Here is a 72,089-nt window from a genome sequence, read left to right as displayed (position 1 = left end):
GAAAACACGCAATGTCCAAAACACTTCTAACCCTGATTGTGGGGATATAGCCTTATAGTAATTTTGACCAGGGGTGCCCAAACTTTATATATGTATATAATATATATATATATATATATATATATATATATATATATATACACCCATGTATACATACTGTACATACATACATACATATGTACTGTATATACACACATATACATTATATACACACATACATTATATACACAATCTGATACAAGTAAAATATATCTTTGTACCGTGTTAGCCAGTAGAGATAAAAAAATGTGTTTAAAAGAACATAAAGTCCTCAGTGGTTGATACCTTTTAGCCATTAAAAGGTATCAACCACTGAGGACTTTCTGTTCTTTTAAACAAATTTTTTTATACACAATCTGTACAGTCATACACTCAGATATAATTGTAATGTGAATACACTACAAAAGGATTATTTCCAAAATAGTAATAATGACCATTATTGTGCCAAAATAATGCTAACAAAGTGAAACTGACCTGCTACAAGCCAAATACTGATAAACAGTGCTCAACACCAACCAAATACCAAACATTCAGTGCCCAAATAATACCAAAATATACAAATATGCAGTGCTTACAAAATAGCAACCAAGTAATAGCAATTTACAGTGCCCAAATATTACTTTCCAAATAATAGTGAACATTACAATTACCAACATAGAATGCTAATATAAGAACCTTAAATAATACCAATTTACAGTGCCTAAGTGCTACAAATCAAATAATGCATACAGCGCTAAAATAATACCAACCATAAAATACCAATATACAATACCCACATAATACCAACATACAGTGCCCAAGTAATTCAGTAGTAGCAATAGTAAAATATTTGAAAAAAGAAATATTGAGCTCGGATCCGGGCTCGTCGATGGGTGGCTCGAGTGCCTCCGGACCCGGGGGTCACGTCGCTCTGAAGGGAGGCTGGCGCTACGTGAGGGGAGTTTCGGTGGGGAGGTTCATGGCCGGAGACATGGTTTTTGGGTTTAAGTTCGTGACGCCACCTACGGGTCGTGGTGAGTGTGGACACCACGGCGGCCGATGACTAGGCTCCCGGGGACGGTGTTGCGCAGCCAGGTGTTGACCCCTCCATGGGTAGGGGGGTTGATGGTCCCGGGGCCCGGTTGTTGGGGTTAGGATGCAGGGGTGCGGGCGTATTGGCGTGATGCAGGGCGGTGCGCGGCCCGAAGGCACTGTTGTACTCACTATGACAGATACACCAGAGTCTCTGGTAAACCAAAAAGATGGTGGTCGGTGCCCGCAGCCGGCTGCATCTGGTCCCCCACCTGGTTTGGTGGTCCCCGCCTTTCTCCTGCACCTTGTTTGTAGATTTTGACTGCCTGTGCTTCAGCGACGGGAGTCCGCTTCCCGCCTTTGTGTGTGTCGGGAGAGCCCGTTTGCCCGCAGACGCTGGCCCGTGGGATCTCTCTGCCTGAGCGGTGGCTTTCTATTCCCCTCGTTGGGCTGTTGTCTTCAGTCGGGACTTGGGTGGGAAAGAACCTAAGGTCCAGACCCCAATCAGTGAATTTGACTCGGTCCAGTGGCTTCTGGGCCTCGTTCTGGGTCTGAATACCCCTCCTGGTGCTCTGGTTTCCAGTTGGTTCCCTGGTTCGGTACCGGCGGGCTACTACCCTGTCCCGGTCCCTTACGGTTCCATCAACCATCTTCCCGGCTCCTGCAGGCGGCAAGCACCGTCTGCCTCCTGGCCACAGGGTATCCGGGCTACGACCCAGATCCCCGACAGACGTTTTCTCCTACTAACACCTCTCCTTTCACCTCCTAGACTGCTCTCCTCTCCTCCCTAACTTCATCTGCTTGCTTCTCCCGCCTCCGGCTATCTGAACTCCTTGGTGGGCGGGGCAAACCGCATGGCTCCGCCCCAGGGTGTGAACGTCAAAGCCTGAGAGGGGTGACTCAGGGTTTTTAGGTTGGCTGCTGTTACCTTTTTAGGGGACTGGTGTTTGTGCAAGGGCCTGTCTGTGACTACCTGGCTAGTCCAGGGCGTCACATTCCCCCTTGGTTTAATGCAGACTGTCCGCGGGCTGCCCGACCACCAACGGTTTATTTTTGTTTGCTTTTCAACTTTAAAAGATAAACGGAAAAAACATATACAAGTATAATAAACTTTTTACATTCTAGTAAGCTGGTTAAATTATCCCTTACGGGAGGCACATTCTTAAACGTTGCACATATATAAAAACGTTGCAAATACAAAAAGCGAGGCAAAAGCATGGAGGTACTGTGGTAGACAGTTGAAAAACATTTGATATGAGAGATCACTGAAAGCATTCAATCTTTTTTCAACTGGCTACCACAGTACCAAACCTTTTCTTTTTGTAACCTATAAATAAGTTGTGGTAATGAGCATGCTGGGCTAATAATATTAAGGTGTTGGTATATAATTGTATATATACAGCAGGTATAATTTATAGATCTTTTTGTACATAGTGATATGGATTGGTATAACCTGGGCATTGGGCATGGGCTATGTTAATAAAAAAACGTATAGAAAATTTTGCCAGTTTTTGAAAACGCAAAAACTCATGAAAAATCACCATCTAAAATGCCCTGGTTTTCCAACATTAAATTAAAAAAAAAAATCACTGGAAGCTCTGAAAACGAGATGTTCGTCAGGCAGATCCCATCTCTCAGTACGATCCGGGATTTGTAAGAAAGCTAATTAGTGATAATGTATCAGGATTTTCACAGGCTGCTGACACAGAAAATTGCTTTTGTGCTTTGGGGAGAATGTGTCATTTTTAGAAATATCAACAAGTTCTCTGGAGAAGAAGAGATAGTAAAAGAAAAGAAGATAGATGATAGGAATGGAGGGGGTGGATTACTTATCCTGGGAGAAACATTGACAAGTCTCTGAGGGTAGATTTACTATGAACATAGTAGCTATGAGTTAATTACTTTTTAATCTGTCACAGATCCATTATGAAGGGCATGACCATCCCTTGTGACATCAGCAAAATGAAGCAATTTCCTTATTTTAGCCATTTCTTGGATGGAAAACAATATATACATGTGAAAGGGAAACTATCAGCCAATTCATGCACTCACAACCGCGGGCAGCATAAATCAGAGCCAGTCTGCAGCCAGGTGAAACACTGACAGATCGCCTCTTAGAAGCATGGTCTAACAGGCCACCATAGCCAGGTAACCCTGAGGTCGTCATTTGACCTTGAGTTGCCATGGCAATGATCAAGCCCCCACAGCGCAGGGGTCCTGATTGGGTGGGAGAGGGGGTGCACTTCCTCTTCCAGCACCCTAAATGCTGCGATCGCTATTGATTGCAGCATTTAGGGGTTTAAACAGATAGGGGTGGTACGGGGACTGGCCCTGGCTGTAAGTGCCGGGTCTCGGCTGTAATGTAACAATACATAGGATAAAGAGTTGCACACAAGTCACAATGTATAGGGGAATAATGAAAAGCAAAACTGCTATGGGAATGCTAGACTGAAAAATACAATGAACTACCTGAAATAGGGAAAAAACATGAAAAATGGAATATGCATAACTGCTATGAATAATAGGAATATAAGAAATGTTTAGCCATTCTATTGATCAATGCAAAAGAGCCCCAAAACCTATGCCAAGGTAATCTCTATTTTTGGAGTCCCTAGCCTATAAGTAACCTCACCTTCAGTTAAATAACTTGCTCTGTATGGGAAGAAAAGGACCAAGCTATATATGTGAAGTGAATCGAAAGTTGATCGAACAGCCAATAATCCGGTACCGGCGGACCATTGCCAGATTTTAAAAAGAGTCTGATGCGCTCTGGAATCCGGTGCCCATATAAGTTAAATGGGGACCGGAATCCGGAGGTTAAAAACGTTTGTGGAGGGCACACTCCTTCCAGGTCACGCTGTTACTTTCCGGAGCTGACAATTCAATATTCATTTTTGTGCCCGCCCACCAGCGTGTGTAATTGGTTGAAGCCAGACGCTTTCCTACCCTGAGTGTCAGCGTGTCAGCTGACTGCAACCAATCACAGGCGCCAGGATGGCCGGTGGGCGGGGAAAGCAGTGCAAGTGTCTGCCGGTCAGCATGGTGGTAAAAAATAAACAATCGGCAGAACAGATACAGCGCACGGCTGCAGCCCCAGCTGTCGGGCTGTATCTGTGCTGCGTATCCAGTCATATGTGCGAGGCTGCTGGCTCATGCCATGGCAGACTCGCACGAGTCCCTCGCATGAGTGACTGCGGTGGAACTGCATGCGGCTTTTTTTTTTTTTGTTATTTAAATAAATAATTAAAAAAACCCTCACTTTTTTTGGCGAAGAGATGCAGATTTGGTGCTGAAATTTTTACACCATATTCCTGCATCCAATCTACACTTCCTGGCAAAAAAATGTGGTGTGTTGACGCATTTTTTTGCCGCAGTTTTTGCCGTGGTTTATGCCGCGGTTATTTTTTTGCTATTTTTGCTGCAGTTTTTTGCTAGGAGGTGCACAATTGGTGCTGGAGTCATCTGCACCAGCTTTCAGCACCAAATTTCCACTTGCTGGCAGATTTATTTTTTTTTTATGCCAAGGGATGCAAATTTGGTGCTGAAATTTTTACACCATATTCCTGCATCCAATCTACACCTCCTGGCAAAAAAACGCGGTGTTTTGACGAATTTTTTTGCCGCGGTTTTTGCCACGGTTATTTTTCCGCGATTTTTGCCGCCTTTTTTTGCTAGGAAGTGCACATTTGGTGCTAGAATCGTCTGCACCAGATTTCAGCACCAAATTTCCAACTGCTGGCAGGAATTTTTTTTCTTTTTACAGCCTGCTGTTCTCTGAACATGAGCGTGCATGTACATAGAAACACATGCATGCCCCTGTTAGAAGAGTGCTGCTGTGCCGGTGATGTCAGACTCGTGCGGGTCTGCCAAGCATGACATCACCCGGCACAGCCTGCCGTTCTCTGAGCATGAGCGTGCATGTACCTAGAAACACATGCAAGCTCCTGTCAGAAGTGTGCGGCTGTGCTGCGATGTCAGACTCGCGGGAGTCCTTCACATGCAGCTTTTATTTTTGTTTAAACAAATAATTAAAAAAAAAAATCTGACGTGCGGTCCCCCCCAGTTTTCATCCCCAGCCAAGATAACGCTGGTATATTCTCAGCCCGCAGCCGCCCAGTATTGCCGCATCTATTAGATGTGACAATTCCGGTGCAATATCGGCTCATCTCGATTGCCCTGGTGCACTGGAAATCGAGGTAATAGCAGGGGTTAATAACAGCATACAGCTGCTACTAAGCCCTTGGTTTGTGATGGCACAGGTGTCTATCAGATACCTGCATCACACAAACCTGTACATGAATGTAAATAAACACAGATAGAGAAAAATGCTTTATTTGAAATAAAGTACAAAACTCTCCCTCCTTCACCTCTTTATTATCCCCAACACACCCCTCCAGCTCCAGCGTAATCCACCCGATATCCCATGGCGACACATCCAGCTTTGCTACATGTCAGAGCAAGCAGCAATGTAGCACGGCTGCCCGCTCTGTGTGCAGCCTATTACTGAGCCGCGATAAGCGATGACCGTGGCAGAGAATGTCACAGGCTGGGGGCGCGTCAGCCAGGAACCAATCACAGATGTGAGGACGGCCAGTGGACAGGGAAAGCATGGAAAGCTGTGTGATTGCGTGCCCAGTACAGGAAGTGAATGCGCAACCCGGAAGCAGTGTGCCGAGTCTCGTAAGTATGAAACTCTCATTTATTTCTGATTTTGTTTATTTTTAATAATTGCCCATTCCGGATCGTGCACCCGGAATCCCGCGTCCGGTTACGACACAGATATCGCGCTGAAACCGCACTGATCCAGGCTATTACAGTCCAGTTCCGCTCAGCCCTAGTGCTAACAGATCTGTAGCACTGGCTGAGCTGGCCATGTATGGTGAGAAGTCATCCTGAGAAAATCTACAATGAGGAGCAGGTATGGAATGGCGAATATTCTGTGAAAATCCACAAGAGAACAGTGTGACAAGACATCAGCTGCACTCTGTCTACCTTGGGTCAGAGAGAAGGATATGCTGCTCCCCTGATCCTATACAGCACAATACAAAGTAAGGAGAGCAGATCTTGTTTAAAAAAAATAATATATAAATAAGTGTAACATATTTTATTCTTTAAATTTAGAATCTTTGCTTAGGAGTCAAGTTGATAATCCCACTTACTGACTGACAGTTATGAGCATTCCTACAAGGAAGAATATCATCACTGAAAAGGACCAAACACTGGACTCCTATGTATAGAAAAATAAGGGTTCAAAGGGAATGTGTTAGTAGGATCATCCTTACTAAGCCATCTATATGGGCATGTAGGTCATAGGAAGTTGAATAAAACAATAGATCTCCCTGAGAATCTGTCTCTGAAGCTTATTTTACAAGAAAATGGGCGTTACCAGAGTGAGACATGTAATGACTGACAGCCTGCTCTCTTCATCTACATGTCTCACACTGATAACATTCTTTATTTTACAATAAGCTCCAGATGCAGTTTCTCAGGGAGATCTATGTCTGGCCAATAGATGTTAACAGGTCATTTACATATTAGAAAAACTTGTATCTTTCTGTAATAAGCCATCGGATCGCAGATATTAGGGTATCACTTTATTCAACGCTTTATGACCTACATGTCCATATACATAGCTTCGGAGGGAGGATCCTACTGACTGGTGCCCTTTAAACAGAAGAAAAGTTTTTATGATTTTTTTTTTACATAAACCTGTATATCAATCTGCTCAGCTACTACTGTTCTATGACATGTTTCCTGCAGATCAGACAACATACAATGCAAGTAGATCAAGAGCCTCATATGGTTAACGTAACCATCGTTTTAATTTTTACTTCATCAATCACTATTGATTTATAAAATAATGGTTAAAGTGATGGTACTTTTTCAGTAATTTAAGTTCGGGTCAGAAGCCCCGCAGCTGGTTTAGAATATGAGGTCCATATTTAGACTTTATGCAAGGTGTCGATTCATATTGAATTGATGATACCCTGCAACTTTGTAATTCACTTTTTTTCTCTATCTCATTCCGTTTTCGAAATAAAAATGCTAACTCCGTTTTCCACCAGGTGGCGCTATAGGTGGTTTCATTGCGTAGCGCATGGCTACTTTACTATACCTAGACACCACTTCTATGCCTATAGCTTCCGCCATTCTCAAGTTAATGGCGGTGGACAGGATATGGGTGGACATACTGTAGACCACAGACAATCCGGACTGACAACCAGAAGTACTTTTTGTAACCCAAGTAAGATGATTGTAGGAAAAAAAAATCTCATGGGTGTCTTCATTCATTGGCTGTTCTCCAGGACCTCGGAATTCATTACCATAGTACTGAGAAAGAGATCACATTGCAAGAACATAATGACAGTCAGTAGGAGGAGAGGCACAATCTGATTAACATGTGCACAGTATAAACACAAATACCTGCTAAGTCTTTCCAGGGACCACTGACTTGTCACATACGTGTGGTGACAGGATTTTAGGTCTAAAGCTGGGTTCACACTAAACGACAGCGACAACGACGTCGCTGTTACGTCACCATTTTCGGTGACGTAACAGCGACCTTGTAAGTCGCTGTTATGATCGCTGCTTAGCTGTCAAACACAGCAGAAGCAGCGATCATAACGTCGCTGTGTTACATGTTCAGAGAGCAGGGAGCCGCGCTTAGCGCTGGCTCCTTGCTCTCCTAGGTACAGTACACATCGGGTTAATTAACCCGATGTGTGCTGCAGCTACATGTCACAGTGCAGAGAGCAGGGAGCCACGCGCACTGCTTAGCGCTGGCTCCTTGCTCTCTTTGCTACAGTATACATCGGGTTAATTACCCGATGCATACTGCAGCCACATGTCACAGTGCAGGAGCCGGCGCTGGCAGCAAGAGCGGAGGCTGGTAACCAGCGTAAACATCGGGTAACCAGGGAAAGGACTTCCCTTGGTTACCCGATGTTTACGCTGGTTACAGCTTACCGCAGCTGCCAGTGCCGGCTCCTGCTCGCTTCATTTCGTCGCTCTCTCGCTGTCACACACAGCGATGTGTGTGTCACAGCGGGAGAGTGACGACCAAAAAATGAAGCTGGACATTCAGCAACGACCGGCGACCTCACAGCAGGGGCCAGGTCGTTGCTGGATGTCACACACAGCGACAGCGACAGCGACGGGACGTCGCTGCAACGTCACCGAAAATGGTGACGTAGCAGCGACGTCGTTGTCGTTGTCGCTGTGTGTGACACCAGCTTAACATTGTTTTTCAGTTCTAGGAAATTCACAGCAAGTCAACCTTCACAGAAGCCAGATATCTGTCTTTGCACTTAGTGTTCATTGTTCACGGACGCTGAGGCCCATGCATCAAATGAAGCCATGTAGACCATACTACATATTAATGGGACATGAAGGTACAGGGGTGTGAAGATTAATTATACAGTGCATTCTTTCTGCCCTTCAGTGCTCAAAAAAAACCATTTTAATTGCCTTCTCCTCTCACAGCTTCACGCAGGAGTAGTTAAAGCCATTTGACAACATTACAAGTGTCAGAGCAGTGAAGGTACTCTCTATTGTCACTTGATGGAACGATGCTCATAGACCTGCGGAAATGTAACAAGATCTGATAAATACTTCCAATATGAACACTCCGGTGCTAGTCACAGGTTTAAGGGCCTAAATATGAAAACATTAAGTTTCTTTTTCTTACCTGATATATTATAAAATCAGTGGAGCACTGCTAATAACATCAAACCACACAGCCACTATGGGGCCCAATGCCAGCACTGATGCCGAGCCCTTCCTGCCTGGCATCGCACTGTCAAATGTACCAGCAATGCCGATAGAGTTGAACGCAATGATGGCAAAGGAAATAGATCGCTCCCACCTCCATCACTCTCTCTGCATCTCAGCTCTGACATCTTAGTGCTTCCTAAATACATAATGAGCCCCCACATTGCCTCCTATATACACTGATGAGCAAAAGGGTAGTACTGTTTTGAACCTTTGACTTTCAGGCTCCATATCGCACCATCCACTACAGCTTTGACCGTGAGACTATAATCATTTTATAGACAATCATCTTGGCTATATCATATATAAATTTCACTTGCAATATTTAACATATGATTAATTATGAAGAATTTTGTCTTGTCACTGCATTGATACTGTTATGCTCCTAAAAAAATCTAAATTTTAATTTTTATTATTTTGTTAGTATTTTGTAAGTCTATCATTGGCTTTTAACACTGCCTAAATTCTTCTGGGCATGCTCTCAATCAGATTCAAGCATGTCGCAACCAAAATCTAATCCCAGGTCTCTACTACACGTTCCCAATGTTGGTGCATACTGTTTGACTTGTAAGACCTGTTAACATTTACATATATAGGTTAGAAGACTGTGGACTTTTCCTTGTTATGCTGCCACCTGCTGTCAAAACAAAGAACAGCGGGCACAAACCCCCTGCTGCTTGATTTACTTGGTACAGTCCTGAACAGGATGTGAGGAGGAGCTAGTTTTGTTTGGTAGCTGTTTATGCTGAGGTGTGTGTGTGTAGGACGTGCTGAAGAAGGCAAGGCCGCATTCTGCCCTGCTGAACAAGGTCCAAGTACCTGAGTGTTGCGTGACATCTCCCCAAGACACAGATCCAAGAAAGGCTGGATGTGGAGCGAGGTGCCAGACAGCACGGGCAAATTACAGATCCGGGACAAAGACTGAACTTTAGAGGTGTCTGCGGCGGAATACGGGCCCCAACGGTGACGAGGTACCCCACGTTGAAACCTGCAGTTAAGTGTGCACACTACTTTTAGTTAGGGACAGATAGGAAAAGACTCTGCACTGTGTTATACAAGTAAGACAACAAGGACTCTGCGTTTTTTTTTGTTTAATAAGGATTTCTGTGTTTTGCTTTTGGGAGTACAATCTGAGGCTTCCCACCCTTGACAAGCTATTCAAAGTGGTTGTATGTATATTACATTATATCTACTGCTGTGCACATTCCCGCTTTTCTCTCCCTCCGTTCCCGCACTATTCCTCCACCTGTGTTGTGCAATATGTTATTAAATTTGCATTGATTAACCCCGGTGGTTCCGTGCAGTCCTTGCGTATCCCGTTACCTGCAGGTTATTACATTTGGCGTAGTCGGCAGGATACGCAGGCTGGTACGGAACAATGGACGGACAGGGGGGTGTCGCTGATGGAGGTGTTCTAATACAACCTGATGGGGGAATACCAGCAAGGCAGCTGTCCCTGGGGGCTATGCTGACCCATATACCAAAATTTACTGGCAACAATGTACCTCTCCATGACTGGGCGCAGAGAGTGAGGGGCATGTTGAGAGTAGCAGGAGTGACTGCAGAAAATCAAGGGGAGATATTGTTGATTGCCCTTGAAGGCCATGCTCAAGAGACTATTTTATTGCGCCCTGAGAGTGAACGAAAGACGTTAGAGCAGGTGGTGAAGATTCTTGAGAGAGTGTATGGCGGGAAACCAGAAGCAGGAGATTTACAGGCGCAACTGTTCTACAGGCTGCAGGGTGAAGAAGAAGGTCTGCCACAGTATGCAAATGCACTCCAGAGAATAATGAGACAAATGCTTACAGCAGAGCCAGAGCTAGCACAAACCCCCGGTTATGCTGACCGTACCCTACGAGATCAATTCCTCCGTGGGTTAGATAACCCCAAGATCAAAGGTGCCCTCCGTGAACGGCTCAGGGTAGAAAAAAAACTAACTTTCCAGGAGATATTGGAAGAAGCAGTCTCCCGCGCACAAACTGAAAATTGCGACCCGCAGAACGCCTGGGGAGAAGTTTGTATGCATAAGATAGTCCCGGGTGAGAAAAACCGAGAACTGAGCCAACTTGAGGCTCAAGTGGATCAGTTACAAGAGACGGTTACTGCTCTACAAGAGTTGTTGAAGAATATGCAAGCCCCGGCGTCAGAAGTAAGAACGACAGCACCGCGACCAAATACCCGCACGCATACCTATCAAGAAGAGAGGGGACAGATCGAGCAGAGACGATCGAGACCCGCTGGAGACTACCAGTGTTGGAACTGTGGAAATCAGAACCATTTATTCCGACACTGTCCGGAGAGGAAGGCGTCTCAAGGAAGACCGCCGTTAAACTAGTGCCTCCCTCCATGGATGGGCACATGGCGGGGAGACCAACTGAACTTAGAGAAAACCAACGCCCTGAAGATATAGCAGCCAGCACGCCGACGATCATGGCCGAATTTGAAGGGAAAGAAGTAAGATGCTTGATGGATACTGGGTCCCAAGTGACCACCATGCCAGAACAGTTCTTCTACCAACATTTTGGACAAACTGTATCCATTGACAAAGGGGCACATATCAAACTGAGGGCTGCAAACAATCTTCCCATTCCGGTTGTAGGAGTCGTGTGGATGAACATACGTGCATGTGGCCAGAACTTAGGCAAAAAAGGGATTGTGTTAACGGAGGGCCGGTACGACAGAGAGGTGCCGGCTATCGTGGGTATGAACGTCCTGAAAGAATTAGACCAGTTGCTCTTCAACAAGGGGGGCTGTGATTACTGGAAAACGACAGTTGCTAACAGGCCCGCCCAAAAGGTCTTCCAACACCTTATCCGTGCCCGAGGACTGTGGAGGAATGGTGGGAGCCGCTACCCGGTGGGGAGGGTTCGAGTCCCAAGACAGACAACAATTACTCTACCTCCAAATCGTGAGACAGTCCTCACCTTGCCAGTCGGAGCCCACCGTACACTAGATGGGATGGAGGTGTTGGTGGAGCCTTACCGTGGTGAAGAGAACGGAGATGAACCGTTGGTGGCTCGCACTTTAGCAACAGTAAGAAATGGAAGAGTCCCTTTCCGTTGCGTGAACACCGGTGAACAGGCCTACACCTTGACCTCAGGAGTTGTTCTGGCTCATGTCTACCTGGCGCCTGAAGAGGTGGTGACCGCAGAATCGATTGAATTACAGCCCATGGCAGGGGAAGCCTGGACTTGGGCTGTTTCTATGGAAAGAAAAGAGAAACCCACTGATCAGTGGAACAGTCGCTTCATCTTAGGGCAGATGGGAGTGGACTTGAGCCCCTTCGGTTCGGAGCAAGCCCAAGCCATAGAAGACTTTATTTGGGAGAATCAAGCCACGTTCTCCCGTCACGCAGAAGATTTTGGCTGTACTGACAAGATTCAGCATGAAATACCCACGGGAGATGCCCCACCGATCAGGGAAAGGTACCGACAAATACCCCCAAAGTACTACCAAGAGGTGAAAGAGCTCTTGGCACAGATGCTGAAGAGCGGGGTGGTAAGAGAAAGTCAGAGTCCATGGGCTGCCCCAATCGTGCTGGTCAAGAAAAAGGATTGGTCTACCCGCTTCTGTGTTGACTACCGCAAGCTTAATGGATGCACGGTTCGTGATTCCTACCCTCTGCCCCGGATAGAGGAGTCCCTGTCGGCGCTGGGAAAGGCACGTTACTTCTCCTCCCTTGATCTGGCCAGCGGATATTGGCAGGTCCCTGTGGCAGAGAAAGACAAGGCCAAGACCGCATTTATTGTACCCATGGGACTCTTCGAGTTCAATCGCATGCCGTTTGGACTAAATAATGCCCCAGGAACTTTTCAGCGCCTCATGGAAAGTTGCCTTGGAGACATGAACTTCGAGGCCACGTTGATTTACCTGGATGACATAGTAGTGTATTCTGCAACCTTCGAAAAACATCTAGAAAACCTGGGTCAAGTGTTTCAGCGGTTACGGGCCCATGGGCTTAAACTGAAACCAAAAAAATGCCGGATCTTTCAGGAAGAGATTGAATATCTCGGACACAAGGTGTCGGAAGCCGGCGTACAGCCCTCCGATGGGAAAGTGAGAGCAGTGCTACAATGGCCCACACCCAGCACAGTGCGGGAGGTTCGAGCTTTCCTGGGGCTAGCCGGATATTACCGTCGCTTTATCAAAGATTTCGCAAAGGAGGCAGAACCTTTGCACGAATTGCTCCGAGGGACTGCGAAAGGACCAAAAGCACAGAAAATTTGCTGGGGACCAAGACAAGCAGAAGCCTTACACCGATTGAAAGAGGCCTTGGTTAGCGCCCCTGTGCTTGCCTACGCAGACTATAACCTCCCTTTTCGGTTGTATACAGATGCAAGCCTCTACGGCCTGGGTGCAGTACTGGCCCAGGTACAGAATGGTACTGAACGGGTGATTGCATATGGAAGTCGGACGTTACGGGAAGCTGAGCGCAACCCCGAGAATTACAGTTCCTTTCGGCTGGAGTTACTGGCACTAGTATGGGCAATAACCGAAAGGTTCTCGGAATATCTCACGGGAGCCCAAATTGAAGTCTATACGGATAATAATCCCCTGGTCACATCTCCACCGCCAAACTGGGAGCAATGGAACAGAGGTGGCTGGCACGACTCTCCAGATACAATTATCATGTGCAGTACCGCTCCAAGCATGAAAATCAGAATGCGGATGCCCTTTCTCGTGTTACCACCGAAGCCCCAGTGGGGGAGAGAGAGGAACAGTTGGAGGAAGACGATATTCCGGACTTCAGTAAATTCACCGCTCAAGTGGTAGAGGCTCGTATGCTGGAAATTACGTTGGGCACGACATCACGCCTGCTTGGCCAAACCAGAGAGGAATGGGTGAAAATCCAGTCATCTGACCCAGAACTGCTTCAAGTGAAAGAGTGGGTGATCCAGCAGCGCAAGCCTAGAAAGGAAATACGGGCCACGCTGTCGCACGTGGCCCTCCAGATTCTCAGCCAGTGGGATAAGCTGTCGGTGCAAGAAGGGATGCTGTATCGGAAGGTGCACCTAGCTACAGAGTTGGAAGTGCGGTGGCAAGTAGTGATACCCCAGAAGATGGCAGTACCATTGGCCCGAGAGGCGCATGAGAAGGGAGCCCATTTTGGACCGGACAAAACTTACCAGTGGTTGCAAAGAATAGTATACTGTCCTCAGATGCTTCGGGCAGTAGAGAAGGCCTGTAAACTGTGCCGTTCCTGTGAGTTAAGTAAAGCTCCCCCACAGCGAGCACCAGTGCAGACTATTGCAACCAAAGAGCCATTAGAAGTACTCATGATCGATTATCTGAAGATTGGTCCCTCCCACCGGGGCTATCAGTTCTGCCTTGTGATGACAGATCACTTCTCCAAATTTGCGGTGGTGACGCCCACCAGAGATCAGACGGCTGAATCAGCTGCTCGAGCCATCAGTGATGACTTTATCCGGGTGTACGGCTGCCCCAAAAAAATACATTCCGACCAAGGGGCTTGCTTTCAGGGCGGTGTCATGAGAGAGCTGCAAAGGATTTACGGAATGCAGAAGTCAAGGACTACGCCTTATCATCCACAGGGCAACGGAGCCTGCGAGAGATTTAACCGGACCCTCCTACAAATGCTACGCACGTTAGAGGATGATCGTAAGAATCACTGGCCCGGCTATCTCGCAGAACTCGTGTGGGCGTACAATAATCGTGTCCACTCCACCACTGGGTACACCCCGTACGTGCTACTGTTTGGAAGAGCCGGAAGAGGCATAGAAGAGCTCAACCTGGCTCCCCCAAGACCAGTGAAGGTCAGAGTGTGGGTTCCTGGGTTGACTGTCACCGTCGACGGCTGGAGACTATCCATCGAATTGTCACCAAGCGACTGCAAGAAAAGACACATCCACAGCGGAAACCTGTGTGTGAAACCCCGTTCTTGCCAGGGGACCGAGTACTAGTTGCAGAGAAGCACCAGAGAAACAAGTTGAGCGAGCGCTGGAAAACAGAGCCGTACATTGTGCTCAGAAGAATCTTGCCCCATGGATCAGTATACAAAGTGAGAGGTGAGCGAAGAGGCGACACCCTCATCCTGCATCGTAATATGCTGAGGCCCTGCTATTCAGAAGACAGGACCAGACAAAGTACCTCGGAGACGGTACCCGTGCCCGTTCCTGTTACGCTCGAAGAGGGCTCTGACGATGAAGAATGGTGGCGGGCTCCGGCCAACCCAGCAGACTGGGAGAGATCCACGCCCCCATCCGTTCAAGACACAGGTGCCACCCCTGCAGAGCAGGAGTCACCAATCGCCAGAGATGGGGACGAGAATACTGTACTCCCTGATACGGCGCTGACGTCTGGTGACTTAGCCGTAGTACCACGCCGGACTGAGCGGGCTAATGCTGGTATTCCCCCTGATCGGTACTTGGCAGATGAATTTGTGTGTTCTGTCACTGGATCCTGTTTTAAGACATTGGCTCCCAAGCAACAGGTTGTGAAGCAGGGCAGGAGTTGCCACCGTGTGCCCCTGTGCAGCGCGCCTCAGGAGAGTATCGACCGGGACGGCCGAGGTTAAAGAGGGGGGGAAATGTAAGACCTGTTAACATTTACATATATAGGTTAGAAGACTGTGGACTTTTCCTTGTTATGCTGCCACCTGCTGTCAAAACAAAGAACAGCGGGCACAAACCCCCTGCTGCTTGATTTACTTGGTACAGTCCTGAACAGGATGTGAGGAGGAGCTGTTTTGGTTTGGTAGCTGTTTATGCTGAGGTGTGTGTGTGTAGGATGTGCTGAAGAAGGCAAGGCTGCATTCTGCCCTGCTGAACAAGGTCCAAGTACCTGAGTGTTGCGTGACATCTCCCCAAGACACAGATCCAAGAAAGGCTGGATGTGGAGCGAGGTGCCAGACAGCACGGGCAAATTACAGATCCGGGACAAAGACTGAACTTTAGAGGTGTCTGCGGCGGAATACGGGCCCCAACGGTGACGAGGTACCCCACGTTGAAACCTGCAGTTAAGTGTGCACACTACTTTTAGTTAGGGACAGATAGGAAAAGACTCTGCACTGTGTTATACAAGTAAGATAACAAGGACTCTGCGTTTTTTTTTGTTTAATAAGGATTTCTGTGTTTTGCTTTTGGGAGTACAATCTGAGGCTTCCCACCCTTGACAAGCTATTCAAAGTGGTTGTATGTATATTACATTTTATCTACTGCTGTGAACATTCCCGCTTTTCTCTCCCTCCGTTCCCGCACTATTCCTCCACCTGTGTTGTGCAATATGTTATTAAATTTACATTGATTAACCCCCGTGGTTCCGTGCAGTCCTTGCGTATCCCGTTACCTGCAGGTTATTACAGACTCACTTGGGCAGAGACAAAAAACAGAATTTTCCAGCAACAGGTCCAAAAATAGATTAAAACTTAAAACTTTATTTCATGTCCATTAAAATGTTTCCATCATGCATTCAGGAGAAAATACAAAAAGGAGGACGCGTTTCGAACATTATAGTTCTTAATCTGTCTCTAAAGAATACAGACTGAAACAATGGTTTAAAAAGACAGGAGACCGGAGATGAGATCAGAAAAGACTACACAGGTTCAAGATAATTAAACATAGTGGTTCACTCCCATAAGAGGGGAGGTAATTACATCAATACATATATAAAATATCTTTTTTTTAGATTCATGCCCAAAAGCATCCTGGTATCCATACTGAAAATCCACTTAATTTCTCTGCGGCAGAGAATATCTTTAAGATTGCCGCCTCGCCTTGGCAGAAACACCTTCTCAATTGCGTTCACCCGCAATGAGCCCATATTGCCAGCATGTGTCGCGGGCGGAGGAGGGGACGCTGCGCTCTCCCACTGCTCGGGTCAGGCCGCTGCTGCTGCGGCTGCTGCTGTTCGGTGGTGGCTCAAGCGGTGGGCCGGATCCCGGGGACTCGAGCGGCGCTCCTCGCCCGTGAGTGAAAAGGGTGGGGATTGGATTGTGGGAATTTGGTTATTGTCCGTGACGCCACCCACGGTTGTGGTGATATTGGTGACACCACCGCTGCTCTGGACGGGGATCCCGGGAGCGTTGACTAGGAGCAGCCTGGATGTTAGTTCTCCCCTCCGTGGGTAGGGGGTTGGTTGTCCCGGGGCCCGGTGATGGGGTAGGGATGGATGGCAGGCGGGTTACGGGGCCTGGCGAGGTGCAGGGTCGCGGGGGGCAGCGTTGTGCCGCACGGCACGGTGGTACTCACTCAGCCAATGATGAGGACACAGTTCTCGGTAAAACACATGGCTGGATGGACGGGTCCCACAGACGGCTGCAGTGTTTCTCCTCCCGGCAGGTTGATGGTGACTGCCTTTCCCTGCATCTGTGTAACGTGTACGGTTCCAATGGGTTCCCACCGGTAACCCACTCCCCAGCTTTGATGGGTGCTGAAGGAGCCCCTTTTGCCCGCAGGCTCTGGCCCTGGGAACTTTAGCCTTGGCGGTGACTGTGTTTCCCTCTCTCGGTTGGACTGTTGCCTTCTGACGGGACTTGGCTGCTGGGAAACCCAGGAGGTTCCCTTCACTGACGGATTTGGCAAATTCACGGCGGCTCCTAGCCTTGCCGGGGTCCGTAAGCCCCTGCCGGATGGTGCTGACTTCTCTTTGCGTACCGGTCCGGTACCGCCAGGCCACCGCCCGTCCACGGTCCTTACGGTTAGCTCCAATAGGCCACTCCTGCAGACGGTCACCACCGTCTGCCAACCTTGCTGATCCGTCCGGGCCACACACCCGGACCAACTTCTGTCTGCTCAACTGCTACTTCCCTCCTTCCACTTTCACTTCCAACACTCAACTCCTTACTTTTCCCGCCTCCAGGACTGTGAACTCCTCGGTGGGCGGGGCCAACCGCCTGGCCCACCCCCTGGTGTGGACATCAGCCCCTGGAGGAAGGCAACAAGGGTTTTTGTCTGACTTCGGTGTGCCTGACCGGGAGTCTGGGGTGTGTTGGTGTTGTTCTTGTGACGTCCTGGCTTGTCCAGGGCGCCACACATGCACATTAAGAAAGTGTTGTGACGCTCCAGACAACCCTCTAGTGGTTTACGTATGCATTTATTAACATCCAAAATCGTGTCGAACAAATTGAACTTGGCATTTGGGACAAAATTGAGACCTTTTTCCAATAGCCTGAGTTCTGGACTAGTAAGTATACATGCAGACATATTAATGACTGAAGAAAAACCACATTACCCTAGATCCTTTTCCCCCTGGTATAATGGCTGTGCTGATACTTGCTTGTTCCTGACATGTTTGCGTCCTGCTCTCCTGGTTTTTTTCTGGAGTTTTTTGGAACAGCAGAATAATTTTTGGAACCTCCAGTTGGAAGGGGTTCGGAATCCATGTCAGAAAAATCCGTGTTCACATCTGTGGATTCCGGTTCTGTAGATGAAAAAATTACTTTGTTGGAATTTTGTTTTTTCTTCTTCAAAATCGATTTAGGGCCATGTTCATATGTTTTGCGAAAATGGTGCCAATTATACACCCTATTGCTCTCATAGTCCTTGGAATCAAATTTGAACTTTCCTTTTTTAAATGCGGTAATGGAATTTTCTAATTTACTAAGGCTGACATTAATCTGCTCTTTAAGAGCTCCATAAGATTCCAAACCAGAAAATTTGGTAAGTGAAACTTCCATATCTCGTACTTTTCTTTCTAGATCATTGAGCTTTGCATCTTCTTCTTCGATAATAAGACGTATTAATTTAGCTGAACATTCGGACAGTATCAAGTCCCATTGTATAATAAACTCTGGGTTGAAATCCGTAGTGGGTCTCTTCTTGAGGCGTAAGCCCCGGGGTATCATTTGTTTGTCAAGGTAAGCTTGCAAGGTTTTTCTGTCCCACCATGTGCGAATACGTGCTGAGAGAATTTTTTCCAAGTCCCACATTAATTTATTCAATTCCATTTGATCCTCAGTGAGGGCAGATGTATTAACACCAGAAAATATTTTTGCCGCTTTGTCCAGTCTTTTCTGATCATTTACTTTAAAAAAATCTTCATTAAATGCATTAGTGCTATTGATCTCCATAGATGCGTTTAAATAGAAATTCCACTAAGTGTCGGGATAGGATGTTTTATATTAAAACATAAAAGTCCAACACATTAAATCCCAATTGACACAGGGAAAAAGAATATAAACAAATTATTTCGCAATCTATGTACACAGGGAGCTAGGGTACAAAGCCGGGACTTGAAAGTATCATGTAAAAAGGGGGGGAGACCCCGCTCACCTGCTCTGAGATCAAATCCGGACCGTGCAAAGGAAAGGAGGTAGGCAAACTCCTAGCATCGGGCAGAAACAAAAAACAGAATTTTCCAGCAACAGGTCCAAAAATAGATTAAACCTTAAAACTTTATTTCATGTCCATTAAAATATTTCCATCATGCGTTCAGGAGAAAATACAAAAAGGAGGACGCGTTTCGAACATTATAGTTCTTAATCTGTCTCTAAAGAATACAGACTGACACAATGGTTTAAAAAGACATGAGACCGGAGATGAGATCAGAAAAGACTACACAGGTTCAAGATAATTAAACATAGTGGTTCACTCCCATAAGAGGGGAGGTAATTACATCAATACATATATAACATATCTTTTTTTAGATTCATGCATCCTGGTATCCATAGTGAAAATCCACTTCATTTCTCTGCGGCAGAGAATATCTTTAAGATTGCCGCCTCGCCTGGGCAGAAAAACCTTCTCAATTGCGTTCACCCGCAATGAGCCCATATTGCCAGCATGCACATTAAGAAAGTGTTGTGACGCTCCAGACAACCCTCTAGTGGTTGCGTTATTGGCGTCATATATATGTTGAGGTAACCTCTTTCTCAATGTGCGTGAAGTACTGCCAATATATTGAAGCCGACATTGAACACATGAGATCAAATAGATTACATTAGCAGTACCACAAATAATCATAGAATCAATGGGAAAAGTTTTTCCATTAGAATACGATGTGAAACTACTAGTGCCAACCATATATTTGCATAACCCACATGTTCTATGACCACATTTGTAAGATCCCACGGTTGACAGCCAGTTACCATCGGCGTCTCCACCAGTAGTTTTGAGACTTTTTTTATTCTTGTTATTTTGGGATGTTTTATTTAGAATTGCAGCTGTATATTGCTCAAGCCAAAAGACTACTACTTCTCCAGTAGGATACAGCTAAACCCCCACTAGGTGGAGGCAACACAGGTGCAGGTGGAGCCATTCACACTCACTTCCAAATATGGAGGAGGTGATGGCTGGATGGTAAAACTGCACACTGGTGGCTTGCATAGAGCACTGTTCACACTAGTTGCTGTAAGTAATGATATTTTCTTTTTTGCTTTTTTATATTATATATAGTGTAGGGACCTACAAGCATGAGGTTCCCGTGACGAGGGTTGTAGGCTTACGTCTTATGGCCATAACGCTAACAAAAAAACTCAAAAACTTTTTTTGTACAGGATACAGCCAGGCCCCTTTTTGTTAGGCCTTGCTATCAGAGTTTCTGTCCCTACGTAGCGCGCAGTGGGGGTACGGCTTGGCAGCCCGCCTGATCTAATAGTATGGGCGTCACCTAATAGGCTGCGGGTTTGTGACTGTGCGTCTGCTAGTGTGAACAGTGCTCTATGCAAGCCACCAGTGTGCAGTTTTACAATCCAGCCATCACCTCCTCCATATTTCGAAGTGAGTGTGAATGGCTCCACCTGCACCTGTGTTGCCTCCACCTAGTTTCTTTTTTGCTTTTTTATATGATGTTTTATTTAGATGGTCACTTGGTGAAATCAATGCACCAAGTGTAGTGTTTCTTTTTGAAACAAATTTGACTCCTGGGTTCAAGATTTTGTAAAGAGTATCATCTGCTGTCAAGATACCAAGATAGTGGTTGACTCACTTGGGTATGTATACAGCTTTTTCTTTAACTCTACCCACAAGTGTTTGATTGGGTTGAGGACTTGGAACTGTGGGTTCAAATCCAGCATCTCTGCTTCATTGTCATTTAACAATTTCTTCTTCAATCCGATGTATGCTTCGCGTGTTGTCCTGCTGGAACACTATGTCATCCTTTTCATATTCATAGTACTCAAGTGTACTAAGCAACTTGTCCTGTAGGATACTCACATATTGTTACGGGGGGACCGGCAGATTAGGACCAGGGGGTATATATCCTAATCGCCAGTCGGGGCCCACCGTGCTCCAGATGACAAAGGAGCTGCTGGCACCTGAGGGTTAGGCGGAGACTATAGAGCTGGATGGCTCTGAGATAACCCAGGAACTCTGGGAACCGGTCACGTGTGTTGGGACACGTCAGACCGGACGACAACCAGATTAGCGTTTTGGTGCACCTAGCGCTACACCAACCACATGTGCAGGAAACACGTCAGGCCGGGTGGTAACCAGGTAGCGTTGACCGGAAGACCGCCACGAAAGCGCCCTGTTGGCCACGTGTGTAGGACACGTCAGGCCGAGCGGTCCTCCGATTAGCGTTTCTGGCCACCTCTCGACTGGCCACGTGTGTGTAGGACACGTCAGGCCAGATGGGTACACCAGTAGCGTTGACCGGGAAGCCGAGGAGGAAAAGGAACACCCTGTTAACTCCACAGGGGTCCTGGGGTACGCTGTCCGTGCGCGTAGGGGGCACAACCGGACAGGTGGCGAAGCAGGTGCGTTGTCCGTGTGCGGTGGAGGCACAATCGGACAGGTGGCGCAGCAGGTGCGTTGTCCGTGTGCGTAGGGGGCACAATCGGACAGGAAGCACAGCAGCCGCAGCCCAGTTAACGCCACTGGGCTGCTATAGCAAGACTGGAACGGCAGGAGGGAAGCACGGCGCCTGACCCTGATGTGCCGAGCCACGAATCTTGGCGTGACAGGCACCGTTCGCCTAACCCTACCAACCGCTTCCCAACATAGGCTTATGCCGCAATGAGGCTCTAACATGGAGGTGTGCTCTGACTGAGCAAAAGTGAAGACTGCGCACCTCCATGTTGTCTCCAGCCCCTTTTATAACCTGGGTCCGCCCCAAACCCAGGGTGGAACCACCAAGGTCCAATAGCAGAGTGCCATGTCATCAGTGACGTCACATGCGACCTATCCGGAACCGCCACGTCATTGATGACCTCATGGCAGCCACGCCCCAAACACTTCACCAGTCATCGTCTGTCGACCAATACTGAGGTGCCAGATCATAGGGGCGGGCCTCTGCGAGCCAGTCCGGAGTTGCCACGTCATCAGGACACCTGACACCCTCTGCCCTATCAGGGCCTGCCACCTCACGGACATGCTCAGTGAGGTCCTTACCGGACCTAGCCTCTGATGCACTAAGTGCTCAGTAGGCACATCCCAGAACTTAGACACAGCACGAAGTCCACGTACCTGTGCAAAGTAGCTGTTAGGGTTAATTGTGGGAGCATGCTCAGTAGCCTGAACTGAGGACTTAGTCTCAGACATAACACAAACAGGCTGAGCATGCTCACTAGGCAAAACACCGGGCTTAGACTCTCGCTGGGGTAAATCGGTGCACGCATGCGCACTAGCCGCCTCTCCACACTTAGACGTGGTGGAAGGAACAGCCAACTGGATGACCCGAGGCACGGCCAAGAACGGCAGCCTGGGCGCAACAGGAACCGCAGCAGGCTGCTTGCGGCTATGGCGGCGCCGGTTCGTAACACATATACAATAGTTCAACATTGGGACCAACATCAATCCTGGTCAAAAATCCAGTGCCTTTGGCTGTGAAACAACCCCATATCATCAGGCTTTCTCCACTGAACATACACATTATTTACCCCACATAGCCTACTAAATACAGCCGGAGCCCCCACATAGCCTCCTATATTCTTTATGAGCCTCCACAAAGCTTCCTATTTACTTTGAGCCACCACAAAGGCTCTTACATACATTTCTGAACTCTCACATAGCCTCCTATACATTATGAGCTCTCACACAGCCTCCTGCATATATACAAACATCCCACGCTGTGCCTCATACTGATTGGTGGAAGTGGTGGAAGACAGAGCCATCGACACCATCCTCGCTCAATGTGTTAACCTCTGTCTGCATCCTGTGGATGCACAGAGTGGTGAATTTGGGAAGATGGTGGAGACAAATGAGCCCAGACAGTGAGGCCCACGGACCACTGTTTCAGCCCTTTGGCTGTAATGATCTGCGGGCTGGACTGGAACATCCAGAGGGCCAGATGTGGCCCACGGGCCACACTTTTCATATCCCTGCCCTAAAGGTATGTGCACATATTGAGTAATTGCAGCAGGTCATTCTGAACCAAAAACTAGAGACTTGCAGACTGCAGTTACTTGGTCATGAAGTGGAGACCATGTAAAATTACAGAGTGGGGTCACTGAGTGCTAAGGAGTAGAGGGCATAAAAGTCACAAATGCTTTGTTGACTCAATAATTTAATTACAGAGATCAAACTTCCTCTCGATTTCCGTGGAGGAGCAGCTACAGACAAGCTCTATATCATCAAGCACAATGCTAAGTGTGGCGTGGTGTAAAGCAGACACCACTGGACTCCTGAGCAGTGGAAAAGTATTCTGTGGAGTAATGAATCCTACTTCTTTGAGATAAACTAAAATGGAAATTGGGAGTCCAGCCCTCCAAAATCTTGTAGAAAGTGTTCCCATAACACAGTTTTTCTGCAAACAGAGGATGTCATCGTCTCAAAGAGGAAAATTGTAAAATCCACAAAAGACATCTCTTCATATGGCAAGGGGACACATCCACCCCCACATTGAACATAAGGGATAGTTATAACTGAGGAAAATAGCGAAAGCTAACACTACATTTGGTCCATGTTCACCTATGACACCCTTATGGGGACAGGTAATTCAGCTGGTTATCTGCTGGGAAATAGATACAAACAGAGCTGGAGAAGCATCAATGTATCACCTCAGGTGATAACTTTTCAGTGCTTTAAAAGATTGTCCAGACTTTTGGGGACCAGTGGACAGTGATGAATATTAGGGTTTGTATCAATCCGATATAAATGGGAGACACATTTTTGGCATTGTGATCCTGAGGGAAAGAATATGAATATTTTTTCCTAATTAGGAGGCCGGTATATGAGCTCCAAATTAATATCAGTAAAATGGCTGATGCTATCCATGCCATGTTTCATCTCTATAGAAAGGTAAAATTGTGATAAGAAACATGACCACAATATATTCCGCATGGGACCTCTAGGAGCCAAAATATCCTGAAAGTTGGGATCTCATAATTTTCTAGAGACTGAAGCCTCCAGGTTTCCTCCTTGTGACTGCTCCCTTGCCCTGAGCTTCACTGACTGACTGGCTCACTACTCCCTCCCCTCTGTGCCTGCCTCCGCAACTTAACAACAGCCTCTCTATCACACCCCTTGAATGGAGATGGAGGCCACGCCCCCTCCTGGATTCCCCAAGGGTCCCTTCAAAGGTCAATGTGGGAGACCTGGTTACTATGCCCTTGTGTAACCACACCCCGGTCAGCCTTCTGGATTACCTGTGTTGTACTGAACCAGCATGGGTGCAGTACTCAGTGGTGCCTGACCAGGTCATGGGCGCCACAATAGCTTTGTTCCTCTTACTCTATAAATCTCATTCCTGAAGCCATGGGTCTCCAATTAGTCTGTAAATGATTGGTGGTGGCAGCTAGCAGGTTTTCTTGGGTTATTGTGGAACTTAGCAGTTGCTGTCTCTCTCTCTCTCTCTCTCTCTATATATATATATAATGTGGCGCCCTGGACTAGCCAGGTAGCCACAGACAAAACACACACACACCCCCACCCTTGGACAGTTACATTAGACACAAAACCCTTGTTGCCTCCCTCCAGGGCCTGATGTCCACACCAGGTGGGGCGAAGCCAGGCGGTTGGCCCCACCCACCGAGGAGTTCACAGGCTTGGAGACGGGAAAAGGAGCAGTTCACAGTTCAGCTTTGGAGGTTGAAGTGAGAGGAGTAAAGTGGAGAAAACGGCAATTGTCTGGGTTGGAGCCCAGGCACTGACAGCAAGGTTGGCAGACGGTGGTGGCCGTCTGCAGGAGTGGTAGGTCAACGCGGAACCGTAGGAGTGGGGTCGGGCGGTGGCCCGTCGGTACCGAACCGGGGAGCGAAGTGAAGCTAGCACACACAGGCAAGGCCATCGGACCCAGACTAGGCTTGGAGCTGCCATTAACAGTCAAATCCAAGTGTGACAGGAACCCAAGGGGTTTCCTAACTACCCAAGTCCCGTCAGAAGGCAACCGTCCACACCGTGAGGGTATACAGCTACCGCCACAGGCTAGAGACCCAAAGGCCAGCGGGCAAAACGGGCTGCTCCGGCATCCATACACCGGGGAGCGGGCTACCGTTGGGAACCCATCGTAGTCAAGACAGTACACAAAGGTGCAGGGAAAGACAGCCACCATCACCTGTCCGGGGAGAGACACTGCAGCCAGCTGCGGGACCCGTCCATCCAGCCGTTTGGTTTACCGGAGACTTTGTGACTTTCTGTCTGAGTGAGTACAACAGTGCCATCCGGCACCGCGCCGCGCTGTCCCTGCAACCCTGCACCCCACCAACCCTGCCTCCCCGTCACACCACCGGGCCTCGGGACCACCAACCCCTACCCATGGACGGGAATAAACAACATCCCAGCTGCTCCCTACCATCGCTCCCGGCATCCCCATCACCAGCAGCGGTGGTGCCCATCTTCACCACAACCCGTGGGTGGCATCACGGACTTAATCCCCAAACAAACCCCACCCTTTTCACTCACGGGCGAGGAGCACCGCTCTGGTCCCCGGATCCGAGCATTAGCGAGCGCAGCGCCCCGCCGCCCGCGACAACTTGGCGTCATGAACAGGATCCTACCCATCTACTTACCAGTAGAAGTGCGCCTTGCAGTCCCTGCCGGCGGCGTCCGGCCGAAAAATTTGAAGTGCCGCCACCTTTGTCGCATAGATTTCTCGCTCGAGCGTCTTCCCCGAGCAGGGAAGGCGCAAAAGCGAAGCCCCGCCCCCAACAAGCGGAAGTGCTAAAGAGTACCAAGGGGGGAGCGGGTGAAGAATGGTGGCATGTAACTAGCGCTGCAGCATGCAGGGACGCCAGGACTCTGCTGAAACACGTTCCTGGATCCAGCCGCAAGATGTGCCAGGAGCTCCAGGCCCAAGTCCACTTCATGCTGGCGAAGTGGACGTCGGAGATGAAGGGTCTGGCCGCAACCATTTGGGCATCCGAAGTGGAGGTGGTCTCAGAGGAGCGGGTAAGCGACCCACGCCCCTATATCCCCGAGGAATCGGTCGATACGGCTGAGGGGCCCAGCCTGCTGCCGTCCACCACGCTACCTCCCTCACTGCCCATGCCCGCGGTCAACGCCTCGACCGACCCGTTACCCTTGCCACCGGTAGCGGAGCCCGCAGCGTCTGTGGGAGAGGGCCCAGACCTGGGGCCCCCGGGCCTTACCTTTGTCACCGCCCTGGCACCCGTCCCGGCTTCCATCCCGGCTGCGACGGACATGACGATGGCCCCGGCAGTCCGCCCGGCCGCAGCGGAGGTGATCCTCGACCAGAGGCCAGCACCGCAAGTCCCGACGACCGCTCCCAGACCCCGGGCCTCAGCTGAGGCACGGCGGGGATGCAGCTGCCAGGAGGCAGAGCAGGTCACGTCACAGCGGGGTCCCTCATTACCGAAGGTAGCGGTCGTAGCCAGCACGGAGGGACTCTGTCTGGGCCCATCCCCCACACCGCCTGAACCGGAGCAAGCAGAAGGTGCTCCACACCGGGAGCGGCAGCAACAGCAGCTGTGCCGCAGGATTGCTGTTTAAAGATGAGGAAAAGAAGAACCATTGTCTCCGTTGGGACCCTCAGCACTTTGTTTTTCCGTTGAATGAACACTAATCAAACCGAAGTTTCACCAGATTACCGTCCGAGAAAAGAACTGTCCCCGTTGGGACTGGAGTTGTCCCTGTTGTCAGTTGACTACCCCATACCCACATGAGAAACTCCTCATGAACATGGCCGAGAACTAGCAGGCCACCCACGAACTTGTGGGTTTGTAAATATGTTGTGGGATGGATACCGTTGCCGCCTCCGGAGAGGCTGATTTGGAGGATGGGCCTGGAGGAAAGTGATGGCCCAGGCCCGCCACTACCGTAACCGGTGGCGATCCTCTGGGGGTCAGGGGTCCCCCTTGGATGTGGGGTCCCCTGAAGTGACAGTCGAGTGCGAGTTACCTTACCCGTTCCCGCTCGGGCAACCTGAACCTGGACAGGGGAAAAGGGGTGCTGCCCACTTCTTAGGGGCAGCATCAGGGCTAGGTTGCTTGGGTGGGAGAGTGGAAGACATCCGTCCGTCCGTTATTAAAAATGTTTATATGTGCAACAGTTAAAGTGACCTGAAAAATGCTTATGTTTTAAATGTTTACCGTTTTACCTGATATTTATATTTTACAGTTTGAAAAATAAAACCGGTACTGGACGGGCAGCCCGCGGACGGTCTGCATTTTACCAAGGGGGAATGTGGCGCTCTGGACTAGCCAGGTAGCCACAGACAAAACACACACACACCCCCACCCTCGGACAGTTACATTAGTCAGACACAAAACCCTTGTTGCCTCCCTCCAGGGCCTGATGTCCACACCAGGTGGGGCGGAGCCAGGTGGTTGGCCCCGCCCACCGAGGAGTTCACAGGCCTGGAGGCGGGAAAAGGAGCAGTTCAGCTTTGGAGGTTGAAGTGATAGGAGTAAAGTGGAGAGAAAGGCAAGTGTCTGGGTTGGAGCCAATGCACTGACAGCAAGGTTGGCAGATGGTGGTGGCGGTCTGCAGGAGCGGTGCATCAACATGGAACCATAGGACAGGGGTCGGGTAGTGCCCCGCCGGCACCGAACCGGGGAGCGAAGTGAAGCTAGCACACACAGGCAGGGACTTCGGACCCCGACTAGGCTTGGAGCTACCGTTAACAGTCAAATCCAAATGTGACAGGAACCCCAGGGGTTTCCTAACTACCCAAGTCCCGTCAGAAGGCAACCGTCCGCACCGTGAGGGTATACAGCCACTGCCACAGGCTAGAGACCCAAGGGCCAGCGCCTGCGGGCAAAACGGGCTCCTCCGGCATCCATACACCGGGGAGCGGGCTACGGTTGGGAACCCATCGTAGTCAAGACAGTACACAAAGGTGCAGGGAAAGACAGCCACCATCACCTGTCCGGGGAGAGATACGGCAGCCGGCTGCGGGACCCGTCCATACAGCCATTTGGTTTACCGGAGACTTTGTGACTTTCTGTCTGAGTGAGTACAACAGTGCCATCCGGCACCGCGCCGTCCCTGCAACCCTGCACCTCACCAACCCTGCCTCCCCGTCACACCACCGGGCCCCGGGACCACCAACCGCTACCCATGGAGGGGGAAAACAACATCCCAGCTGCTCCCTACCATCGCTCCCGGGATCCCCGTCACCAGGAGCGGTGGTGCCCATCTTCACCACAACCCATGGGTGGCGTCACGGACTAAATCCCCAAACAAACCACCCCCTTTTCAGTCACGGGCGAGGAGCGCCACTCGGGTCCCCGGGTCCGACCCACCGCTCGAGCCACCGAGCAGCAGCGCCGGACCCGAGCGTTAGCGAGCGCAGCGCCCCGCCGCCCGCGACATATATATATATATATATAAATATATACTGTATATATATATATATATATATATATATATATATATATATTGCTCAAAAAAATAAAGGGAAGACGTAAACAACACACTGGTATTTTAGTGTTCCCTTTATTATTTTTGAGGAAAATATTTATATATATTGTGTATATATATATATATATATATATATATATATATTCCATGCATTGGAATCGGTTGTATATACTGTTTACTATACCCTCATTATAGTAGTGAAGGCAGCCCTTGCCTCCTCCATTAATCGTCGGTCAATTGCCGATTGTCCTGCAGATTGGAAGCAACAGAGTGCTGTCCATTACAATTGGTGGCAGCTGTGGGATATCTGCATGATCTCCTGGCCTGTCTCTTTGAGAGGCGACCAATTCCATTTTAATCCCTATGGATTTAAAATGGGATGTCATAAAATCTCCTGTGTGTGTAATTTGTCATCTTCATAAAGGACTGCACAAATTATCAAAATGTTTACAGGGTATCTGTGGGATGGGTGACGTTAGTACTGTGCCTAACAATCATTCTTGGTCAATTAGTCCGGCCCCTAGAACACGGGAAATACATGGGTGGTAGTTTATTAATAGTAAATAACCATTTACATTTAGTAGATGTGTTTTCTTCTATGTCAGTCAGATGAGTAATATACTGTAATTACATAATGTAATAAATGTAATAAATGACTTATTTTGCCTCATTTAATAGATCCATCAGTCCCCCTTTCAATCCTCTGCAGCAGTGAGCCATGTCGGTAGGGATGAGTCTTACCCAATTGTCAAGAATTCTAACAATATGAAAGCAGTATGTCTTCTTTACACTTCAGCTCATAATTTATTAAGCAACTGACAAATAGTTGGACCTTAAAAGCAGTAACTGGACCAAAAATGTTAAATGTCCTCTTGGAAAGTTCTGATAATATTCTATATGCAAAACATTGTCGAAACCACAGATGTATAACTGGTAGTGTAGCTTGCCAGATCAATTGATTGGGCTTATGGTTTAGGGAGAACTTCTAGGTATGTCCCTTCTCTTGGACCATTTGCCCACTTCACTCACGCATAGTGAGTTTTAAACCATAGGAGGTCAATGTTTTTGGTATACCAGCCCTTAGCCATAAGTGACAAATGTGAAGTACTGTACATTAATGTTTAACGTGTTGTTTTCAATAAAGACTTCTTGACATGATTGGAAAATCCTGCCTTCTACCAGATAGAAAGCATAAGTGTTTTCTTTCATCAGAAAAAAACAAATCTTAAAGAGTTTGTCCGCTACCTTAACTCAATAATTGGTTTTGCTATAGAAGCTTAAAAAGAGTCTGTGCCGCCCCTGAGGCTCTGGTCGCCACAAGGTACGGCACCTCAATTAAGGTAAGGTATCTATCTCAGGTAATCAGGTAAGGAGGGGTTTAATCACCGCTGTTCCACATTCACACACTACATACAGCTTAGGAGTCTTCACATAGGGTGGGTTCGCGCAGGGTAGGCATGGGGGTGGTTATAGAGGTCATGGGACTTCACGGTCACTGAAGCCAACTACCCGTGGGACGGGTTCCACTTGGGGTAGAAAAAAGCGCAACACACTCACATCAAAGAGCAGACCTGTCAGGAACATTGTTCTGGCAAGACATGTCTGGAAAACGTGGACTTTACTGGGACCGGGGCTTGGAGCGGGAGCTCAGCCAGAGTACCTAACTGCTGAGGGGAACACCCTAGAAATAGGATAGTCTCTCTCCTTCTTTCTCAAAACACCGGTGGTGACCCCTTAACGGGTCTGGGATTCACCGGAGCCCATCACGACAGTGACCAGTGTGACCGAGCTGGCAGCTAAAGTTGTGAGTAAACTACACCCTGAACCCGCAGGGACTGTGTTGGCTCGTCCTTACTGGCGCCGCCGTCCAGCGCTTAGGAGCCAACAGCCATTACCTTCCCTCTTCATCCACCTGGGGCCCGCTCCGCCTGTGGAGAGCGATACCATCCTGGCTGCCTTAACACCTGCCCCGGAGAGGAATTCTGCAGTGGCGGCTACTACTGGCACAATCCACAGGTGGCGTCACAACAAACTTTTCCCAATACCCCGCTTCCCCCACCATTTACTGTACACCTCAGGGCAATGGAACCGGGCAAGGCCACCCCGTGACAACACCTGACCCGATCCGAAACGGCCCGGCGACAGCGACATGTTAACCGCATGAAATACAGTGGTATTGGTAGATTGAATAATCTCTTCAATGTCTTGCCACACTTCCCTGACCATCTCAAACACATTTTGCTGTTCCTCTCCCCAGTGGAACTCATATTTTTTCCTCGTTACTTTGTACAAATGAGCCAACATTTGTCCCAAATGAGGGATATGTTGTCTCCAAAAATCAAACAATCCAATATAAGACTGAGTCTCCTGTTTGGATTTAGGGACCGGAAAATTAATAATTTTCTGTCTGGCATTGGGCAAGATCTCTCTGTGCCCCTTGTTCCACTGAATCCCTAGAATTTTTACCACTTGAGACGGTCCTTGAACCTTGGCATCATTGATTTCCCATCCTTTACTCCTCATATGAGCAACCAGTTTTGTCAATTGATATTTCACACTTTGCTCATCTTGTCCTTGTATCATTATATCATCAATATAATGTGAGATCTGCATTTCTGATGGTAGATCAAATCCATCCAAATGCTCTGCCACCATCCGGTGACAGATTGTGGGGCTATGTAGCCATCCTTGGGGTAACCTGGTAGAGGTATATTGTCTCCCTAACCAAGTGAATGCAAATTGATCTTGAGCCTTCTCTTCTATAGGTATAGTAAAGAAAGCATTTGTCAAATCAATTACTGCATACCAAGTTCCGGAGTGAGTGTGAATATGTTCCACAATCGTTATTGTATCCGGAACTGCAGCTGTCAAATGAGGAGTATTCTTGTTTAACTCCCTATAATCAACTGTCATGCGCCAGGAGCCATCACTCTTTTTAACTGGCCAGACAGGATTATTCCATGCGGTAGTAGTAGGGCGCATTACCCCAGTTTCTACCAATTCTTTAATGGTTTCTCCTATCTCTCTGTGACCTCCTGGTATTTGATATTGTTTCATAGCTACCATTTTTGTAGCTGGAGGTATATGTACAGGAGGCATTTTGACTTTGCCCACCACCACTGGTCGCATTTCCTTATGACAAGACTTAATCCCAAAGGAGAATTTTCCTTCGGTTAGATTAAGAGTCATCCCTTTTAGGATATCAATTCCCAAAATATATTCTGGCATAGGAACTACCAGCACCGTATACTTCTTGATAGGTAAATTACCTATCTTCAAAGCTACCTGTGTCTGAACCCCGGTGATCACTTGACCACCTAAACCAGCAATTTTTACTCGAGGTCCTTTTATTTTTTCTGGGTTTCTATGAATTAAAGTAGCCTCCGCCCCCGTGTCAATCAAAGCTGGGACTCTTTGAACATTTCCCCCTTTCCAATGTATGCTAAGATTGACGTAGGGACGTTCGTCCCTTTTTATCAATAGGGGGGCTTGGCTGGCTACCTATGGTAAATCACTTCCTTCTGAACTTTCATTTACACAGACTTCAGTCTGTGTATTAGCCCTTCCTTCCGTGACCTTTGTGGCCACGGCTGCAGCCAGTTCTTCCCATGGATAAACTAACTGAAAATCTTCCCAAGACACTTTCTTTGGGGTTTTTTCCCCTTTTCCCTCTGATTTCTTTACCTTGGGGGTTTTTAAACCCCCTTCCACATTTGTAGTGGTCACTTTCTTTGCGGATAGAACTTTCTGTTTGTACAACTTCCATAATTCTCCTGTCTCCTTTCCATCAATCCTTTCCTTATTGATCCCGGCTTTAAGCAAAGCCTGGAACATGTCTTTGCGAGACACTCATGGGGCCTTCCCTACTGATTTCTCTTTCCAATCAGGATTATTTTGCTTACTGTTACCAACATGGCCTCCAGGGGACGATTTATCCCACTGTCCCATATCCTGTAACTCCCTCATCCTCCCTATAACTACACCGATTGATTCTCCAGTTAGCGCTACAGTTAAGGTTAAAATAACTGTTTTGTATGCTGGAGGAGCATGTTTAACCAGCCTATTTCTTATGCTGGCTGTCAATGGGTACTGGAGATAATCATCATCCATTCCCAAAAGAGGAAGAGCATTCCTCATTGCTTCTTCCTTCAGCCTTTCCATACCATCTTTTAAGGTATACCAAGGTTTATCATTGATAGGAAAGTCTACTTCTGATGGGTATTTGTCCAGAAAAGCATGGGCTAAGATCATGATTAAGTTTTGAGTACCATGCTCATTATAATCAACAAAATAATTTTTTATTGATCTCTGAATTACTGGGTCCCGAGACATGGTGACAAATTTTGCCACGTCTCCGGCGTGAAAGTGCACTCCACCTCCTCCGAGATCGTGCACCCTGACCAACCAGGGAATTTCTCCTTCTCCTGGTTTTTGTCTAAACTGTGTTAAAATGCTATCAACTTCTCCCTGAGAGTAATCTTCAATGGTTACTCAATTTTTTACATGAGGAATTGTTCTCTCATTTGTGATGGCATTACCATCTTCGTCATATTGCAGATTTCCCTGACCATCCCGGACATGTTCCCGGATGATCTTATTCTCTGTCCTCTCTAGGCGCCTCCTTACTGGATTAGCCTGAATCTTCCCTTTATGGTAATCATCCTCATCAGATGATGAAGATGAATCCCACACATCCCCATCCCAAGTATCGGGATCCCAGTTTACAGAAGCTGAGGCGATACTTTTATGTACTTTGGTTTTATTTACTTTTCCTTTTCTTTTCTTGTACTTATTTTGAGCAATTTTTACGGCAGATTTTTCTGCCACATTCTGATATTGTTCCAATTTATCCTTCAACAGTCTGGTATTACATTCCAGAACTGTTTTATGGCCACCTAACTCTATCATCTTTTGTTCCATCTGGGAACCTTTCTTCTGCATCTTTAGATTACGCTCATGCATTACACTATATGCACTTGCCAAAATCCAGATGCGCCGTCCTAAAGACACTACATCACCTGCTTTCACAGGGACACTACTGAATACATTCACAACATCAGTAGCTTCACTGCCCTTAAGCTTATCCTGCCGACTACGCCAATTTATGTCTTGCTAAATTCTATTAAAAAGGGGGCTGAAAGCCCATACTTACGAAGCGCTCACTGATATCCTAATCAGGCACGAATACTAATATTCTGTATAGCAAGATACTATTTATTTTAATAGCACATGAATAGTCAATGGTACATAGGCATTAGAACTATTAGTCATAGAATCTTATACAATAGCAGAAATATGCATCAACATTACCATTTGTTGTAGCAATCCTTCTCTTCGGAGGGACTCGATTTAATGAGTAGGAAACAACATGGCATCTTGCATCACAGGAGTACAGCGTACACTTCAATGTCCTGGAAGGTTTCCCTAACATTAAGCAAGTCCAGTGTATTTTTATAGGAAAACTTTGTAGGTTGTGTTTAAATGGTCACCAGCATGTGACAGCTGAGTCATGTTCATGTAACTTGACCACAAACTCCTGTGGGCACCAGCAGCTTCCTGCACATTTACTTGTACATCCTGCCAGTTGACAACTGACCGACCACAGTTGACCACACTTTTAGTGAAATATTGCAATGAGCCGTAAATTTTATATGCAAGCTTCCTTACACCTGTCTTTTAGGCAACCACAAATTTCCGGTAAGTGGAACTGTAAATATTACTTCCTCATTATCGTGGTTTTGCTTAAGATCTGTTTGACATGTATTCTTTGGTCATAGTGAAATTGGTTATCCAGAGGACATCTCTCTTTGATACTGAATTATTGATAGGTCAAATAATATCTGGGATCACTCCTATCTTTTGATTATGATCCCTATCTAAATCACACTCATTCTTCAGTCATATCACATTGGTATCACATGGTGCAGATGCCAATCCCGGACATACACACACATACATACATACACACATTCAGCTTTATATATTAGGCTAGCTGTACTACCCGACTTCGCCCGGGTTTATAACTGCTGTTAACAAAATAGAATGTATTAACAAAAATGTATTCTGCACACAAAAACCACAAAACAAATAGATATAAATGTAATTATAATGTCTGTCTCCCTCTCTGTATATATCGCTCTGTCTCCCTCTCTATCTCTTTGTCTGTCTGTCTCTTTCCCTGTCTGTCTCTGACTGTCTCTGTCTCTTTCTCTGTCTGCCTCAATCTCTTTCCCTGTCTGTCTATCTATCTCTGTCACTTTCCCTGTCTGTTTCTTTCCCTCTCTTTCCCTCTCTTTCCCTGTCTGTTTCTTTCCCTCTCTTTCCCTGTCTGTCTCTTTCCCTCTTTCCCTCTATCTCTTTCCCTGTGTCTGTCTCTTTGTCTGTCTCTTTACCTGTCTGTGTCTGTCTCTTAACCTGTCTCTCTCTTTCCCTCTCTTTCCCTGTCTGTCTGTTTCCCTGTCAGTCTGTCTCTTTGTCTGTGTCTGTCTCTTTGTGTCTGTCTCTTACCCTGTCTATGTCTGTTTCTTACCCTGTCTGTGTCTGCCTCTTTCCCTGTCTGTGTCTGTCTCTTTCCCTGGCTGCATTGTGACACGCCAACTTTCCATATAAGGGCGTGGCTGCGCATTCTTCTGAAGTTCTGGCTGCACTGTGGCTCCCAGCTCAATTCGCTTTAATGGAGGCAGGTTTTTGGTGAATAACTGTAACACGCGGGGTTAAAATTTAACCTCAAAACATAGCCTATGACGCTCTCGGGGTCCAGAAGTGTGAGTGTGCAAAATTTTGTGGCTGTAGCTGCGACGGTGCAGATGCCAATCCCAGACATAAACACACACAAACACATACATACACAGACACATACATATATACACACACACACACACACACACACACACACACACACACACACACATACACACATTTAGCTTTATTAGACTAGCTGTACTACCCGGCTTCGCCCGGGTTAATAACTGCTGTTAACAAAATAGAATGTATTAACAAAAATGTATTCTGCACACAAAAACCACAAAACAAATAGATAAAAATGTAATTATTAAATTGTTGCCTATATTAACCAATCAGAGCTCAGATTAATTAACTGTAGCAAAATAGAAGCTAAGCTGTGATTGGTTGCTATTAGCAGCCTGATAAATCTCCAGGCAACAGAAAGCCCTCCCCCTGACAGTATATATTAGCTCACAGATACACAAAATAGACAGGTCATGTGACTGACAGCTGCCGTATTTCCTATGTGGTACATTTGTTGTTCTTGTAGTTTGGCTGCTTATTAATCAGATTTTTATTTTTGAAGGATAATACCAGACTTGTGTGTGTTTTAGGGGGATTATGTGGCGAGGTTGGTGTATGTGTGGTGAAATGTGTGCTGAGGGTGGTATATGTGTTCAAGTACGTGGTAGTGTGTGGCGCATTGTGTGTGTGTGTTCATATCCCCGAGTGTGGTGAGTATCCCATATCGGGGCCCCACCTTAGCAACTGTACGGTATATACTGTTTGGCGCCATCGCTCTCATTCTTTAAGTCCCCCTTTTTCACATCTGTCAGCTGTCAATTTGCCCCCAACACTTTTCGTTTCACTTTTTCCCCATTATGTAGATAGGGGCAAAATTGATTGGTAAATTGGAATGCGCGGGATTAAAATTTTGCCTCACAACATAGCACCCGGCACTGCCCGGGATAGTAACTGTCTCTCTGTTTCTCACCCATTTTCTGTCTGTCTCCCCCTCTGTATATATCTCTCTGTCTCTCTCTCTATCTCTTTGTCTGTCTGTCTCTTTCCCTGTCTATCTCTGACTGTCTCTGTCTCTTTCTCCATCTGTCTCAATCTTTCCCTGTCTGTCTATCTATCTCTTTCTCTGTCTGTCTCTTTCCCTCTTTCCCTCTCCTTCCCTGTCTGTCTCTTTCCCTCTCTTTCCCTGTGTCTGTCTCTTTGTCTCTTTACCTGTCTTTGTCTGTCTCTTACCCTGTCTGTCTCTTTCTCTCTTTCCCTGTATGTCTGTTTCCCTGTGTCTGTCTCTGTCTCTTTGTCTGTCTCTTTACCTGTCTCTCTCTTCCCCTCTCTTTCACTGTCTGTCTCTTTCCCTGTCAGTCTGTCTCTTTGTCTGTGTCTGTCTCTTGTGTCTGTCTCTTACCCTGTCTATGTCTGTTTCTTACCCTGTCTGTGTCTGCCTCTTTCCCTGTCTGTGTCTTCGCCCGGGTTAATAACTGCTGTTAACAAAATAGAATGTATTAACAAAAATGTATTCTGCACACAAAAACCACAAAACAAATAGATAGAAATGTAATTATTAAATTGTTGCCTATAATAACCAATCAGAGCTCAGATTAATTAACTGTATCAAAATAGAAGCTAAGCTGTGATTGGTTGCTATTGGCAGCCTGATAAATCTCCTGGCAACAGAAAGCCCTCCCCCCTGACAGTATATATTAGCTCACACATACACATATAGACATGTCATGTGACTGACAGCTGCCGTAATTCCTATGTGGTACATTTGTTGTTCTTGTGGTTTGGCTGCTTATTAATCAGATTTTTATTTTTGAAGGATAATACCAGACCTGTGTGTGTTTAGGGCGAATATGTGGCGAGGTTGGTGTATGTGTGGTGAGATGTGTGCTGAGGGTGGTATATGTGTTCAAGTACGTGGTAGTGTGTGGCGCATTTTGTGTGTGTGTTCATATCCCAGAGTGTGGTGAGTATCCCATGTCAGGGCCCCACCTTAGCAACTGTACGGTATATACTCTTTGGCGCCATCGCTCTCATTCTTTAAGTCCCCCTTGTTCACATCTTGCAGCTGTCAATTTGCCCCCAACACTTTTCGTTTCACTTTTTCCCCATTATGTAGATAGGGGCAAAATTGACTGGTAAATTGGAATGCGCGGGATTAAAATTTTGCCTCACAACATAGCACCCGGCACTGCCCGTGATAGTAACTGTCTCTCTGTTTCTCACCCATTTTCTGTCTGTCTCCCCCTCTGTATATATCTCTCTGTCTCTCTCTCTATCTCTTTGTCTGTCTGTCTCTTTCCCTGTCTATCTCTGACTGTCTCTGTCTCTTTCTCCATCTGTCCCAATCTTTCCCTGTCTGTCTATCTATCTCTTTCTCTGTTTGTCTCTTTCCCTCTTTCCCTCTCCTTCCCTGTCTGTCTCTTTCCCTCTTTCCCTCTCTTTCCCTGTGTCTGTCTCTTTGTCTCTTTACCTGTCTTTGTCTGTCTCTTACCCTGTCTGTCTCTTTCTCTCTTTCCCTGTATGTCTGTTTCCCTGTGTCTGTCTCTGTCTCTTTGTCTGTCTCTTTACCTGTCTCTCTCTTTCCCTCTCTTTCACTGTCTGTCTCTTTCCCTGTCAGTCTGTCTCTTTGTCTGTGTCTGTCTCTTGTGTCTGTCTCTTACCCTGTCTATGTCTGTTTCTTACCCTGTCTGTGTCTGCCTCTTTCCCTGTCTGTGTCTTCGCCCAGGTTAATAACTGCTATTAACAAAATAGAATGTATTAACAAAAATGTATTCTGCACACAAAAACCACAAAACAAATAGATAGAAATGTAATTATTAAATTGTTGCCTATAATAACCAATCAGAGCTCAGATTAATTAACTGTAGCAAAATAGAAGCTAAGCTGTGATTGGTTGCTATTGGCAGCCTGATAAATCTCCTGGCAACAGAAAGCCCTCCCCCCTGACAGTATATATTAGCTCACACATACACATATAGACATGTCATGTGACTGACAGCTGCCGTATTTCTTATGTGCTACATTTGTTGTTCTTGTAGTTTGGCTGCTTATTAATCAGATTTTTATTTTTGAAGGATAATACCAGACTTGTGTGTGTTTTAGGGGGATTATGTGGCGAGGTTGGTGTATGTGTGGTGAAATGTGTGCTGAGGGTGGTATATGTGTTCAAGTACGTGGTAGTGTGTGGCGCATTGTGTGTGTGTGTTCATATCCCCGAGTGTGGTGAGTATCCCATGTCGGGGCCCCACCTTAGCAACTGTACGGTATATACTGTTTGGCGCCATCGCTCTTATTCTTTAAGTCCCCCTTTTTCACATCTGGCAGCTGTCAATTTGCCCCCAACACTTTTCGTTTCACTTTTTCCCCATTATGTAGATAGGGACAAAATTGATTGGTAAATTGGAATGCGCGGGATTAAAATTTTGCCTCACAACATAGCACCCGGCACTGCCCGGGATAGTAACTGTCTCTCTGTTTTTCACCCATTTTCTGTCTGTCTCCCCCTCTGTATATATCTCTCTGTCTCTCTCTCTATCTCTTTGTCTGTCTGTCTCTTTCCCTGTCTATCTCTGACTGTCTCTGTCTCTTTCTCCATCTGTCTCAATCTTTCCCTGTCTGTCTATCTATCTCTTTCTTTGTCTGTCTCTTTCCCTTTTTCCCTCTCCTTCCCTGTCTGTCTCTTTCCCTCTTTTTCCCTGTGTCTGTCTCTTTGTCTCTTTACCTGTCTTTGTCTGTCTCTTACCCTGTCTGTCTCTTTCTCTCTTTCCCTGTATGTCTGTTTCCCTGTGTCTGTCTCTGTCTCTTTGTCTGTCTCTTTACCTGTCTCTCTCTTTCCCTCTCTTTCACTGTCTGTCTCTTTCCCTGTCAGTCTGTCTCTTTGTCTGTGTCTGTCTCTTGTGTCTGTCTCTTACCCTGTCTATGTCTATTTCTTACCCTGTCTGTGTCTGCCTCTTTCCCTGTCTGTGTCTTCGCCCGGGTTAATAACTGCTGTTAACAAAATAGAATGTATTAACAAAAATGTATTCTGCACACAAAAACCACAAAACAAATAGATAGAAATGTAATTATTAAATTGTTGCCTATAATAACCAATCAGAGCTCAGATTAATTAACTGTAGCAAAATAGAAGCTAAGCTGTGATTGGTTGCTATTGGCAGCCTGATAAATCTCCTGGCAACAGAAAGCCCTCCCCCCTGACAGTATATATTAGCTCACACATACACATATAGACATGTCATGTGACTGACAGCTGCCGTATTTCCTATGTGGTACATTTGTTGTTCTTGTGGTTTGGCTGCTTATTAATCAGATTTTTATTTTTGAAGGATAATACCAGACCTGTGTGTGTTTAGGGCGATTATGTGGCGAGGTTGGTGTATGTGTGGTGAGATGTGTGCTGAGGGTGGTATATGTGTTCAAGTACGTGGTAGTGTGTGGCGCATTTTGTGTGTGTGTTCATATTCCAGAGTGTGGTGAGTATCCCATGTCAGGGCCCCACCTTAGCAACTGTACGGTATATACTCTTTGGCGCCATCGCTCTCATTCTTTAAGTCCCCCTTGTTCACATCTTGCAGCTGTCAATTTGCCCCCAACACTTTTCGTTTCACTTTTTCCCCATTATGTAGATAGGGGCAAAATTGACTGGTAAATTGGAATGCGCGGGATTAAAATTTTGCCTCACAACATAGCACCCGGCGCTGCCCGGGATAGTAACTGTCTCTCTGTTTTTCACCCATTTTCTGTCTGTCTCCCCCTCTGTATATATCTCTCTGTCTCTCTATCTCTTTGTCTGTCTGTCTCTTTCCCTGTCTATCTCTGACTGTCTCTGTCTCTTTCTCCATCTGTCTCAATCTTTCCCTGTCTGTCTATCTATCTCTTTCTCTGTCTGTCTCTTTCTCTCTTTCCCTCTCCTTCCCTGTCTGTCTCTTTCCCTCTTTCCCTCTCTTTCCCTGTGTCTGTCTCTTTGTCTCTTTACCTGTCTTTGTCTGTCTCTTACCCTGTCTGTCTCTTTCTCTCTTTCCCTGTATGTCTGTTTCCCTGTGTCTGTCTCTGTCTCTTTGTCTGTCTCTTTACCTGTCTCTCTCTTTCCCTCTCTTTCACTGTCTGTCTCTTTCCCTGTCAGTCTGTCTCTTTGTCTGTCTCTTGTGTCTGTCTCTTACCCTGTCTATGTCTGTTTCTTACCCTGTCTGTGTCTGCCTCTTTCCCTGTCTGTGTCTTCGCCCGGGTTAATAACTGCTGTTAACAAAATAGAATGTATTAACAAAAATGTATTCTGCACACAAAAACCACAAAACAAATAGATAGAAATGTAATTATTAAATTGTTGCCTATAATAACCAATCAGAGCTCAGATTAATTAACTGTAGCAAAATAGAAGCTAAGCTGTGATTGGTTGCTATTGGCAGCCTGATAAATCTCCTGGCAACAGAAAGCCCTCCCCCCTGACAGTATATATTAGCTCACACACACATACACATATAGACATGTCATGTGACTGACAGCTGCCGTATTTCCTATGTGGTACATTTGTTGTTCTTGTGGTTTGGCTGCTTATTAATCAGATTTTTATTTTTGAAGGATAATACCAGACCTGTGTGTGTTTAGGGCGATTATGTGGTGAGGTTGGTGTATGTGTGGAGAGATGTGTGCTGAGGGTGGTATATGTGTTCAAGTACGTGGTAGTGTGTGGCGCATTTTGTGTGTGTGTTCATATCCCAGAGTGTGGTGAGTATCCCATGTCAGGGCCCCACCTTAGCAACTGTACGGTATATACTCTTTGGCGCCATCGCTCTCATTCTTTAAGTCCCCCTTGTTCACATCTTGCAGCTGTCAATTTGCCCCCAACACTTTTCGTTTCACTTTTTCCCCATTATGTAGATAGGGGCAAAATTGACTGGTAAATTGGAACGCGAGGGGTTAAAAAATTTCGCCTCACAACATAGCACCCGGCGCTGCCCGGGATAGTAACTGTATCTCTGTTTCTCTCCCATTCTCTGTCTGTCTCCCCCTCTGTATATATCTGTCTCTCTCTCTCTCTTTGTCTGTCTCTTTCCCTGACTGTCTCTGTCTCTTTCTCCATCTGTCTCAATCTCTTTCCCTGTCTGTCTATCTATCTCTTTCCCTGTCTGTCTATCTATCTCTTTCTCTGTCTGTCTCTTTCCCTGTCTGTCTTTTTCCCTCTCTTTCCCTGTCTGTCTCTTTCCCTCTTTCCCTCTCTTTCCCTGTGTCTGTCTCTTTGTCTGTCTCTTTACCTGTCTTTGGCTGTCTTCTACCCTTTCTGTCTCTTTCTCTCTTTCCCTGTATGTCTGTTTCCCTGTGTCTGTCTCTGTCTCTTTGTCTGTCTCTTTACCTGTCTTTCTCTTTCCCTCTCTTTCCCTGTCTGTCTCTTTCCCTGTCAGTCTGTCTCTTTGTCTGTATTTGTCTCTTGTGTCTGTCTCTTGTGTCTGTCTCTTACCCTGTCTATGTCTGTTTCTTACCCTGTCTGTGTCTGCCTCTTTTCCTGTCTGTGTCTGTCTTTTTCCCTGGCTGCATTGTGACACGCCAACATTCCATATAAGGGCGTGGCTGCACATTCTTCTGAAGTTCTGGCTGCACTGTGGCTCCCAGCTCCATTCGCTTTAATGGAGGCAGGTTTTTTGGTGAATAACTGTAAAGAGCGGGGTTAAAATTTCCACTCAAAACATAGCCTATGACGCTCTCGGGGTCCATAAGTGTGAGTGTGCAAAATTTTGTGGCTGTAGCTGCGACGGTGCAGATGCCAATCCCGGACATACATACACACATACACACACACACACACACATACACACATTCAGCTTTATATATTTGATAGATAGATAGATAGATAGATAGATAGATAGCTATTACACAGGGTATAGAACAAGGTGCATGATGCATAAATATATATCCACTAAGCGATATACTTACACATACAAGGGAGAGCTCTGGATGGAGATTGCAGAGCTGTGTCTGCAGCTTTATTCTCAGAAGCAGTGAGTGAGCTCTGCTGAATGGAGCCCATACACACAGCATGGAAGTCACATGATTGTGATGTCATGTCACTTTCCAGAGACAGGAAGTCAGAGAATTCTCATCCAGGGATGATGTGACCAAGAGAGGAGCTGAGATTACAGAAGGAAAGCAATGTATTTACAAAAGGGCTGATCTACGAGCGTCCACACAATTCACGAGAGCTACTTAAAAAGTAGTGGCCAACCCCTTTAAGACTGTAAATAGATGTAATATGTAATCCTCAACATTTAATATGTAGCATTTAATAGCGTGAACACTATGCTCTTTTTAGGTAAGCACTGTTCTAAACAAATAATCAAAAAGCATCTGTAACAAACAAAACCTACGTTAACAGTTTCTCATCCCAAATCTATCAGTACATTCCTATTATATTTCCTAATTACTCCAACATTGCCACTGTACAAGGACAAAATACCAAGGTCAATATGAATTGCAGCTACGGTAGTAATTCAGATTCAGATAATGCGGCAATTACTGAGCACTAATCTGCAACATGCTAATTCTTCTGGAAAGTCGCAGTCTGCTGCCAGTTGTTCTCAGCTGGGTCCAGGGAAGACGGCTGCCAGCGATCTGTGCGGGCACAATGCATCTTCTCCTACATGTATGATGCCAAACACAAGTTCCCAATGCAATAACTGTCCTTTCCATATCTTGCCAGGACAGGAAAAGTTGGTCACTAGCTCTATGTCTTTATTTATTCGCCTTTGAAATAACATTGCTTACTTTTACAGAATGCAGGCAATGTTTTAGGAAAGGGGAATAAACTTTTGGAGATCATCCAGTACCTGTTTGTGTTTAGAGTCAGAGTACACCACAATGAAATGATTTCCTAAATAAAGGACTGATTTCATGGATTGGTTAGTGCTAGACCTTTCAGAAAGTCGTTCATTTTAGGCACACTAAAGAGGTGGTTCACTACTCTGCAATAGTGGCCACATCTCTGTAAAACTGATAGGGAAGGCTTTTTCTAAATACCTTGTTCAGCTAATTCTGCCTCTTGAGTGGTGCTATTGTGGTCCGCTGATCTCTATGAAGTGACCCCCTGGGCTCCGCGACCTCTATGATCCGGTGATGTCACGTCACCTTTCAGTTGACCTGACATCACATAATCCTTACCTATGTAGTCTTCTACTAGGCATTGCTCCCACTAGCCAGTTTCCTACTCCCCACTGATGAGGGGCAAATACCCCGAAACAGCTGTCTGTGGATGGATACCATATTTGGCATAGGTGGTCTCCTTGACTGGAGACTGCCCTTCCGGTGGTTGTTCCTTCCCGTTGAAAGACCTGTCTAGTTTCCTGCCAGCATTGAGAAACATGTGATGGTGTCTCCGCAGGCTTTCTTGTTTTGAATATTTCCCAGGGGGCATTGCTCTAGAATCACTGCGTTGAGAAACACGTGATGGTGTCTCCGGGGTGTTGGATGTTGATCTCCCTAAGGTCAACCATCCTTGCTTATGTAGTCTTCTACTAGGCATTGCTCCCACTAGCCAGTTTCCTACTCCACACTGATGAGGGGCAAATACCCCGAAACAGCTGTCTGTGGATGGATACCATGTTTGGCGTAGGTGGTCTCCTTGACTGGAGACTGGCCTTCCCGTGGTTGTCCCTTCCCAGTGAAAGACCTGGCTAGTTTCCTGCCAGCGTTGAGAAACATGTGATGGTGTCTCCGCGGCATTCTTGTTTTTCAGTCTTCCTGAGTGACTGGGCTGTGGGCGGAGTTTCAGCGCTCATCACAGCCCAGCGTCACAGCCCAGCATCACAGCCCAGCATCACATCCCAGCATCGTAGCCCAGCATCGCTCATACTTGTGGCGCTCTGCAGTAAATGAGAGCAGGCAAGATGCTGGGCTGTGACGAGCTCATCGCTGGTCACAACACAACAGGAACTGCAAAGTAGAGGCACTGATGTGGCAGGGGATTAAAAAGTAAGTATGAGCCCCTTAACATCAAATTATGCTGCATACAGATAAAAGGCTCATTTTTGTGATTTTAGCCATGTCTCTCCAGATCCTTAAAACAGAATGAGTAATGCATAATATGTAACTTGTAAAACTTGCTTCACAGCGCACTGTGCTTATCAGTTATTCTACATTTCTTTCCTATTTATCTGCTATTTTCCAAGGGGTAATGGTTAATTTGATCTTAATAAAAAAAAAAATAGATGAAAACTTTTTGAAATTTCTTTGTGATTGATACATATTTTATGAGAAGAGAATTTCATAAATGTTCCCAGGGTCTGAGGAATAGGACCAATTATTAATTCATTAGTCAGCTGAGGAATAAAATTATAAATTGTTAAAGGGTCTGTGTCCCCAGTCCACCCCAGCTGAAGGGAATGCTGTTTTGTTTTGCGGTATTTCAACTGTGAGAAAATATATATCTATTTCCTCAAAAAAGGTAGGACTCATGTCCATGATAAAATTTAATTTTTATTAAATAAGCAAAAAAACAATCAATATCAAATGCACAACACAATAAAATAGAGATATACACAGAAAATTATCAATACAAAGGAAAAGCAGCATTATTCATATTGCACGTAATACTGTCCATAAATGAACATATAAAGTGACTGGTGCTAGAGCTCGCCTGAAGCTGCGGACACAAAAGGCAAAAAGAGTAGCCATACCATATATACAAGGTGTCTTAGTGCCTAATAATTGCACATATCCCTTGCGTGAAAAGGCTATTACCATATGTGATCGCAATCTCAAAACGAAACTGTGAGCCCGTGACTACTAGCACCATGTAAGTAACACGTGTTACCACCCAGCACGGAGCTATCACAGCTCCACTGTATGCGCCGTCAGAATAGACTCCTCCAAATTAAACACAGTAGATCAATAATGTTCGCAACGTTGCAATAATAACTATGAAATACGAATTACCTGGGTGGAAAGGTGTACTCGTGCTGCCGTCCTTTTCCCCGACGTACGTTTCGCTAACCCGGCTTCTACAGGGGGCGTGCCGGGCTAGAGGAAACGCTAAGATTAAATGCACACGCCGAGCCAATTGGGAAAGATGTTAGCGCTTACGTCGGCAATTCCTCCTCCCTCATTAAATCAGACTTCCTGCAGGGCGACTTTGGAACGCAACCTGCGTGTCACACACAGGAACTGTGCAGCGACGCAGGTAGGACCCAAAATATGCGCCCTGCATTTGGTTCCGGGAGAGTTTTTGACCGAACAAGCGCATAGCCCAGATGGCACATTATTGCGAGGCATGTTTAGAATAAATAATGACAGTCAGTATTAGACTCAAATCATATCATTTCCAAATACAATTACCGTTCATATACACCCATAACAATAATACCCAATATCATAAAGTAAATATTAAACCACAATACAAACTCTTCCTATACTTATATTTGATCAAAGAAAATTGATACTTTAAGGATGATAATTTATTACTTATATTTAATGAAAGACAACTTTACACCGCCGACCACTAATAGAAATATAACACATATCTATATGTACATACATATACCCATATTTTTCATAACAAAAAACACGCACTATATATGTCGATCCAGAATAGTAACTTGCTAGTAGGTCCCAAAAATACGAATATCGCATAGCAAGAAATTCATACTCAACCAGTAATAGAAAGGATGTTATCTAAAAAAAAGAAAAACATTTTTATTAATAATAATTAAAAACGGCTTAAAAAACAATATCTTAGATTTCCCCACACCCTAAACACAAACATAAAAAACACGATTAAAACAATTTAAAATAAGGATATGGTGAATCAGCACAAGAAATGCCTCACAAAAAAGCCCCAAACCCCAGGGTCTCATTGAGGCCCTGTGGGCTAAGGGTACCCAATCGGAAAATCCAGCGGCTTTCAACTCTAGCCAATATTTTGCCCAAATCCCCTCCCCTGATGCCAAGCACCACCTGATCGATAGACCTGACTTTCAGGGAGTGAGGATTGCAATTGTGGAACTCCTTAAAGTGTCGTGGTATTGTCTTGAGTTGCGTGATGTCCTCCACAGTTCTAGCCTTAATTATGTCCCTACAATGTTCTCGCACTCGTATTTTGAGCTCTCGAGTTGTTAGGCCTACGTACAATTTCTTACATGGACAAATACCTAAATAAATCACCCCCTTTGAGGAGCACGTGAGTCGTTTCCTTATTGCAAATTTCCGGGACCCATCAAAATTTTCAAAACTTTTGGATTTGACCAAATTAGCACAGGCCTTACACAGGCCGCACGGGAAAAAACCCTGATCAGATAACGGAACCATCCTTTTATTTCCCGACTGGGGGTCAAAATGGCTATTTACCAATGTGTCCCTTAAATTCCTTGACCTCCTTGCCGTAATCAGTGGTTTTGGGGGCAGTACCCTTTTCAAAATTGGATCTGAACACAAGATTTCCCAGTATTTGGATATGATATCTCTCATCTCACCCCATCGATTATGATATGTGGTTATAAACCGCACCTGTTCAACATGTTCCTTCCTTTTATCGGTGTGGTCCACAGTTTCATAATCATTAGGAAACAATAACATACTCCTGGGGGCCTGCTGGGCTCGGTGATATCCTTTTCTGATGACCTTCTTGCTATATCCCCTTTCCAGAAAACGTTGTGCCAATTGGCCCGATTGTTGTTCAAAAGTTTCCGATTCAGAGCAAATTCTCCTAGTGCGTAGAAATTGTCCCATCGGTATTCCCAAAATTACTGATTTAGGATGCGAAGAGGATGCATGAAGGAGGCTATTTGTGGCAGTGCTCTTCCTGAAAATGGAAGTAGATAGAAAGCCATTATCTTGTGTCTTAATTAGAATGTCCAAGAAATCTAATTCTCTGCCCTGCTTGAATGTGAGTCTTATATTCTGATCATTGTTATTCAAACAATACATCACCTCATTAAGATCATTAGGGGGACCATCCCAGATGAACAGAATGTCATCAATGTAGCGCATCCAATTATGGATGCCACTACAACCTGGGATGGTCTCCCCCATGAAAATGTCCCGCTCCCATGCCCCAAAAAATAAGTTGGCATAAGAGGGGGTGCATGCCGCCCCCATTGCTGTACCTTGTACTTGCAGGAAAATTTTTTGATCAAAAGTGAACACATTGTGTATCAACACAAATTCAAGGAGCAGTAACAACAGCTCCACCATGTCCCGATCAACAGTACTATTCTGAAGAAAAAATGAAACTGCTCGAAGGCCATCTGCATGTTCGAGTGACGTGTACAAGGACTCAACATCGGCCGTCACCAAAACCATATTTGGACTAAGTTGAATATTGTCCAACCTACGCAAGGCCGATGTCGTGTCCTTGATAAATGATGGCAACTCCATGACCAGTGGCTGTAAATAATAGTCAATAACACTGCAGATGACCTCACAGAGGCCACCATTACCCGCCACAATAGGCCTACCAGGAGGATCTGTTATACTCTTATGTACCTTCGGGATGAGATAAAATGTCGCCAGACGAGGGTGTAGATTTTTAATATGTTCCATTAGTTTCTTGGGTATGATCCCTTTTTCAAAAGCCACCATAAGAATAGAGAGCAATTCCTCCTGGAAAACAGGGAGAGGGTTAGATACCAATTTTTTATAGCATTGCCGGACGTTCAATAACTTGTATGCCTGTCGTTCATACATGGCAATTGGCCATATTATGTTTCCGCCTTTATCGGCGGGTTTAAACACCACATCATCCCACAATTGTAACTCATCCAATGCTCTCCTTTCTTGTCTAGTCAAATTCATAGGGCCAGAGTTGCTGGAAAATCTCTCTTGAAATTCCTTAGATACCATTCTGGTAAAAATTTCAATCGCCGGACATGAATTAAATGAAGGGAATTTAGTGGACTTTTTTAAAAGTGCAAGGGGGAAGGTACTCACCACCTGGGGTTCGTTTTCCTCCTCCAATGATTGGAGTGTAGCCAAAGCCTCCCTTTCTGGTGTGGAAAAAAGGTCCTCCACATGTTCAGATTTGCTGTACAATCTTTTGAAGAACAATTTTCTAGAGAAGAGGTGTAAATCTTTTATGGACGTGAACGGCTCTGCCGAACGTGAAGGAGAAAAAGACAACCCTTTACTTAAAAGGGTAACATGTACATCAGATAACTCATGTTGTGATAAATTTATTACCTTCAGTTGTTGTTGATCTCCAGAATTATCCTTTTGAAAAATATCATAAGTGCGTTTACCAAACTTCTGCTTATTCCTAGAGCGTGTATTGCGGTAACCTCGCAAGATAAAGACCTGACATGCAAATTCAAATCTACTTTTAAATGGGGTTGTCCAGAGATTACAAATGATCACAATATGCAGTAGATACAGTAGATGATAGTTTGCTGATATCCAAGACCGCAAGTGGTGACCCATATTAATTTTTAGAATTGTTAAAGGGTTTTTACTGGACAACCCTTTTAAAGGGAATCTGTTAGCAAGATTTCTATCCCACTCCCAAACTATTCATATGCACATGTAAGGTTTTTCAAAGACAAGTCCAACAATATCTGTACATGGCCAGTCTGTTCCTCTGTTACTGAAAAAGCATAGCAGTGGCTGTGATGCCTACAATGAAACATGGTGGTGGTTCAGAAATGCCTACAGGGAATTATGGTGTTGGCTGGGTGATTACTGCATTGAAGCATGGTGTTGGATCTCTGATGCCTACAGTAAGCGTGGTGGGAGCTCAATGATTAATACAGTGAAGCATGGTGGTAACTTGATGACGTCTTCAGTGAAGCATTGACGTGGCTTGGTGATGCCTACAGTAAAGAATGGTGGTAGCTCACTGATGCTTACAGTGAAGCATGGTGATGGCTTGGTGATGACCCAGGGCTGTTTTGCTTTTTCTGGCACTAGTAACTTATAACATGTAGAGGGCAAGATAGATGCAATCACATACAGCAAATATTAAGAGAAAACCTCATGCCTTCTGTTAGAAAGCTGAAGCTTGGGTGTCAGTGAGCTTTTCAACGTGAAAAGAGAAAAGGATGTCCAGCTCTTCCGGCAAAGAAATCACGTCTTTATTTCATCATGCAGACACGAAGAATGACATGACCAGCACTACGCGTTTCAGGTGAAACACTCACCCGTAATCATGAGTTATTCATTCATGATTAAGGGTGAGTGTTTCACCTGAAACGCGTAGTGCTGGTCATGTCATTCTTCGTGTCTGCATGATGAAATAAAGACGTGATTTCTTTGCCTGAAGAGCTGGACATCCTTTTCTCTTTTCACGTTGTACCGGGCTGTGGTAGTGCCTGTCCGTGCTCCAGGACGAAATCGGGATTGAGCTTTCACACGGTGAGCTGATACACACAATTGGAGCTTTTCAACACAACAATTTGTCACCAGAAGAACTCCAAAGTCCACCAAGACTTGGTTCAGAAGAAGTCCTATGCTCAGCATTTCACTCGTTGGGTGTCATGGCGGCGTTGGATTCAGTTCAAATTGCAAAGTCTGGCAAACAGCCTGAGATCACTTAGTTGCACAGCCTGTCATGGGCATCAGTATGTTCTGGCTTCACTGCTCTCCAGTACAGGATGAGTTAATTCCTGCTGGCTTGTGATCATCTGCTGGGAGCTCAGGTTGCTGATCACCTTTTATAAGGATCTGGATATTGGGGCTGAGTGCTGGATATAGCTTTGCTTCCTGTTTCCTGTAGTTATCCTGTTATATAGTGATCTACAAGTTGCGGTTACACGTGGTGTGTGAGTCCTCCAGTTGAGCATTAATTCCTTATCCCTTTTGCTTTACTCTACTGTTCACATACTGCCGACCCCTTCGTACCTAAGTACAGTGTTTTTGCAAGTTTTCATTTACACTTGTCTGTGCCTATTTGTGGGGTTTTGGTTACTGGGTGTCCAATCTGCTGCCAGGGTGGGGGAGAGTAGTATCAGGGCTCGGACAGTAGAGAGGGTCAAACTGGGGACTCGAACATGGCTACCATCAAGCCTACCTTCAAGATAAGGGACAGTGCAAGGGTCCTAGCCTTGGGGTCAGCCCAGGAGGCCCTGTTCCTTCTGTACATACACCAAGACACCATCACAGTTGTCTGATTTAAACTCTATAGAACATCTCTGATGCTTTGAAGAAGACGGTAGCAGCACACAAACCAAAGAATGTTAGTAAACTAGAGACTAATGCCCATGAGAAGTGGACAAAGATTCCACAGCAACACTGTCAGAAAACATGTTTTAAGCAGGTCATAATAGCCCAATGTACTGTACTAAGTACTAAAGGTACTTTATTAAAATTAGCATTTTGTGTTGAATTTGGGGAAACCACTTATTATATTAGTTGTCTTGAGATATTTAAATATTTTTTGAATGATTGGTTCATTGCAAACAGAAGAGAGTTTGTAAATTGTGCTAATAAACTTAATTTGTAATGGTGGAAGGGTGGATAATTTTGATTGTAACTGTATGTCTATATGTAAGGAGGTCGATTAGTTTGTTGTCGCATTCCTGTCCCTGAAGACACCAATCAGTTTGTTGAATTGTCAATGTGAATTGTTTCCATCATCTTTGTAAATAATGTGATATGATGTTTTGTTTCATTGTGAAGGTAATGTGATATCATGCAATATGTAATGCAACGCAGTTATATATGTAGTTGCCAGACTGTAGGGCAGAAAGTAGTTAAGTGTTGTGACTAGCCCACAATAGGAGAGGTTAGCTGGTAGGGAAAGAGATGGTTCCTTCTAGAAAGTTAGTGAAGATCCAGTATGTGACAGAAATGGATGTATAGTCTGCAGTCCATCGAGGCCGTATGCAGTGGGTGACTTGTGGCAGCAAAGGAGAAAGAAGGTTGAATGGAGATAGTGTGATCTTGAAATGCAGACTAAGGGTGGCTTTACATGCTACGATATCAGTACCGATATTGCTAGCATGCGACCCGCCCCCATTGTTTGTGCGAAACGGGCATATCGCTGCCCGTCGCGCACAAAATCGCGCACCCGTGTCACACATACTTACCTGCATAGCGACTTCGCTGTGACCGGCGTACCGCCTCCTTTCTAAGGGGGCGGTCCGCTCAGCATCACAGCGACGTCACTGAGCGGCCGCCCAAAGAAAGCGGAGGGGCGGAGATGAGCAGGACGAACATTCCGCCCACCTCCTTCCTTCCGCATTATGGCCGGCGGCAGGTAGGAGATGTTCCTCGTTCCTATGGGGGTCACACACAGCGATGTGCACTGCTGCAGGAACAAGGAACAACAACGGGAAAGTGATAGTATCGATAATTGGGAGCGGGCCCCCATGTCAACGAGGAGCGATTTTGGACGTTTTTGGACATTCCAGAGAATGGGACATTATTGACAAGGCCCCAAGCCTAAATGGTAATGGGTCATATTGGACAGGTATGTGGACTGAGTCGATATTCCCCGACCGAGCCTCCTCAAGCGTCTGAGAGCACCAGGCTCTTTTCTGATACTGCTGAAATACCCCCTACCCCTTCTTCTATGAGGAGAAGAGACGTATAGAAGCGTCTGGGAACATAAGTCTCTACTCTGGCCATAGTGATCAAAACCCCCATGCGCCACCTCCTCTTTGAAGAAAAGAGACGTGGAGCCACAGAAAGTGACTGTCACGGATTGGACTGTTGTGCTGGGCTCGGTCGTGCTGGAACTCACAAGACCAGTAAGATCGGGAACAGCCAAGAAGGAACTGAAAATGTCTGAAGATGTGTTGTAAAACGCGAACGTCCTGGAGTTGTGCTGGAACTCACAAGACCAGTAAGATCAGGAACAGCCTAGTTAGAACTGGGAATGTCTAAAGAAGTGTTGTAAAACTCGAACGTCCTGCAAATTATGTGCCCACTATCTCATGTATAAAGTTGTTATGGAAGAACCATTAAGTAAATAATTGTTGTTGAAACTAAACTGGTGGTCTCCTTGTTGGAACGATTCGTCATCTGGTCCTGGCTAGCCGAAGCCAATGATACCATGTAGCCTGCATGGGCATATAGCCAACACGACACCTGTTCACAAACCCAGCCATGATCTTGTCTTTCATGTAGTGTGTTGGGGCATCTTGTGTCAATCCCTTGCACATGACTACCATCCCATGCCACTCTACAAATATCCAGCTTCAGATCATTAAATTAGCCATTGCAGAATATCTTCCTGCCAATTACAGAAGGAAAATTCTGGGACCTGATACAACCTTGTCATGTGGAATGGAAGCGGCATCAAGTAAGGATTTAATCAGTATTTGCTCAGTGAGTCAGACACTCTCTTCACATTTAATCAATCCCGAGTCTACTCTATTAAAATTTACATTTAAAAGGTCACTAAATCCAAATACCTTCTATACCAACAAGGCTTGCAGACTAGTATGGATTATGATATTTATACAGTACACTGTTCCCTTCTACGCGTTAGTGGGAAAGTGCAGTTATAATTAATAATGAACTGATAACTATTAGTGATGGGCGACCATGCTGGGCACTGCTTAGTACTCAATCGACATTTGGTGTGCTCAAGATGCTTAATATACTATTGGCTATCCTGCTACTTGTACTCCATGCTCGATTCCCCACCCCTCATATTTTGTGACTTTTTTTCCGCTACTAAACATGCGGGGATTGCCTGTCAATCACGGTAATGCAGTAATGCTGTAGCCATGTTACTGGGATTGCTTGCAGCATAGCATCATTGGGTCTATATAAGACTTGGCGATGCGATGCTCAGCGCACTGTATCCAAAAATAGCATAAGGAGAGATTCTGCTGCAGAAGGGACAGTGTCTTATAGCATCATAGTACCTGAAGTTGGTAGCATGTGTGCCATCCCAGGGTTTGACTCTGTCCTGGCCTCCACAAGGTTCACCCAGTGTGCCGTCAGGTAAATGTAGAGATACTGACCACAAATACTTGTCCACGTGTCGGTTTTTAAGTAAACCTTCCTGGTTACTGCATTGGTGAGGACACGGTAATGTTATGGGACATGCTGGTGTGAAGCAGGAATGGCACACCGAGAAATATAGTGGCGACTGGGGAACAAGTATCAATGGACGGCCGCCGTCATGAGGTTGCAAAAAAGCCTCAATGTACACAACACTAAAAGGCAATATTTCCAGATAAAGCAATCTGGAAATGTGCATGTTTAGTGTTTGGCCCTGTGAATGGGTGGTTGGGTGGGTATTAATGTTTGCGTTCCAAGGCTTTGGGTAAGGACTGCTGAACGCTGCCCTGGGACAAAGAATTGGAGAACATTGCTGATGGTGCTTACGAATGTGCAATAACAGGTACAGGGCAGAAGGCATCTGTTCCTGCATTCTGTAAAGGGGTTTGATGACGTGCCCAAGCATGAAGGTGGAGGACAGGCTGACAGTGGTTGTGTACCACCCCTGCAACAGTCGGACTGCTCGGATCCGGGGTTGCCATGGCTTGAGGGTCTCCGGACCCGGGAGCTTGGGGTCACCAGAAAATGAAAGGGGGGCTATTTACAGGGGATTAATGTTCGTGATGCCACCCGTGGTTCGCAGTAAGGGTAGTAGAGCCGCAGCCGATGGGAGTACCCGGGGGAGATGAAGCGGGGCAGCCAGATGACGCTCCCTCCACAGGTAGGGGAGGCCCCAGGACTCTGTATGGTGAAGTGTAGGGGAGTGTAGTGCAGATTGGACGCAGGGGAAGGCAGTGTACTCACTCAGGCCGTGTTTGTGTTGATGCGACCATAAAGCAGACTCTGACACAGTAGTAAGCCAAGTCTCTGGGTGCCGCTGCCACTTCAGGGGAGCTCGTCCAGGAGTCCGCTCCCATTGGTATTGCTGATGGTCTGTCACCTGCCTCCATGCACTAGAATTTAGATGTTCTGAGTGACCCCTCAGCCTGAAGCTTTCAGGGTCCCGCTCCCTATGGTTAGTTAGATGAGCTGTGCTCTCGATGGCTGACACTTGGGATTTCAGTGGGCTGCATAAGCTGGAATTCCCTATCCCCCTTGTTGTGTTGATGCCTTCGATCTCTGAGCTCTTGGGGAAAGTTCATAAAGAGACTATCCTCCACAGGTTAATTATCAGGTTGTGTGAAGCTACTCCCTGATCTAGGGTCCAGTACCCCGCTATGGTCGGTAGCGGTTCGGTTACTAGATTTTCCGGTGCCGACCGTTCTCCCAAACTAAGTCTGGCACCCCTTTCTAATACCTTGCGACCGGGTCTCCGACTACTCCGATCCCAGACCACTGTCTGCTACCAAGCCAACGTCTCCTAGGGAGCTCCAACTCCCTCCAGCTCTTCACTCTCTGAGGGCTACTTCTCAACTGACTATGCCCTCCCACCAGTCTGCCTGACCCCTAGGCGGGTAGCCCTTTTCCAGCTAGACCACCCACTAGTGTGCCTGACAGGGTGTGGTGTGAGGTGTGGCTAGGATTTGCATGCTGACGGAGCAATACCAAAGGTTAGGATCCCAGAACTATGGCGGGTTGAGCTCTGCACCAAAAGAGAGAAGAGTGCAGTACCTTGTGACACCCTCACTAGTTCAAGGGCGTCACAGTTGATCTCGGTACTGCACAGGTTGCAAATGACTGCTCTTTTATCACACTTTCTTTAAAAAAGTGCAAGACAGAAACACCTAACTCTTGGGTGCTTTGGGGAACAGTTTCCCGCCTTCTCCCTCTGGCCACCCCACTGACTCTGATGGCCCTCTAAAAATTGAGTGAGAGATGCCTACTCGTCCTCTAATAATTATGATTGAGAGAACCCTGATAGCCCTCTAACAATTGAGGGCAACCTGATAGCCCCCTAAAAATTGTAAGTGAGGGCTGCCTGATGACCTTCTAAAAATTGAGTGAGGCTGCTTTCACACCTCCGGTTTTAGCAGAGCCGGGCAATCTGGCTCTAAAACCTATGCAACGGATGCGTCGACAAAACCGCATACTTTGCATAAGTGTTTGACATGCGGCCCGTCCGGTTTTTGCCGCTTGCGGCACGCTACTGAGCATGCGCAGTGGAAAAAACGCATGCGGCGTCCTTAGGCATGCATTGCAAATCGCGCCACATCGGCTAGATGCGGTGCGATGCGTTTTTTTTTTTGCCGGACAAAAAACGTGCCAGGCAACGTTCCATCCGGCCGCCGCATTGGCTAAATCTGTCTCATGCGGCAAAAACAGGACCGAACACAAGCCCATGCGGCACAATCCGGCACTAATGAAAGTCTATGCAAAAAAAACGCAACCGGCGGCAAAAAAACCCGGTTGCGGTTTTCTTCAAAGCGCCGGACTGTACCGCACAGGAAAAACCAGATGTGTGAAAGCAGCCTGAGAGCTGCCTGATGGCATTTTAAAAATTATGAGTGAGTGCCACTTGATGACTGGGATACGACGGTGGGGCAGGAAGATAAGAAAAATAATAAACCATGAACCTCTTTTGGATTTAAAGAGGTGCATGGGAATACACCAGAAAAAAACACCCCAAATATTTTAATTGCCTTTATCCGCTAATGTCATCTGTCATGTGGTTGAGAAGTCGGGGACAGTCAAAGCCTTCTTCATTTTGAGAACAGTCAGCCTGTGAGCAATTTCAGTTGACAAGCGGATGTGCCTATCAGTTATTTTGCCCCTAGCGCCACTAAAAACCCACAGAATCAACTTAAGCATGGAGGGAGCTGTGAATGTGGCCTGTGAGACTCTGATCTGGCTTAAGTCTGTGGTGAGTAAAATTATGAACAATGGCTGCCTGATGGCAAAAAATTTGGAGTGAGGTCCGCATTATAACCCTGTTGATATAGTGTAGAAGGAGGAGGACAAGAAAAATAATAAACCATGAACCGTATACTCTTTTTGAGTTGGGAAGGGGTACATGGGAATACACCAGAAAAAAAAGAACATTTGAATTGGCTTTAATTCCGCTGCTGTTATCCATTTCAGTGATTTTACTGCCCCTCCAAGATCTCCTAGGAGGGTCTGCTGGAAAAATGTTTGCGTTTCCCATAGACTTCCACTATAGTTGTCACTCAAGACAAGTACATGAGCATTCCGATTTTCTTGATTTGAGTGCTGAGCACCCGAGCATTTTAGTGCTCGCTCATCACTAATAATTATCAATGGAAGTGATAATTACCTGAACCTTGTGTGGACTAGGACTGGCCTCGCAGCATGGTTTTGTTTTACCTTAGTGCAAAAAATATCTGTAATTAAAGTTACAAAAATGCTTCCTGCAATCCCTCTGTACCAGAATGGTTGATTCTCTACTAAAATTTAAGAGAGGCCTGGATGTTTTAATTACTGGTTATGTGCACATGATTCTGTGATTGGGCGTTGATCCAGGGAACTAGTCTGATTGCCGTATGTGGAGTCGGGAAGGAATTTTTTTTCTCCCTATTATAGAGCTTACTGTCTGCCCTATGGGGTTTTTGCCTTCCTCTGGATAAGTGTAGCGCCCCAGGACCTGGTCGCCACAACAGCATTGCCCCTCCAAAGGGTTAATGCTGAGCCTGGAGGTAATTGGGGGAATCATTGGCCAGTAAGTTCAACATCCAACGCAGTTTCTCCCTCAGGCCAGCAGGGGGAGCTCTGAACCTGGAGTTCCAGGGAGCATTCCTCAAGTCTGACCTGAGGGAGGAGTTAGTGTTGAGTCTGTGTAGAGAGAGCAGAGAGTGGAGACGCAGAGTGTGCTGTCTTGTGGAACTGGGGCCTAGAGCTGGAATAGCTTGGCCCAGTGAAGCAAGATTTGCAGAGAGGCACAGAAGAGACTCAGACATCGGAGTCTGTGGTTGCCAGGGTATAAAATCCTTCCCTGGTGGCCGAATCCAGAGGGCAGGAGAGCTGCAAGCCCATCAGCAATCTGAAGGTACAGCTGCATTCCAAGGGCCCGGTGTGGACTCCAGCAGAGAAGCACCCGAGAGGGCCTGGGCAGCCTACCACACAGAAAAAGGGATGAACCACTGGTCCCAGCAGTAAGAGGGCCATTGCTAAATTCAGAGTGCAGGGTCCTGAAGAAGAAAAGAAACAGCAGGTAGTAGGCCTCATACTCAACTGGCCAAAGAGATCACCCCCAGGCACTTCCAGGCCGGCCGGATCATCTTTACCACCTGTGACGGTCTCCCAGGACTAAACTGTTGCCAAGTAAAAGACGAGAAGGTAAAGAGACTACTGTTTGTGCCTGTTTCTTTCACTGCCTGTCGGCCTTGCACCGTATTATTCACACAACATCACACCATAGACTCTCACGAGCACCAACCGTTGCCCCGGGGCACCGCTCCACCTGTGGGGAGCAGTAACACCATTGCTGCCGTTCCATCACCCCGGAGGCCTCATACAGCAGCGGCGGCTTAATAGCCGCAAACCACAGGTGGCGTCACGAATACAAACTTTAATCAACCCCACTGAAGCCATCTTAATTGACCCCACCAGGGCCACGGAGTCGGGCCCAGCCACCACTGACTACCCCCGGACTAGTACGGCCCGGCACCGGGTGTCCCATAGCCCTGGGGTGGGCGAGTCATAAGCATGTTAGGCTATGGGTTGAACACGATGGACTTAAGGGGTACTTTACACGCTGCGACATCGCTGCTGATATATCGTCGGGGTCACGTCGTTAGTGACAAACTTCTGGCGCCGGTAGCGACATCGCAGCGTGTAGAACAAATGAGCGACGATCAACGAACACAAAATCATGAAAAATCGTTGCTCGTTGACACGTCGTTCATTTCCATAATATCAGTTCTGCTGCCGGTACGATGTTGTTTGTCGTTCCTGCGGCAGCACACATCACTATGTGTGACGCTGCTGGAACGACAAACATCTCCTTACCTGCGTCCACCGGAACAGGAGGAAGGAAGGAGCTGGGCGGGATGTTCCGGCCGCTCATCTCCTCCCCTCCTTTTCTATTGGGTGACAGTTCAGTGACGCTGCTGTGACATCGCTATGACGCTGAACAAACCGCCCCTTTAGAAAGGAGGCGGTTTGCCGGTCACAGCGACGTCGCAGAGCAGGTATGTGCGTGTGAATCTGCCATAGCGAATATTATCAACAGGGGTGGGTGCTATCGCGCTCGACATCGCTAGCAATCACTAGCGATGTCGCAGTGAGTAAATCCCGCCTAAGTCTACCTTCAACTTTAAAATCTATGAAACCCCTCTGTACCAGAACACCCATGAAAACATGATGAGATTTTAGTGAGTTTCTGACAGTGTGTATTTTCGTTGAGCAAAAACCACAATTTTAGACTGTGTACCCACATTGTGTTTTTGCTGTGTTTTTTCTTGCAGATACTAATCAACACTGCAAGGAAAAACGCATCCCAGCAAAGTCTATGACAGTCCTGAATTGCTGTGCACATGTTTCTCGTAGCAGTGACATGTCGCCTCACACCCCATGTATCCGGCATATTCATGAGCTCTGTATAACGCTAGATCTGCAGAGAATACACTGATTTTATCAAGATGACAGCAAACAGCTCAGTAAGTGACACATCGCTGGAATCAGGGTCTCTGTCCCTACATTATGCTGCTCTAAGATGGGCGAGCAAAAACCTGGTAACAGATACCCTTTAAGAGCTCACAGGATTCATTGAGTCTCCTGTATTATTGGTAAACTCTCACTTGTAAAGGAAGAGATTATACTAACAATCATTAGTGCTCATATACTGGATCCTCACTCTTTTCTTCTGCATGATTGCACAGTGAAATTCTCATAATTCTTTAATATTCACTGCAGTTTAATTTTTCATTACTGCACATAGCAAGCCCCTAGACAAGGTGCATTAATATTACATTCCAAGGATATTTGCAGTGGCGTAACTACCGCGGTCGCAGCGGTCGCGAGCGCGACCGGGCCCGGGCGGTTTGGGGCCCGCGGGGACCCGGCAGATCAGCAGCCAGCTCCTCTCAGTGAGAGAGAAGCTGCGCTGATCTATCACAGTGCACGCGCCCACTATATGACCCGCTGCCACCCCCGACACCGGGCCCTCCTGCCCGATGTCAGCGGCGGCACCGGGGCCCCCCTCCCCCGTCAACGCGCACAGTAATAATGAAGCAAAGAGCGGCCGGCGCCGCTCTGCATCATCATTCTGCCCCTGTGCCTGCGCGGTGACGTCACTCCTGTGCGACTGCTGTGCTGAGTGCACAGAGCGCAGGGAGGGAGGACGCCGACCGCAGCACCGGGAGGACGAGCAGCAGTGGAAGGAGGAGAGCAGGAACTCGGGAGTACAGCATCAGTGGAACAAGGAGACGTCAGGACAGAGCAGCAGTGGAAGGAGGAGAGCGGTGAGTACTTGGTTTTTTTTTTTATATATATATGAGTACACGGTGGTCAGAGGCCTGGAGTGGGGAGGCTGCATTATACTGTACATGGAGGCCTGGGGTGGGGTGGCTGCATCTGTACATGGAGGCCTGGGGTGGGGAGGCTGCATCTGTACATGGAGGCCTGGGGTGGGGAGGCTGCCTGATACTGTACAAGGAGGCCTGGGGTGGGGAGGCTGCCTGATACTGTACAAGGAGGCCTGGGGTGGGGAGGCTGCATGATACTGTACATGGAGGCCTGGGGTGGGGAGGCTGCCTGATACTGTACAAGGAGGCCTGGGGTGGGGAGGCTGCATGATACTGTACATGGAGGCCTGGGGTGGGAAGGCTGGATGATACTGTACATGGAGGCCTGGGGTGGGGAGGCTGCCTGATACTGTACATGGAGGCCTGGGGTGGGGAGGCTGCATGATACTGTACATGGAGGCCTGGGGTGGGGAGGCTGCCTGATACTGTACAAGGAGGCCTGGGGTGGGGAGGCTGCATGATACTGTACATGGAGGCCTGGGGTGGGAAGGCTGGATGATAATGTACATGGAGGCCTGGGGTGGGGAGGCTGCATGATACTGTACATGGAGGCCTGGGGTGGGGAGGCTGCCTGATACTGTACAAGGAGGCCTGGGGTGGGGAGGCTGCATGATACTGTACATGGAGGCCTGGGGAGGCTGGCAGCATTATTATACATGGAGGCCTGGGGAGGCTGGCTGCATTATTATACATGGAGGCCTGGGGAGGCTGGCTGCATTATTATACATGGAGGTCTGGGGAGGCTGGCTGCATTATTATACATGGAGGCCTGGGGAGGCTGGCTGCATTATTATACATGGAGGCCTGGGGAGGCTGGCTGCATTATTATACATGGAGGCCTGGGGAGGCTGGCTGCATTATTATACATGGAGGCCTGGGGAGGCTGTCTGCATTATTATACATGGAGGCCTGGGGAGGCTGGCTGCATTATTATACATGGAGGCCTGGGGAGGCTGGCTGCATTATTATACATGGAGGCCTGGGGAGGCTGGCTGCATTATTATACATGGAGGCCTGGGGAGGCTGGCTGCATTATTATACATGGAGGCCTGGGGAGGCTGGCTGCATTATTATACATGGAGGCCTGGGGAGGCTGGCTGCATTATTATACATGGAGGCCTGGGGAGGCTGGCTGCATTATTATACATGGAGGCCTGGGGAGGCTGGCTGCTATATTATACATGGAGGCCTGGGAGGCTGGCTGCTATATTATACATGGAGGCCTGGAGAGGTTGGCTGCATTATTATATATGGAGGCCCGGTGAGGCTGCATAATATACATGAAGGACACCTTATACATTGAATATAGAGGTGTAATATACATAGAGGTCTATGAGGCTGCATTATACTGGAGGTCTATAGGGCTGCATTAAAATGGAGGTCGGGGGGGCTGTATAATACAAAATGAAGGGACACCTTATACATGGAATATAGGGGTGAATTATACATGGAGGAGTATGGGGCTGCATAATACCATCTGAAGTTTTATGGGGTTGTGTTATAATACATATAGGACTATGGGGGCTACATTATAATATATGGAGGACTATGGAGGCTACCTTATACATGGACTATGGAAGTGCATTATAAAACATGGAGTTCTATGTGGTGCAGTATAATATATGGAGAACTATGGGGTGAATTTTAATACATGGAGAACTATGGGAAATGCATTATAATTGAAGGGCTACTTTATACATGGAGGATTATGGGGGTGCATTATAATATATGGAGGGCTATGTATCTGCATTCTAATATATGAAGGGTTATGTGAGACCCTTTATACAATTATTTGGAAGGCTATGTGGGGGCTGTTATAGTATTTTGAGAACTTTATACAGGGGGGACAAAGATACAAGTATGGGATGGAAATGTTTTGTGCTGAGGGAAAAAGGCTCTTTCCCTCAGCAGCCAACTTTCCCATGCTCTGCTATACATCTCTCAGCACCCAGCTTTCCCATGTTCTGATATACATCTCTCAGCACCCAGCTTTCCCATGTTCTGATATACATCTCTCAGCACCCAGCTTTCCCATATTCTGATATACATCTCTCAGCACCCAGCTTTCCCATGTTCTGATATACATCTCTCAGCACCCAGCTTTCCCATGCTCTGCTATACATCTCTCAGCACCCAGCTTTCCCATGCTCTGCTATACATCTCTCAGCACCCAGCTTTCCCATGCTCTGCTATACATCTCTCAGCACCCAGCTTTCCCATGTTCTGATATACATCTCTCAGCACCCAGCTTTCCCATGTTCTGATATACATCTCTCAGTACCCAGCTTTCCCATGCTCTGCTATACATCTCTCAGCACCCAGCTTTCCCATGCTCTGCTATACATCTCTCAGCACCCAGCTTTCCCATGTTCTGATATACATCTCTCAGCACCCAGCTTTCCCATGTTCTGATATACATCTCTCAGCACCCAGCTTTCCCATGTTCTGATATACATCTCTCAGCACCCAGCTTTCCCATGTTCTGATATACATCTCTCAGCACCCAGCTTTCCCATGTTCTGATATACATCTCTCAGCACCCAGCTTTCCCATGTTCTGATATACATCTCTCAGCACCCAGCTTTCCCATGCTCTGCTGTACATCTCTCAGCACCCAGCTTTCCCATGCTCTGCTGTACATCTCTCAGTACCCAGCTTTCCCATGCTCTGCTATACATCTCTCAGCACCCAGCTTTCCCATGTTCTGCTATACATCTCTCAGCAGCCAGCTTTCCCATGTTCTGATATACATCTCTCAGCACCCAGCTTTCTCATGCTCTGATATGGGAAAGCTGGGTGCTGAGGACAAGATAAATATCAGAACATAGGAAAGCTGGGTGCTGATAGAGGGATTTCAGGGTGCTGTGGGTGAGAGCCAAGTGTCAGCGTCATTATCCTGTACCCCGAGTGTCAGTGTCATTATCCCTTACCCCATACCTCCCAACCGTCCCGGATACAGCGGGACTTTCACGCTTTACGTTGTTTGTCCCGTTGCCACGATCGGGACGGCCGGCTCCCGGGCTCCGCCCACCCACTCTCTCTCCGCCTCCCTGCTTTTCCCTCCTACCATCCCAGTAGACGGGGCATAACAGAGAGGAGCGCTGCCTGTGCTGCTGCTGGTACAGTAAAATCTCCCCAGCGCTGATTTCCCTCCCTCCCCCCCTCACCCCCGGCCGGAGCCTCTCTGTGCGGTCGGCCGGCCGCCTGTCTGTGCGGTCGGCCGGCCGCCTTTCTGTGCGGGCGCCCCCCGGCCGCCTGTCTGTGCGGGCGCCCCCCGGCCGCCTGTCTGTGCGGGCGCCCCCCTGCCGCCTGTCTGTGCGGGCGCCCCCCTGCCGCCTGTCTGTGCGGGCGCCCCCCTGCCGCCTGTCTGTGAAGGCGACCGGCCACCTCACTGTGTGGGCGACTGGCCGCCTCACTGTGGCTCCCTGCGTGTCCATGCTGGAGGCCCGCCGGCTGCCTGCGTGTCCATGCTGGAGGCCCGTCGGCTGCCTGCGTGTCCATGCTGAATGGGTGTGGATGGGGAGTGGATATGGGCGTGACTGTGAAATGGGTGTGGTTAGGGGGCGTGGCCTAAAAATTTTCCGCGCCGCGCTACGCGCGCCGCAAACTTTATCCTTCTTTTCCTTCTTTAAAAGTTGGGACGTATGCCTTACCCCAAGTGTCTGTGTATGTGGAGGGGGAGCCCAGGTCTAAACTTTGCACCGGGGCCCATCCAACTCTAGTTACGCCACTGGATATTTGTAAGGAAAGAAAAAATACACTGAACAAGAGAACTACACCCTGTTTCGGTGACGTTGTTTTGTCCCGCTGCTCTCCACTTTGGACAAGTATGGAAATCTTTGGGTTCTACTGAACTTCATAGGAGTAACCTATAACGATGTGTGATTTGGTACTTTGAGTATATATACAGTTGAAACCAGAAGTTTGCATCCACTATCTATAAAGACACATCTTCATGTTTTTCTCACTATCTGACATGAAATCAGAATAAACCTTTCCCGTTTTAGGTCAGTTAGGAACCAAAATTATTTATATTTGCCAAATGCCAGAATAATGAGAGAAAGAATGTTTTAAGGCATTTTTATTACTTCCTGCAAAGTCAAAAGTTTACATACACTAAAGGATGCTTTACACGCTGCGACATCGGTAACAATATATCGTCGGGGTCATGTCGTTTGTGACGCACATCCGGCGCCGTTAGCGACATCGCAGCATGTGACACCAAGGAGCGACGATCAATGATCGCAAAAGCGTCAAAAATCGTTGACACATCGCTCCTTTTCATATCGTTGCTGCTGCAGGTACGATCTTGTTCGTCATTCCTGCGGCATCACACATCGCTATGTGTGACACAGCAGGAACAACGAACATCTCCTTACCTGCGTCCACCGGCAATGAGGAAGGAAGGAGGTGGGCGGCATGTTCTGTGACGTCGCTATGACGCCGAACGCACCTCCCCCTTGAAGGAGGGATTGTTCGGCGGTCATAGCAACGTCACTAAGAAGGTATGTGCGTGTGGCGCTGCCGTAGCGATAATGTTCAGGTTGCTTATCAGACTCTGCAGTGTGAACAGAGCCTGACGCTACCATGACACCTAATGAGTCTGGAACTGAACATGGCATGGCTGTATTTATACATGTAAATGTGATGTGTTTTTTTTTTAGAAAGTGCATGTAAACTTCAGGTTTCACCTGTATATATGTTATGGCAATAAAGGCTATATGAAGAATTTCAAGCAAATATATATATATATATATATATATATATATATATATATATATACAGTTAGGTCCAGAAATATTTGGACAGTGACACAAGTTTTGTTATTTTAGCTGTTTACAAAAACATGTTCAGAAATACAATTATATATATAATATGGGCTGAAAGTGCACACTCCCAGCTGCAATATGAGAGTTTTCACATCCAAATCGGAGAAAGGGTTTAGGAATCGTAGCTCTGTAATGCATAGCCTCCTCTTTTTCAAGGGACCAAAAGTAATTGGACAAGGGACTCTAAGGGCTGCAATTAACTCTGAAGGCGTCTCCCTCGTTAAGCTGTAATCAATTAAGTAGATAAAAGGTCTGGGGTTGATTACAGGTGTGTGGTTTTGCATTTGGAAGCTGTTGCTGTGACCAGACAACATGCGGTCTAAGGAACTCTCAATTGAGGTGAAGCAGAACATCCTGAGGCTGAAAAAAAAGAAAAAATCCATCAGAGAGATAGCAGACATGCTTGGAGTAGCAAAATCAACAGTCGGGTACATTCTGAGAAAAAAAGAATTGACTGGTGAGCTTGGGAACTCAAAAAGGCCTGGGCGTCCACGGATGACAACAGTGGTGGATGATCGCCGCATACTTTCTTTGGTGAAGAAGAACCCGTTCACAACATCAACTGAAGTCCAGAACACTCTCAGTGAAGTAGGTGTATCTGTCTCTAAGTCAACAGTAAAGAGAAGACTCCATGAAAGTAAATACAAAGGGTTCACATCTAGATGCAAACCATTCATCAATTCCAAAAATAGACAGGCCAGAGTTAAATTTGCTGAAAAACACCTCATGAAGCCAGCTCAGTTCTGGAAAAGTATTCTATGGACAGATGAGACAAAGATCAACCTGTACCAGAATGATGGGAAGAAAAAAGTTTGGAGAAGAAAGGGAACGGCACATGATCCAAAGCACACCATATCCTCTGTAAAACATGGTGGAGGCAACGTGATGGCATGGGCATGCATGGCTTTCAATGGCACTGGGTCACTTGTGTTTATTGATGACATAACAGCAGACAAGAGTAGCCAGATGAATTCTGAAGTGTACCGGGATATACTTTCAGCCCAGATTCAGCCAAATGCTGCAAAGTTGATCGGACGGCGCTTCATAGTACAGATGGACAATGACCCCAAGCATACAGCCAAAGCTACCCAGGAGTTCATGAGTGCAAAAAAGTGGAACATTCTGCAATGGCCAAGTCAATCACCAGATCTTAACCCAATTGAGCATGCATTTCACTTGCTCAAATCCAGACTTAAGACGGAAAGACCCACAAACAAGCAAGACCTGAAGGCTGCGGCTGTAAAGGCCTGGCAAAGCATTAAGAAGGAGGAAACCCAGCGTTTGGTGATGTCCATGGGTTCCAGACTTAAGGCAGTGATTGCCTCCAAAGGATTCGCAACAAAATATTGAAAATAAAAATATTTTGTTTGGGTTTGGTTTATTTGTCCAATAACTTTTGATCTCCTAAAATGTGGAGTGTTTGTAAAGAAATGTGTACAATTCCTACAATTTCTATCAGATATTTTTGTTCAAACCTTCAAATTAAACGTTACAATCTGCACTTGAATTCTGTTTTAGAGGTTTCATTTCAAATTCAATGTGGTGGCATGCAGAGCCCAACTCGCGAAAATTGTGTCACTGTCCAAATATTTCTGGACCTAACTGTATATAAACAGCATTTTTTGCTTTGTGGTTTTATTTTTTTCCTTTCTTTTCTTGTATAGAAAACTCCATATATATACATAACAAAAAACCAAACAGCAAAAAAAAAAAAAAAAGCCACAAACATGCACTGTTTGAAGTGAATTTCTCTACGGTCTTAAATCTGCAGCTTGACTTAGGAACGTCTGACTGACGGCCCTAACTTGCCGTTCTGACCCACACCAGTTATCCACCTTTCACCACTTTTCCACTTAAAATAAGACACGGACTGCGTGACATTGGATGTAAAGGCCACAGCAGCCTCGTTTATTAACACCAAAATAATCAATAACATTTTTCCATAAATGTAGTAAATAACTCCATAAACATAACCACCAGCAAAGGAGGGGGAGGGTAAGTGAAGAGTCTCTTTGTACATGATTGCAACACCAGCTCCACCATGTGCCCTCAGCCGCACCACACCGACTCGAGGACACCCAGCCGAGTGTTGCTCCACCATGTGCCCTCAGCCGCACCACACCGGCTCGAGGACACCCAGCACATTAACATGCCCTGCTGTGACCGAGCACAGCAGGGACTCACCAACCATACCATTGCACACCAGGGGTAACCCGCTCCTGCACTGGGTTCCCCCCCGCTCTTTGTGCAATCCACCGACTTCAAATACCCCCCTCCTTTCCGCCGACTGCTGCGACAAGGTCAATCCTCCTCATCTCTCCATGTCGATCGCCAGAAATCCAAAAATAGGGCGGGTGGGCGGGACAATTCCAGACGTCTTCAGGTAATGAATGACCTCCCACCTCCTAATCCAGCCCTATATATACTCCCCTACACTAGCAACCCCCCGGACCAATTACATGGCCCCACAGCCCTATAACTCCACCTCCCATTTTCCCGCACAAAATACCCTGAGCATTAACCCCTTGCTAATCCTCAGGCCTAGCATCCCTCCTCAGTCATGTTGCCCTCCCTTGAGCCCTTTCAGGGCAGGCGTCCGGGCTTTTCTTGACTTAGGAACGTCTGACTGACGGCCCTAACTTGCCGTTCTGACCCACACCAGTTATCCACCTTTCACCACTTTTCCACTTAAAATAAGACACGGACTGCGTGACATTGGATGTAAAGGCCACAGCAGCCTCGTTTATTAACACCAAAATAATCAATAACATTTTTCCATAAATGTAGTAAATAACTCCATAAACATAACCACCAGCAAAGGAGGGGGGGGGGGTAAGTGAAGAGTCTCTTTGTACATGATTGCAACACCAGCTCCACCATGTGCCCTCAGCCGCACCACACCGACTCGAGGACACCCAGCCGAGTGTTGCTCCACCATGTGCCCTCAGCCGCACCACACCGGCTCGAGGACACCCAGCACATTAACATGCCCTGCTGTGACCCAGCACAGCAGGGTCCCACGTTAACATGTCCCGCTGTGACCGAGCACAGCAGGGACCCACCAACCATACCATTGCACACCAGGGGTAACCCGCTCCTGCACTGGGTTCCCCCCCGCTCTTTGTGCAATCCACCGACTTCAAATACCCCCCTCCTTTCCGCCACAGCGAGCACGTATGACACCTTGTACGTGCGAGCCCCACCACCAAAAAACCCCGACCCGAGCCGACTCCTCGGGTCGAGCAACCAATACTGCGGGACCAATGCCAATCGAGCAAAATAACCCCTTACGATGCCAACCAGCACCAAGCCACCAGTACAACAAGGTCAGCCGCCCCCAAGACCTGCAACTAACCGACCACGTCGTCCGATCCTATGTGCCGCCTGCGCGACCAGTCCCCAACGAGCCACCAGAGCCGCCGCCCCCATCTCCATGGAATAAGGGGCAAGCTCGGCCTCGTTGAGACAGCTACACTGCAGGCGCCTCCTAAAATTACACCTCAACTGATAATTAACAAAGCCAACCATTATTGGTGTACCATTACCATCCTCTGCACCGCCTGCGCGCCCAGTCCCCAACGAGCCACCAGAGCCGCCGCCCCCATCTTCATGGAATAAGGGACAAGCTCGGCCTCGTTGAGACAGCTACACTGCAGGCGCCCCCTAAAATTACACCTCAACCGATAATTAACAAAGCCAACCATCATTCGTGTACCAGTACAATCCTCTGCACCGCCTGCGCGACCAGTCCCCAACGAGCCACCTGAGCCGCCGCCATCTTCATGGAATAAGGGGCAAGCTTGGCCTCGTTGAGACAGCTACACTGCAGGCGCCTCCTAAAATTACCCATCAACTGGTAAATCAACAAAGCCAACCCTTATAGTCGGAAACAAAACAACCTCCACTGTTTCCCCAACCCCTGACAGATTCCTAAAACATACCCAGTAACACAACCCCTGGGCAGTCATGCCCCTGTGAACAATGGCATGAGCACGACACCCAGGCAAGAAGAAATGGCCCGGGGCAATCAGGCCCGATGTCACGAATCAAGCACCCCGGATGCCCCAGCGACCACCTCTCCTCCACCCACGCGCCGTACCAAAACGCTGCCGTTCCCGTAAGCTGTGTGTGATCGCACAGATCCTAAAACACCACCCAGCCCAATAGCCAAAACCATGCCACCCTACTATTGTTGTCACAACAACCCGGAACCGAAAACCGCCAAACCGACCACCAGCCTGAAGAAAAGACCTTAACTATGTACCAATGTGTAACGATACTCCCAACACCAGACGATTTCCCAAAACTAAGTCAGAATACACCCTTCTGACCACCACATATTGCTCAAAGCCCCGGAAAAGGGGCACATGACCACCGTTATTCATCGGTATCACTGTGCACTTTGAACCCTCAAGCACGGCACCACCGTTGCCCCCCTCTCACCAAAGCCAACTGCACACCACGCCCAATCCCCGCTAAACTGCAGACTCAAAACTACTCACAAAATGAGAGAACAGCAACTCCCACTAAACCCGTAGTCCAGGAAAACTCAAACACCACATTTCTACGAAATTGCAGGCGCCATAAGCCAGGGCCAACCATCAAACGTTGCACCGACAGGTGCCTGGTGCTTGTCCGCCACTCAGCCTTAAAGCGCCGCAAAACACCCCCCCAAACGGGGCACCGCCCCAGACGGTTACCAGGTCCTTAAACCATAAGAGTCAGTGCACCCCGCGCTGGCTGCCCCTGCCACCCAACCTGACATTGAGGGAGGTAATGGCAAAGTTGCGACCTACTCTCTCACTACTTCGACACCTCACCCACAGCTGCGCCGCACAACTGTGTGCCACTATACCTGCCGGTCCTGACAAATACGTAAGACCAAAGTAACCACTTGGCAATGCAATACTGGGAGGGGCTACACTACCGCCTGACAATCGGCGAACCCACAACATGCCCCATGATCTATCAGCATAACCAACAAATGGAACAACCCGCCATCAGCACTGGCTAGCTGGAAAATCCCACAAGTCGCCAATCAGAGGCCCCCGGACACCAATAATCCACACACTTGATAAACCAACCCCAATGTCACTTATTCCTCGCACCGACACATTACCCGAGCCCCCTCTCCGGGGGCACCAGGAAGAAACACTCTAAGACGAACCATATACCCATAAGTCAAAGCCACGCCAGCTGTACCCGAAAGAAACCCCCAAGCCCATCGTAAACGAGAACCACCTACTCTTATGATAAACTCCAGCGGAGCCACTATCAACTGCCATAACGAATGCCGCCCGATACAGTCTGCCATCGTTAAGCCGGCGACCCTACTAAGAACCGCATACCAATCCACGCGCATAAAACTTGTTAAAACTGCCCCTGTGCAGCCACTGCTAGCAAACTCCCGTAATCTCCCCATGAACCCGCAGATCCTGCAAAGGCCCCCAAATGGCACACAGGGCAATAAGCCAAACTTGACCCCAAAACAGTAGCACGACATACACTGGAGCCTGATAATGGCCCGTAACCTGACCTCAGACATAGGGCCCTACCTAGCCGAACCAAACACATCGACTTATCAAACACATGCTACCTCCGCAGGTACACCCTGGGCATGAAGAAACAGCGTAGCAGTCCCAGGTTGTCCCCGGAACAGAATATAAACACTCGACCGTCCCGAATATCGGATAATCCCCCAACCGAACTCGGACCATGTACACAATAACCAGACCTGGGGCAACCATAAAACATCCCGCTCCACACAATATTTGTCCAACAGACATCGTAAACAAGCACTAAAACCCGATTACAGACCCAGGCAACAAAAGTGTGTTTTTTTTTTTGTTTTTTTTTTTTTAAATCGCCTATTACTCCTGTTAATAGACGGCTAGACAGGGCACTGCATACAGGTGAACAGTCAATTTCAAGACCCCCCGGGAGGTGTCGTCAACCGCCGCAAGGGAGGACAGATCTCCAAAGGACTGCTGTCCCAATCATAACGACCTTAACATCTGGCCGCAACAAAACATGCCCGCCCAGTAAACCTGAAAACCCACCAGTACTCTCACAACCCCTGTAGGAGGACCGGACTCGGGCCGATGCCTATAGAGTATAAAGCACCCCCTCGTGAAACGCAACCACATTCCCCTTCACCTCCCACCAGCAATAACACACACCCCATGCAACGCTCAAGAGTCAGCCACCAAATGCAAATGCACCCCCGCAGAATGGGCCACCATGTATGTGGACTACCATCGAACCCTTATCAAATACTATTAACCGCAATAAACCTCTAGCTAAAAGACTCCCCTAACCATTACATAAACCATGGAATCGCCGTGAACTCGGTTATCCTATCCACCACCCCTTCGCAAGTATTTGTATACCTGCCTCAAATTCCGCCCCACCGCCGACTTACACCTGAATTAGTCACGAACCACCAGGAAAACACCCAATCATACAAAATCACCCAAAATATGCAAGCGCAATTACGCCAACCACAATAAACAATTGCGTCACCTAGAGATAAACACCCTATCATGAAAAACCCCAACGCTCATGAAGTGCATAGCGAGGCATCCGGGACCACAGAGCCACCACTCCCGTATAAAATTCAACGCTGTAACAGGGCCCCCTACCTCCTACCGAAACCGGCTGACAAACAAACTACCGCCCTATTGCACCCGAAATCATACGTATCGACACCCTTACTACCCACCCTAATCCAAGCATTAATACAAGGTGTTTAGTGAGCCTTAATTTACTAGGCTGACTCCATGCATTCCCACGGAACAGCCGTCACATGTCCTCCGCGTCGAGCACCGCCATGTTCTCCACCGATAGACGCAGGATGCAGCCCTCCTGGGCCGCACCAAAAGCACCCGGACTAACCAGCCATCCGGGGACGCTTGGCGAAAGGTCACCGGTTCGAAGCCACAACTGGGGGGGAGTGCGCTCCAGCCGCTCAGCCGCCTGTGGGAATCCGTATCCATGGTTGGATCCGCTACCATAACCGTGCGCAATTGCGCAGGGCGCAGCTCCAGAATCTTGCACCAGATGCCGGGGGCACGTGACGGCAACGCCGGACCACATGACCGCGCCACGGGTCACGCGGACGCGCCACCCAGGTTGTCACGCCAAACCCCCGCGCCGTAGCCCTCCTGCGATGTTGCCCCATCACGTGCTACCGCTGGACTGCTGGTCGGGCCCTACGCGGCTGCGCAGGCCGCACCTTTTGGATAGCGGGTGGAATCAGGGGTATCACTCACCCACTCCGCTGAACGACATCCGCAGCGAACCCCCTGCTGGCCAGGCCCTGCACAGATGTGCCGGCCGCACTTCCTTGCTGCCGATGGTTACTTGGCACGTCACCGAGCCGTGTGACCGTGCCATCAGATGGGCCTCGCACCGACGTGCAGGCCGCGCCTCCTGGATGATTCCGGGCACATGACCGCCCAGCGAGCCATGTGGACGCGACGTCGAAGGGGCACGTGACCGCGCCGGCCCACGTGACCGCGCCGGCCCCACGTGACCGCGCCGGCCCCACGTGACCGCGCCGGCCCCACGTGACCGCGCCGGCCCCACATGACCGCGCCGGCCCCACATGACCGCTGCGCATCGGGTGAGCCCAGCGGATCGGGTGAGCCCGGTGGGCCGGAGGAGCCCAGCGGGTCGGAGGAGCCCAGCGGGTCGGAGGAGCCCTGCCGGTCAGGTGAGCGCAGCGGGTCAGGTGACCGCGCCGGGTCACGCCCCCG

This window comes from Anomaloglossus baeobatrachus, chromosome 5 (assembly GCF_048569485.1).
Source record: "Anomaloglossus baeobatrachus isolate aAnoBae1 chromosome 5, aAnoBae1.hap1, whole genome shotgun sequence".
Lineage (NCBI taxonomy): Eukaryota > Metazoa > Chordata > Amphibia > Anura > Aromobatidae > Anomaloglossus > Anomaloglossus baeobatrachus.
Note: the sequence above shows the minus strand (reverse complement) of the source record.